Genomic DNA, 60,948 nt, shown 5'->3' with positions numbered 1-60,948 from the left:
CACACAAAAAAAAATTGTATAATACATAAGTAACATGAATAATCAACCATGTGTATACAATAGGCTACACAAGAAAAGACATCTCAACAAAATGCATAGAAAACACATGTTCCATGTAATAAATCAATGTAAAAAATTCAAATTGACTAATTAAAAATGTTCATCTTCACTTCGCTTAAGTCTGACGCTACTGTTTCCAAGTCCAAAAGCTCTCTCAGATGCCAAAAACAAACAACAGTGCTAATATGCACTCATTGTTCTGTAATATTCCTGAAAATTATGATCCTAACCTTTATCTCTATTCCGAAATCTCAGATGGTTTAGTTATTCAGCTATTTTGAATCATAAAATGTTGAAGTATAGGATGCCGTGAGACTGGAGACTGTAATGTACACTATGGCGTTTGAAAAGCTTAAATGTGACTTGAATCAACAGTTCCCATAAATGGTTGAGTATTTTCAATATCTAGAAACAAGATAAAGGAAGTAGAAGTAGAGGCTTCGACCCGGAAACAGTATTCCTTATGTAACAACAAGCAGAAAACATTTTCCATTTGAACAGAGTTAAGGTGCAGTAAAATTATCTGTTGTTCTGTGAATGTTCACTGGTGAATTCAGTCATTTCAATAAGAATCCACACAATCAGCAGTTTTGTGTGGTGCTTCATACATTACATTGCTACACTGCTGACAATGGTCAATGGACCTTTTTGCCAGTGTAACTTCACGAAATTCACAAATGTGACCGCACCTTTACTCACTGCAACATAAAATGCAATCAATTATAAAATCTTCACAAGGGACATGTGAGGTACTTAATGAGTTAGAAAAGTGAAAAGGTGCATCAGCTTAATTTTCTGTTTGTTTTTCCTCTTTTCTGGTGGATGGTCCAGGCACTTCAATGATTTTCAGGTCTACAGGAGGAGTTTTATTCTTGTTCAAACTTCAAACTTGTATTTCAGTTTACCGAGATTCCTGCAAAGTACAAAATTTACTGTTAGTAAGGTTATTAAAGTGATAGTTGTGAAATTTAAATAATTTCCTCAGCCTTGTGACGTTCCAAACCTGTTTGACTTTCTGTCTGTGGAACCCAAAAGCAGATCTCAGGCATAATGCAACCCCAGTCACCGTTCAATTTCACTGCATGAAACACAAGCAGAAAAAAATTGTGTAAATCATTCATGAAATCATTCTTATGTACACTTGTCTAGTTCAATTCAATGCAACAATTTATGTAAAAATGGTTAAGCTCCAAAAATGTCCCAGAAAAGATCCCAAAAATAATCAATGAATTCACAACTCATGTGTTATGGTTTGTGTTGTAAGTCTTATGAAGCCATTTAATAGCTTTTTTCTTTTTTTGTCGAAAAAGACCAAACTTGAAGTTATAATTCAGGGTTGAAATGTCTTATATTCAAATGCATATGATTAAAGTAGCCTATAGCCTATAAAAAATGCATATCATTATTGGCTCCAAACCTGTGATATTACATGAATGTAACATGAATGAGATTTGAGAGCATGAGGGAAGAAGATTTTCAGAGAATAATTGATTAAAAAACAAGTACACAGTCAAACAATACAATTGCACACAGAGTTCATAGTAATAAAGTACTTGCATGTGGTGCAGGTAACTTACTGTAATTCAATGTTGCCACTGAAACATTGTACTGGTAGTTTTGGGGAAACAAAATAACAAAGCTGATTATTCACAACATAATATTTATTGACCAGTAAATGGCTTTAAATGGTATTTGAGAGAATGAGGGCACCTGTAGTAAGTAAAGTTAGGCTAAACAAAAACAGACCAAACTATATTAACCTGCTTTTGTTATTCATAACAAACGCCAATGAGGACAGCAGGAATCAGCTAAATTAGTTAGGCTGTATATCAGCAATTTGAAGACACAGTTGTACAGAATATGTTGAATTGAATGACTAACTTTAAATCAATCTAAGACAATAAGTCAATAATTTCCATTTGTTCATTATATCAACGTAGTTAGCATCGCGGCTACAACCTTCATACCAGATACTGTACAATAAACGAGTGGTAAACACTGTAAAAACGTAGTAATGTATAATACATTTAGTTTATATATATGTGTGTTTGAATATATAGTGAGTATTTATATTTCTTTGGCGAGTTTACAAACCTTGTAATGGAGAGCCGAACAAACGGCGGAAGATGCGGAAGCTTTGATGAGGAGAGCCGTTACTTTCAAACTCGATGACGTCGATCAGCTGAGCTTTGTTGCGCGAGAGCAGCGCGAGGATCACTGAAGCGACGACAGCAGAGGAATAGCAGCAGTTTCGTGACTGAATAAAACCTTTATCTTCCTGGTTCTTCTTCTTCAAATAATAATTTATGAAATAATAATAAAATAATATTTTTTACTATTATTTATTCAATAATAATTAATGAATTTGTATTATTAATATTATTATTATTTAGTGTTGTTGTTTAAGGTTTAAATTAATCAATAAAATAGGCCTATACTAAATAAATGTAAGCTACCCAGGTGAAAAAGACGTAGGCTGCTGTTAAATGTATTAAAATGCATTAAAGTAGGTTATATTTGTATTGAAGGCCTACTAAAAACACACTCAGGTACATTTTTAGTAGCCTACGTATTTTTCACCTCGGTATGTATACTGAATCAAACTTAAGTAATAATAGGATAATAATAATATCATTCTGGCCTCACTGAACCCTTGGGTTCCTCCAGATGCTGGCTTTAACATAAGAGATCCTCCAGGAACCACTTAAATGTTAAAAGATCTTCCAATAACCCTTTTATCACATTCAAGTTCCTCTATTTTCCCCCAAAGCACTTCGAGGTCTCATAGTAATGAAAAGGTGACTCCAGAACCTCTGAACTAAATACAAAGTGCTTAAAGGATCCCATAAGTTCCAGCAAGAACCTCAAATATTGTCAATGCTCCTCCAGTAACCCTACTATAGGAGAAAGAGCTTTGAGGCACTTAAATTACATTTTTAAGTTCCTTGAGTATCCGACAGGATATTTGAGGCTCCTTTAGTTTTTACAGAGCATGCTGGGGGGCTCAAGATGGCGACGTGAGCGGTTGGTGTATTTTGAGCTGAGACAGAGAAACATAGGGTCCACTTAATTTAATAAGATTTAAATCGTATGGTTGCTTAGTATTGCTAGTTATGCTTTTGTAAAGACACTTTTGGAGACTTTCAACAACAGGTTTGTGTGTAAACGGTACTTTCTCAGCCGTTTGGTCGACATACACCGCGAAAGATGGAGAATTCTGTGGAGATGGAGACTGAATCTGCAAAAGAAAAAAGGTGTATTAATGATCTCCCTTCTTATAGTTGTAAAGTGGTTGAAGGAGGTAACTGTAATACACATCCTAATACTCCAGTGAAACTTCCACCAAAGAAAGCTAAGAATGATGGAGGAAATGAACTTTCTCTGACTGAGATGCAAGAGAACATCATTCGCATTCTGACGGCGAAAACTGACGAACCATCCGATCAAATTGACATGGCAGTCAAACAAAACACTCTACAAATCAAAGGACTCAAAAGATCACTCGATAACTGTTATCAAGACATCGCTGATCTAAAGAAGGAAAGTGCATGTCTTAAACACAGAGCGTTTGAATCTCAAAAGAAGATTCACGAAATGGAGCAGAAGTTAAACGATGCTGAGCGATACAACAGGCGATGGCACTTGCGTCTCTATGGTTCCCCTGAGAGACCAGATGAAGACGTTAAAGCGGTTGTGAAAGAAATATGCAAAGAGATCCTTCCAGAAACTGAATGCACATTTGTGACAGGTGCCATCGATGTAGTCCACAGGACTGGCAAACCTCCAGAGGTGAAGAGCAACGTCACACCGCGACCAGTGATCATCAGGCTTCTTTCACGGACGGCGAGAGACTTGGTGTGGAGAAATGCCAAAGCAAATGAATATCTACAAAGAAAGCATCTCCGTTTTAAAGAGGATCTGACGGCTGCAGACAAAGAAGCACGCACCAAGTTATGGACTCTTGCTGAAAAAGCACGCAAAGAGGGAAAGAGAGCGTACTTTGTAGGTAACAAGGCTTACATAGAGAAGAAAGAGGTTCGAGTTACCTGATGTTTCAGTAACTGAAGTGTAGAGTACTTGGAGCAAGTACATTTCTTAGTAGCTGATGTATGCTGTAGGCCTATAGGTAACAAGTTATGTTATAGGAATGGTAGGCTACCTGGACAATGTATATAAAAATGTGTTTGCTAAACAATCTTTGTGTTCATATGCAGCTATAAGTACACAATTTGTATTTATATTTTGTTAATTTATATTGCAGAGCAAGAATATATATATTTATGCAAGAAACAATAGTTTAAAAGACCCTAGTTCAATCATTCATTTTTCAAAAAACAAAAAAAGAGTATTTCAATTGATGTCTATTTCAGTTTTTTCGATTAATGCCAGAGGTTTACGTGATCTTTTGAAAAGGAAATCCTTATTTTTATATTGTAAAGGAAAGAAACGCATGCTTGTAAGGAAGATGAAAAGTTCTGGAGGAGTCAATGGGGAAATGACATGTGGTTCTCACATTTCAGCAATAGATCTGCAGGGGTCGCTTTACTAACAGGAGAACTCAAAGCTCAGGGTCTTAGCCACGAAATCCATAGTTTGGGAAGAATGATAATATTGCATGTTAACATGGATCAAACTCATTACACTCTTGTGAATTCATATGCCACCAATAATGCACAGCTTAATGAAACATTTTTCAAAAATATAGAAATTAAATTAAAACAAGTCAAAACTAAATTTCTCTTAGCAACAATAGTATGGGGAGGTGATCTCAATAGTGTGTTTGATGAGGATTTGGATCGATGGTCATCAAGAAGCAATGAAACTGGCTGTGAAATCAGGAATGTATGAACCCGTGTTGGTTTAGTTGACATCTGGCGACTCAAAAATCCAGACAGAAGAATGAACACATGCACTCTGAGAAGAAAAGGTTCAAAAATGAACCTTTTGAGGTTCCTGGAAATTGCAACTGTAGGGGAACCTTAAGGTTCATTTTTTAACCTTTTTGAAAGGGTTCTAATTGGAACCTTTACTTAAGGGTGCATTAATGAACCGCCTGGGTTCCATTTGGAACCTTTTTAGACACACTTTTGGTATGTATATATATGTATTATTATTATTATTATTATTATACATTTCTACTTCAATCCCATTTCACAACACAGACACAACCTATTATTCTTCTTGAAATATTTATTTAATATAGGCATACAAATTTGAACACAGGACAGAAAGTACAAATGAAGACTTATTAAAACTGGAATAGAATATAGAGAATATAGAATATTACATTTCATGAAAAAAACTAACAGAATGCAACTGAATATATTCACAATAAATATCATTAACCCATTTAATGTATTTACATCATGTATTTACACACCCACACACTCATACAATATATTGAATTAGCCAAAATTGGCTATTTAATCTCTGGGTGATATATTTTATATTATATTATTATTATTATTATTATTATTATTATTTAAATTATATTCAGAATATTATGGGAAAAAATATAATGTTCACAGCAACCCATTCCATGTATTTACATCATGTATTTACTCATATACACACACACACACACACACACACACACACACACACACACACACACACACACACACACACACACACACATTCATTCAAACAAGAAATTGGCCATTTTAATCACTGTGGGTGGTATTTTGGTTTCTGCGTTATGGCAACAAATTTCAGGGTGTTTCTCATCTTTGCAGCATACTCAGTGTTGAAGATGAAGTGTATTGCCATCAGAACAACAAGAGCCATGGTCAGATCATCCACTTCACACACCTTCTCCCCTTCCATCAATATTTCTAGGAGAGACTCTTCAACCAAGGCACGTCCCTTTATGTACAGCACAGGGTTGGGTTCACGGGGTTCCTAAACAAAGAAAGGATAATACTATAAGGTATAATGATATACTGTATAGCAGTTAAAATACCATTTATGATTATAATTTTTTTCAAACATTTTCAAAAAGTAAAAAAAAAGAATTGGTCATTCAGAAATCTGTGACTTTGTGACATCATAACTGGAGAAATTAGCTGAATATTAGGATGTTCTAGTCTAAATATAGTCATAAAGCTAATAATGAATGTTTTGGTTGCAAGAATACTATTAGAAGTGGATCTCAGTGGGAAAATGTAATTATAAATTTAAATTATACACAAATGTATAGGACACCATTACAGGAAAAGTTCCCCCAAAATGCTCCCATCATTTACTCCCTCGATGTTGCTGCTGATGTCGAGTGGTGCATCAGAATGACATCAGAACACAGAAGAGTCATTTGTCACGGGCTCCTTTGAAAGTTTCCAGTGGGGTTTTATAATGGGAGCTTTCAATATATGAGCAAAATAAAGCCTGTGCTAACATAACTTGATGATACTTTGACATTTTGTTTTACACTGTAAACTGCATATGCACATTGTCTTATATAATTATTAGAAACATACTTTTCCAAAAATAAAAATTGCTTCAAAATTCACGTTTTCGGTATGGGTGACAAAATGTTGTCAAATGATGTTCATCACAGGCTTTATTTTACTAATACATTGAAAACCCCCATTATAAATGTCATATAATCTGGAGGGAACCAGGGTGTGGGGTTTTGACGTCATACCTGCACCACTCTATAGTGGGACCTGCACACATTCAACGAGATGGGGCATAAAAAACTATTTTTTTAGTTTAAGTATACTATACCTCATTGATAATATATAGAGATCTTGGACTCTCTTTGAATAAAAGTGGAAGCAGCAGGACAGCAGCAGCCATTGAGAGACCTTAAATGTAAAATTGTGAAAATATGGGTAGTTTAGTGTTAATTGCAAAATTGTATTTACTAAAATCAAATTGATTACATTTTCATTTATATATATTACCTTTGTGTGCCAATTCAATATGGGTTTTTTTCCCGCTTCAGCCAACTCAGCACAAATATCCCCCCCGACTTCTCTTCTGTGGCACTCATTAATAACTTTCTGTGCCACCAGGGCAAGATTTTTCAGAATGTTCTTTTCAATGTTTGCATCAAGTATGCTTTCAAACTCTAATACAAGCTGTTAAGGGGAAAACAAATATTAACAAAAATGTTCAAATGTGCAAATGTTCATTGCTTTGAAGTCTACTCACAATTGAGGGGATTTTAAGGGCTGGATATCGTGATAGTATTTCTTTTGTGGAGTGATGTTTCACATAGTCTTCCCTCTCATTCCTTGTCCGTGCCATGCAGTCCTGTAAAAGTCGGATATTTGGTGTCCTCTTCAAGCATTCTGTTCTCATTTTCTCCAAGTGGATCCCTATGCTGTATTCATCTTCTCCTGATTCACTCTTTCCACAAAAAACATACTTATAGGTATATTATTCTTAAGTAACATATCTTAAATCCTGAAGATTATTCTATTTGTGACTCTTACCTCTTCAGACCTTTGTCTCTTTTGGTGCATGTCTTGGATAACAGATAGATCCTGAGTCTAAAAAAAAGAAATAAAGACATCTATCACTGTAAATATCCATTAAGGTGTAGTATGATTTGGCATACTTATTTCTTTATTAGTTACCTTATTGGTGACACTTGTCTGTTGGATGCTCTGAGAAGTCATCTGGTTCTTTACTTTCCCGAATCTGCTGCGAACTTTATTTATCTCTTCAGTGTCAACCAAGGGTGATCTTTCTTTCTTGAATTTGTTCTTAAGCATCTCATGCCATGACTCCTTAAATTGAAAAATATTAATTAAACACGTTTAACCTTCAAGATAACAATATCAAGGAAGTATTAAAGGTTTTAAGAAATTGAAAAACTCTTTGTCATGTTCTTACATATCCCCTTCCTGTCCTGTCTCTCAAGAATTGGTATTTAGTAACAAGGGCTGAACACACCTTGTTGTATTGTTCACTTGTTGGATACCTGAAAAAAAAAACAGAGAAAAAATGTGTCCTCCGGCATGCTCTAAAATTATGCTATTAATTATGCTATATAATTACCATGTATAAGTGCACATCTGATCAAACAGTGTTTGAATTATTTTTGATCTCCATTTGCTCCGTCCTGTTGAAGAACAAAAATCTCTGCTCTCCTCATCAAGTTTTTTTTTGTATTGCCATAGGAAATTTTGGTAGCTGATAATTTGCAGGCCACACTGTTTGAGCAAAGGTCTGTGTTGAGATTTCCCCATGTGAAATACCAAATGAAGTCCTGTAGAAAAAGAAGTGAATCAGAGAAGTGTTATTTTGTATGTTTGTCACAACTCACAACACCGGAGAGGAGACTAATTTTTATTTTATTTTTATTTTTTGAGAAAGACGACTCTTATACAGCATTCTGTTCAAGTGTTGCGTATGCCCAGTAGGCGTGGTTTAATCTCGCGGGTTAGGAGAAACCAAAGCCCGTCTACGGAAGGCCTGTTCACTCCAACGCCCTATTAAGTCCTATTGGTTGTAGTTCCACCAGAGTTCCACTGGGGGCGCTCGCCACGAGTGCAAAATGAATGGGAGTCAATGGGGCTAGACGGCTAAATGTGTCTCCCTCACCCGATTGCCGTTGAGAAATCTAAGATTTAATTGTAGGTTTTGCAAGTTCAACATGGGTTATAGATCGAAAGTTGAATGAACAAGTACTTATTTCTTTTCGATTTCTTACAGGTTGAGTTGTTGTTGCCCATAACACGCTAGCATTCTGCTAATGACGTCAGATTTTGAAAGACTTTTTAAAGCAAATAAGTGACTCCAAATAATCTAACACCCAGCAATGTGTAATTTCTTTGCATCCCCTTTCGAAAACAACATTCAAATTACTAGACAAAAAATTATATCCTAAGAAAAGTGGATTTTGAGCGGTATAGCTCCATAGACCTCTATTCATTCTGCACTCGTCATGTGAGCGCCCTCATGTGGAACAAGAGTGGAACTGCAACCGGAAGTTTATTGAGTGGCACTTCTCCCCTCATTAGACTTTCTCTGGAGAAACTAACGTGAGATTTGATACGGCACCATAAAGAAGGTAGAAAATAATGTGGTGCGCGTTATTGTAAATAATTGAGTCAAAGTGTAATATGTTCATCCCACTGTAGGGCATAGAGTGCACAGAATGTTTCAGACTGATATTGTATGGGCGGTCGATGTTATGTGACTGGATTACGTTGGGATTGTAGGCCTGTGGCAAATTCCACTGCGTGCGCCAACGCAGACTGTAAGTGTTTACTTTCATTATTCAGTCTAACCAGCATGATCTGATACGCTATTAATTAGATTAATCGATACACAAAATCCGAAATAAATAGCCTAATTTTGTAATATTTTAAAAATCAATTAAAGTGTTATTTGATTTGATGGCATGTGCCACTGAATGTTTTGTAATGTCAGTGCTACTTTATGTTGTTCAAGTCACAAACTGCCCATTCTATGAAAAACACTAAATAAATCTATCATGGGTCACTACGAATAACATTTTAACAGTCACGCCCGTTACTGTAAAGCGTTATTTTTGCATGATGCTGCACGGATGCACGCCAGTAGGTGTCAGTATAAGTGAGTGTAACACTGGCCATCGCAAGATTCTGATCTGTGGTTTTAATATTTCAAGTCCTTACAAAAAGTGTTAAAAAAAATCAATTATTAACAATCATTTGTTTGGCTACGTATCTGAAAAGGATTACATACCTAGCTCCTAGCAATCTCCTTTATTTATATAAGTGCAAAAAAGTACTTATACTTACTCAAGATTGGTGTGTGTGGCATCTCAGTCTTTAGGCTTTGCCGTAATCTTATAAATTTAACTTGATCCTTCATTTTCGGAAATATTTTTGATATCATATTTTCAGTTAGGTTTACAAAAGTGTCCCCATCAATTTCATTCTCTGTGAAAACAACAAGAGTCAGTAGGCCTTTGACGTTTTCCACCAAACTGCATTAAGAATTGTGTATAAATGCACACACACATCCTAATGTTTAGTAATCCGATGCCGCAAGGGGATCAAAAGAGTTCCTTCCAGGTTTTTATAAGTGTCCAGTCCATGGAAAGCTAACTCTTTCCCTACTTCAAGGGCACACCAAGATGTTTCGGCAACTTTGTATGCATGGAGATGACTGTCAAATTTGAATGGACTGGAGAGAGTGTTTTTCCAAACATGCACCACGAACCACTGTGTCCATATATTGCTTTGATCTTGAGAAAAAGTGGAATCTCTTCAGTGTGTACAGCGTCAATCACTTTGCATTCTCCAGTTTTATAAGCTGTATTGTTAACTGTGATGGAATTTGTTTTTTGTAGGACTTCATTTGACAGAGGTCTTCCAATCTGTGATTCCAGTGTGGCCAAAACTAAAGAAGGCAGGGTGTTTGAGTGGACATCACAAGCTCCTGAGGCATGGCACACTTCATATCCAATGCTTTTCTTCTCAGCTTGCTCCCAGCATTGTCTCAGCTGATGCCTTCTAGCAAGTGATTTGGTGATGTTCTTGAAGTTGCAAACCACAGTGGACATTTTCTTGAAATATTGATGTTTTGCCTCAAAACGCATACAAGACAAATGAATTAATGGCCCATATTTCAGCATAAGTGAAGGATAGTGCACTAAAAAAATGCATTTTTGGAATGACACCACCAGGGAAAAGCTCATGAAATGTTACCAAAAACTCCTCAAGATAGGGTATCCACGATCTTCTAACCACTGGGGCCGTGATCAAATCTACCACTTCACACAGTAAGATGTAGAAGTTCCAATACATGTTTGGAGGTACATAAGATCCGACCATTAGTGGTAGTAGTCGAAACAATGTCCAGGTTTCTGAAGCTTTACCAGAGATTTGACCTCTGCTTCGCAACATTCTTTCCGTCAAGATTTGTGGCTTAGATGTTTTATCATTCACAGAATATGAAAAATTGTCAATTTCATTGTTCAGTTGATCTAGGGAGAAGTGTTTATCCTTGATTAACTGATGAAGAATCCATCTGAGAGCATTAGGAATAACTCCCTGCAAGATATCATGCATCACATCAGGTGGAAACATGTGAGTTATGACTGTAGGAGCATAGTTAAGTGATGAGAAACAGCACTCTCTCCGCACACCATAAACGGACCCATTATCAGGATTTTCACAGACAGCCTGCAGGTGGTATCTGTCATTAGCACTGTCTCTTAGAGTAAAGTCCTCTTCTTTGAATTTGGTAGTGATGTCTTCTTTTGTGGCCATGCAAAAACGACATATTCTCCCATGTGAAAAATGTATTTTCAGCCCAATCAGAGAGCGAGCTGAAAGATTGTCCGCTGAGATGGTGACTACTGTGCCACAGAATCTTCTGCTTTCCCCATTACATGACAGAGTCACTCCCTCTGTCTCAAGAGATGCCACTTCTTCAATCAAAGGCTGAAACAGATTCTTATAGTTGGTAAGATCTTCTTCAATATACCGATGTCTGATTAATGATGAAAGGTAAATATTCTCAAGTTTTGATGTACATTTCTTATCAATGTTTCCGAGTTTAAAATACACAGCTGTCAGTTTATGTTTCCCCCTTTTAGAGCCTAAAGGGTTGACGATCTCAAATTCATGGATGTAGAAATGTAGACGTACATTGGATAAGGAAGAAAGCTCACAACTTTTGAACTGGTCTCCATCAGTGTAGTCCTCCATAACATCCTGATGTTTGGGTGTTTTCTCTTGGTTAAGCATTGCCCACACATCCTCATCATGAGCAATCTTTCTCAGCAGAGCCTTGAGAGGTATGTACTGGAAATGCGCACCATGTCGTTCTGTTTGTGTACAGGTGCAATGTATTCAAGTTCATCTTCACAATAGTGCTCAAGCATCCATTCACTACTGATCTGTCGAAGGCATTCATCAAACATATTTTGCTGATTAAGTAGTTCAGATAAGTTGTCATCAGCATCAGTGTCAATTTGATGTTGTTGTTGAAGATGAAATCTTATAATCTCAGCATAATGAGTGGTGAACTCCTGAAAGATGACTTGCAGGCTCTCCACAATACTGAACTGAACTGTGGCTGCAATACAATGCTTCTCTCTTAATTTCAAAATGAAGAGACAAAGATTGCGCTTGAGGTTTGGCAGTAAACCTTCTGTTGTAAACTCTCTGCAGTTAGCAGTATCCTCCACATTAGTGTTAGGTAACTCCTCTTCAAGATCATGAAAGTCCTCTGTATGTTCCTCTGAGTTACAATGTTCATCATCATCACAAGCTTCCTCTTCTTCACTGACCAATGAAAGAAGGTCTCTATGTTTGCGATAAATATGTGATCTGTAGGAACTGAAGGTTTTGTTGGTTTTCAATCCGCATGTGAATTCAAATTTTGGTTCATTTTGATGGTAAAGGCCAATATGACGAATCTGTTTAATTAGGGAGAATGTTTGTTTGCTGCATATAGTGGACAGTTGAAGAGAGTGGGCATTTCTGTCAGATTAACCTTGAAATGTACGGATGAATTCCTGGAAACTGTTTGCAGTCCACCAATTAGCCACATCTTGGATTGTCCACTGAATCTCCTCTGTGCTCATCCTTGTTTACAGAAAAGATGGTGTTAAAATTTAGAGAACAATGTGTTATCACATACATTTTCTTAATATGGGGATAAACAATTAATCATGATCAGAATCTAATATGGGTAGAATAATGTCAATGAGATATATAGCAGTGGTTCTGCAAGCCTGTTATGTTTGTACTGATTTTAATCTCTTTTTCTTTTTTTTGGCATCGGAGACTGTCAATTTTCAAAGCATTTTTATAAATCATAAATTTATATATTTATTCTTTGTAATGTGTGAAAAGCATTGATATTAAAAGTTAATTATTTGTACATGATTGTGTTTTTGTTTTTTCATAGCATGATCTTTTGGAATTGTATTGAATCAAATTAGGGTCAATTTGCCCCGGACCATACAGGCTGAAACCAGAAATCGAACAGTGCATAAAGGTTTTTGGTTCACCCAAAAATGAACATTCTGTCATCAGTTACTCTTATTTCTAAACCTGTATAACTTGTATAATTTCTTTGTTCTGCTGACTTTGAAGAATTTTAATAGATCTGGGGCACCGTTCACTTCCATAGTATTTTTTTTTCCCCCTACTATGGAAGTCAATGGTTCCCCAGATCTGCTTGGTTTACAAATATTCGTCAAAATGTCTTTCTTAGTGTCCATCAGAACAAAGAAAATTATATAGGTTAGACAATTTGAGTAACTGATGACAGAATGTTGATTTCTGGGTGAACTATCCCTAAAAAAGTTGTAATACAACCAATTATATACATGTATAACGTTATACTGTTAAGTTTTCTGCGTTCAAAACGGTTATACTGGTTGTACGTTAGATGGCGCTATGGAGTAATTTTCCCTGAACAATTGCGCAAAAATAACACTATAGGGAGTTTGATTAAAATCTTCAGTTTAGTTTTATATATTTCTTTATTTTAACTAGAAATTAAAATGAAACTGAATAACGTTAATGAGCTAGAATTAGTAATTAATTTTAGTTAAGAACCACTGATGTAAATAATTTAAAAGATTATAATAGGCCTTATATCCGTAAGCCAACTAAAAATACCTTTTATTACTATATTATTACTAAAATAAAAATGAGGAGGTAGAGGTAAAAACAAACAAAACAAATATAAATCACAAATTGTTCTTGCCTTTTTTCAATGTTCTGAATCCAATCAATTTTGCGATCTTACTGTCGATAGAAGAGTCACAAAATGAGCTCAAACCTTATTATGACACACTACACTCATTATATTATCGCAGATATTCGGTTTATAGTTATTTTGACATTTTATTTGTGACTTTACCTAAAATATTTCCCGTCGATCCTCTAGTAGTCCATCAGCGCAACAAAGTAACGGTTTAAACGGGTTTGTTTGTTTGTTTGTTTTTTGCACAGACCATTGAAGATTTTGTGATTTACGTAAACATGTAGCCTAATTCAATTATTAATGAATTGTTATCATTTAGTATTGGTACAATTAAAGTGGCTATACATTTGTGTTCTGATTTTTTTTGTGGAAACAAATACATTGTTACAATTTTCAAAACTTTTAATAATAATAATAATAATAATAATAATAGGTAGGATATGCATGTTATTAGCCTACTATTAATATAAAAAAAATAGTAGGCTAATCAGAACAGTATTATTGTTATGCATAATAAAAATGATAATAATAATTATTATTATTGATATATTACTACTTCTTGGATGTCATTTTTGCTAGAAGAATCCAAGAGTAATTAATTAATAGCCCAACGTTTCAATAGATTAGGCCTATATCTGTATCAAAAAAAGAAAAGAAAAAAGAAAACTATGTAAAAAAAATATACATATATAAATATATACAGTGGTTAAATTGAGATTTATTATTTATTATTGATCATCTGCAGCAGCGGGAGTTTTTTTTTCCAAGACAGTAAAAGGTTGGAACTTTTGCGCGCTTCCACATCCCGCGCAACTACGGATCTCCCAGGAACATTGATTATATATTGCTGCGTACATTTATCCGTGTCGGAGTTCTGTATAGCCTACATGCGCATGGCCTGCGCGAGCGGTGCGCGATCATGGCCGACTGACAACGAGATTAAGCAGCTGAACAAGAAGACGGCCGTGTTCCGATTGTCCTCATCTCACTTCCGCCGAGACAAAATAGACATGCCATTTCAAAAATCTTTCATTTATTGTCATAAATGTGTTTTCAAAATCATCACTTTCATCAAATTTTATGTGACAATTTCCAGACTGCAAACAGACACATCTGGACACAAGCGAGCAGGCTTAGGCCTATGTGCCGGGGCTGAGCCATGTTTAACCCCTTCCCCATCACCCCCAATTTTGGCAAGTGCTGCATACATGAAATGCCCAAAATAAAAAGGTTACTGCTCATGTAATTCTGAATAGAAACATAACACACATACATTTAGAAAGCCAACACTTGAGAGTTTATAGTTCAAGACTCAAAATTAACCAGACTGTTATTAATATTGAGATATATAAACTCAAACATATTTTGAACTAAAATAATCTGGGATCACCAGTGATCCCTGACAGGTAAGGGGTTTTAACCATGTATGATAAGAGCAAAGGTTTGTAGTTCACTTTGCAATTTACAGAAATTGGTTTTTGATTATTGTTTACTGAATTATAATTTATTGACTTTTCTATAAAAAAAATAGCATTTATCACCCTGAAAGGACATCTTTTTCAGGGCTGTAGTTTTGCTTATAATTGTGCAAAGTATTTTTAAACTAACAGGTGAACAACAATAATGGAGCATCTTTAATGATCAAGTGCTTTGAATGTGTACACATTTAAAAGTTCCATTCTTGTATGTTCAGGGGCTAACAGCAAAGCAAGGGCCTAATAACAAAATACTTTTTTTTTTTACAGACCATCTTATAAGGTTCAAAAAGGACGATGGTTCTTACATGAACCCTTCTGCCACAACAAAGGCTCTAAAATGAACTGACAACATGTGCCAAATAATCAGTGGATCATTATAGACCTTATGCGCCAGAGAAACGAGGGCGCTGCCATCTTTAGAATATTGTCTTTTAACTTCCGTTTTTCTTCTTCTTCTTCTTGTTTAATGGCGATTAACTCCAAAGGAGCATTACCGCCACCTACTGTGCTGTGCTGGATGGCAAATTAACCTTGGGTGATAAGTCTGAAGTTTAAAACTATTTCCTCTTTCTTCTTTCACAAATGGACCATTAACTATATTTCCTTGTTGAACCCTACTCTATCATCCCACATACATCATCATTATTTATCATACCTGCAATAGAGGTTTCATTGAGCTTCATCCGGCGCTGCGTGTTCAGCTCCTCCGTCCACACTCAGTCCCCATGGCAGGTTCAACATTTCAAGCATTTCATATTCTAAATCCCAAACCTGAATCATATATAAACGTAATTAGTGCTCTATAACTTACGTTTTTGCGGTCGCTCTGTATATTTCTATGGCATTGCTGTCAATTAGCTTTTTAAGTGGATTTAGCCTACTTAATGTAAAGTTAACGAAAGTTATCATGAGGACTGTGATGTTTAAAGCAGATGACTTAACAAATGTCAGTCGACCGGGAATATTTTAAAACGATCCGTTCATTAATAAACATGCAGAATTGCTGTGAAAATACAGACCGGAAGTCAAAAGACAATGAGCGCAGAGCTGAAAAGGGGCGGGGCTACATAAGGTCTATAGAACCTATAGGTTCAACTTTGAACCTTTTTTATAGTTAGAAGTTCATATTTGCTCCATGGAGCAACAAAGATTATTCCAAACAATCACGCATTGATTTGTACCTAATATCACATGAACTGGAACAGTGTGTCCAGATGGTTTCTGTAGAGCCGTCAGTCTTAACTGACCATAAGGGTATATCACTCTTGATAAATATTCACGGTCCAGATGAATCTAAATTTAAAAGGGGTTATTGGAAACTGAATAAAAAGTTATTAGATGATCACAATTTTAAACTGATGGCATCAAAGTTAATTGATAAGCACTGGTCTCAGGCTAAAATAACAAATGTCTATGGAGAACATTGGGAAGTAATGAAATACTAAATTAGATTCAATGGGGAATCGATTGCTTCAGTTAAAGGTGGGGTATGTGATTTGCAAAATGGCCAGCAGATTTTGAAAATACACAACTCAAATGGTCCTACCTTCTTTCCTTTGACTCCACCCATTCGAAGAACATGGACATGGATGGGGAGAGGGGGGTATGGTACGACCGTTTGATTGACGCTTTTTCGAGTTTTCGAGTCCTGCCCGTTCCACAGATGATTAAATTGCTTAATTTTCATTTCATGCCTCTAACTCAGTGGCTGTAAGTGGGTTAGGAATAAGATTTCAAGTGATTTTGAAAAAATGGCCAAAAAAAAGAATTACATACCCCACCTGCTTTACATACCCAGGAATTACATACCCAGGTGCTGTATGTAGTTTTCAGCGACCTCTAGCGGTGATGTTTCAGATTGCAACCAATAAGTTTACAAGCGCGTGCTCGAATTTATGAGCGAGCACTGTGGGTACCGAGACGCAACACACCGGAGAAAGCATCACACAACATGCTGGAAACTAAGGTAAACTCCCACTGCAACGTTACAATAATAGGCTACTTTTATCAGCTTTTATCAGCTTGACGTTGAACTAATGCTCCCATGCTCGTACCATGATAAGTATGGAGCCCTAGCAACCGTGCCAAATTTTGCCACTGCAAGCACCACTTCACATTTTCTTCAGGAAATGTACATTCTAGGTTTGTATATAAGGTTTTTCCATGATTCAAATGCCCTGCCGATGTTGAGCTGTGTTTTTTCACCCGAAGTTCGTTCATGCCATTCACGTCTGGCCTTACGAGCTTCAGCAGAAAAAAACTTCTTTTTTTTTTCTTTTTTTTTTTCAATATGTGGAGTTTGTGTTGGAGTCTGTGTTGTGCTGGGCGCAGGTCGTTTCTTAGTGTTATCAGACATGTCATAAGTTGCATAAGTCATAAGTCCATGTCATAAGTTGCAGTGTCGTCGCTGTTGAGTGCAAAGCTAGACGAGGTGAGAGGCTCGGGAGCGCGCGTGCAGGTCACGTCACTGGATTTCGCGGTAAATCCGACCCGGCACCTTCACATAAAAATAAGAATACTTGCTTTCCGAGGTAATCGCAAAACCCGCAAAGTGGATCATTTTAATGTGAGATTACAACCCCTTCACACACAGGCAATAAAAAAAGGATTCATTTTAGTAGAAAAGTTACATACAGCACCTTTAAAAGACAAAAAGAATACATTGTTATCAAAGGAATAATGCGCCTATCGAGTAAATACAATTTGAACACACAGGAACTAATGGATTTGTCAATATTACAAGTACAACTGGATAACATATATGAAGAAAAAGCAGAGGCTGTATTTATCAGATCAAGACATAAATGGTTGGAACAGGGGGAAAGAAATACTAAGAACTTTTTTAATTTGGAAAAAAGAAATGGCGAATTGACCTCTATAAACAAATTGTTGATTAAAGCAGCACTCAGTAGCTTCGGGATTTCTTCGCTGTATTCTCGCTTTTTGCTCGCAGGTTTCTCTCTAGAGCTCCCCCCACAGCTTCGGAATAGATATTTGACAACACTGTTGTGAAAACTCGTTAGTGATTCTCAGACACCAGAGGCTAGTAGATCAACGACATCAAAGCAGATGGGACATTCTTTAAAAAGTCTTCTTCATTCAGGTTCGGACAGCGTGAGGGAGCGCAATAATGACTGCATTTTAGCGGATTTCTTTTGGCCGTAAAGCAATTGTTTACATCGCGAGACCTGATATCACACGATACTTCCTGACGCGGCGGCCAGCGGCCCACCGCCCCAAAGTTGCAAGTGCGGATTTTCCGCTCACGGGCACCAGGGGGGTGCGAAACGACCACCATTCAACCAGAAATAAGTAATATAACCATTCCAATGACTCCGAAGCTGTTCAGTTAAGGTAAAAAAGTTACTTAGTTCACCTTTAATAATACAGTCACAGAGGATGAGAAAAATATATCACAGTTTGTGACTTGGTTTTATAAAGGTCTGTACGCTCCCAACTTTGTGTCTTCAGATCTGAATGACTTTCACTGCCATCGCCTGTCTCTACTGTAGTGATCGGTGACTCCATCATTCGGGGACTTTCACTCAATTCCCACGGGAGTAAAGCAGCAGTCCACTGTTTTCCCGGAGCTAAGGTACTGGACATAAACACAAAACTCTCTGATGTGACTTTCTCTTTCGACTAGAAATGTAAAAAGAGGCAGAGGGACTGCAGCAATCTACAGAGAAACCCTAAAGGGAAGGGACATAGACCTTGGTACATTTACTACTTTTGAATATAATGCTATTTGTGGTGTTTTGAGTTACGGCTTAACCTGTAGAGGGCGATGTAGTACACAATACATTGTACTGGATGTTGGTAAGAACAGTGAAGAAGAAAAAAATTAAAAGAGAAACAAGTTAAGTTGATGCTAGCTGGTTGATCTCGTCTGTTCTGCTGTGAATTATTGCAAAACATAACAAATTTGGCGACGAGGATGGCGACTGCCGGTGTGCCTCTCCCTGCGTTGTTCCTGCCAGGCAGTGGACAACCTACCATTCCGTTCGATATGTGGATGAAAATGTTCGGGAATTTTCTGCTTGCTATTCACGCGGAGGGGGACAACTGGCCCGACACGTGGAAACGTGCTATTCTCCTACAGTGCCTGGGCACCGAAGGCCAACGTGTATTTTATACACTCACGAATGTAGGTACAACCTATGATTCAGCAGTGGATGCACTGCGTGCACATTTCAGTCCAGCAATAAATGTCGTGGTGGAACGACACAAGTTTAGACAGAGAGTACGGAGACCGCATGAGACTGTAGCCGAGTATGTGGGCGCGCTACGTGAGTTAGCTACAACGTGCGGGTTTGCTGGGAACACAGATGAAATGATTTGGGACCAACTTATTGAGCATGCTAGCTGTTTAAAAATACGTGAAAGACTGTTAGTACAAACTGAGGCAGATCTCACTCTGGACACAGCAGTAAAGTTGGCGTGTCAAGTGGAAGCAGCCATCGGACATGCCCAGACTCGAGCTTCGGAGCCGCACGCTCCAGTGCACGTGGTGAAGGCGAGACCGAAACGTCCATTCAGAACCAGAGCAAAGAGCAGTCCCTCCGCAGAGCCTGCAGCAGCACTGAAACAGGATCAAAGCTGTTTTAGATGTGGATCAGCAGCTCACCTGGCAAATGCTCAGGACTGCCCTGCAAGGAAAGTGACTTGCCGAAACTGCAATAAGGTCGGACACTTAGCCCGTGTGTGTAAGTCCAAGCAAACCACGGCCAAGGTAGGAGAAGTAGTTACTCTGGAAATTAATACGGTGCAAATGATAGAAAATGGACCTGGCACATGAAACTCACCAGGGTGTTGTGCGCACCAAGCAGAGGCTGTGTGACTTATACTGGTGGCCTGGCATGGACATGTGGGTGCAGGACAGCATTAGTGCATGTGTGACCTGCCAGATGAGTGATAAAAGTGCTAAGACGCACGCTGCTCCTCTTCAGCCAGTTTCACTGCCAGACGGTCCATGGCAGAAAGTAGGAATTGACATCGTCAGACCGTTCGAGTCTGCGAACTGGGACTGCCGCTATGTGGCCGGAGGTGGCTTTTACACACTCAATCACAACCACGGCTGTCACCACCTTCCTGTCTACTGTGTTTGCCCACTTCGGCAACCCCACAGAACTCATTAGTGATAATGGGACACAGTTTACCTCGAGCGAGTTGGCAGAATTCCTGGCAGTGAGGGACATTACACACAGGAAAGTGTCTTTGTATTACCCACAAACAAACGGAGCCATTGAACGCTGGAACCGCGTTCTCAAAGAGACACTTCTTACTGCCGAGCAGGAGAGGAAATCATGGAAACCATTCATACAGGACTTCTTGCTCACGTACCGTGCAACTCCACACAGTACAACAGGAGTGTCACCATATGAACTCATGTTCAACTGCAAATCTAATCTAGTCTATCTAATCTAAATCTAGCAAGCAAATCTACTCTGCTGACAGAGAAGCAACTGCGCAACCGTGTCATCTCTGAACAAAATGCATCAGAAGCTTACACAGATGTGAGGAGAGGTGCACAAGTACCAAAGATCAAAGAGGGAAGTCTAGTAAGAGTACGGAAACCCTTCCATGTCAAGAAAGGACTGTCAAAGTTCCATAGACCTGCCAGGGCGGTACGGAGAGCTGGTGCAAATGCGTATGTGCTGGAAGATGGACGCACCTGGAACGCCACTCATCTCTCTCTCGTCCCTGACAGGGTAACAGACACCACTGACGGTTCTGTTCCGGTACCTGTGCTGGAACCTGCCCAAATGCTGGATGTTCCAGTACCTGAGTCGGGACCTGCACAACGGCTGGATGGTGACGTGCGGGTGTCTGCCAGGGTCAGGAAGAAGCCTGCATGGCTTAGTGATTATGTACATTAATCCTCCTCATGGCCTTTGGGGGAGGGGGGAAAGAAGAGAAAACTATCATTTGAATGCTGTTTTGCTTGTGAAATTGGTTGTTTAATTCCGCTTAAGATTAACACTTCTGTTAGAAGTGAGTTCAACATAATGTTACATGCTATAACTGTTAAATTGATACTATTATTGGAAAGAAAAGGATGCTAATGTTAAGTATAAATAAGGAAACATTTAAGTTTGCATTATATTACAGTCGAGGTCTAAGTGATTTAAGAGACGGCGTATTAATCTTACTTTATCTGGTAAGCTTCCTAAACAAGAGGGGAAATATGTTGTGTATTGAGTTACGGCTTAACCTGTAGAGGGCGATGTAGTTCACAATACATTGTACTGGATGTTGGTAAGAACAGTGAAGAATAAAAAAATAAAAAGAGAAACAAGTTAAGTTGATGCTAGCTGGTTGATCTCGTCTGTTCTGCTGTGAATTATTGCAAAACATAACACTATTCTTTTAAACTTCCAACTACGTCTTCTTGCAGTGACACTATACAGATCTCCAAAATCACCTATATCTCCCTTCATAAAGGATTTCTCTGACATGCTCTCTGTTATTCATATGAATTAAGACAATTGTTTTAACTGGGAATTTTAATATACATGTTGATAATCTGTCAGATATCAGAGCAAATGAATTCTTGGAACTGCTAGAATGTATGTCGTTTAAACAGCATGTAAACATACCGACTCACAAACATGGTCACACATTGGATTTAGTCATATCATATGGATTAAACACCAATATAACTTCTGTTGTTGATCTGGCATTATCCGATCATTTTTGTGTGTGTTTTTTTAATAGTATTGATCCTTCTGTGCCTTACACAATTGAACGTATCGTTAAAAAACGTTTTATTACCTCTGAAGTAGCAAAAAAAATTCACAATGCATTATAGGACTTATGAAAAGAATATTTTACCATCGTCCTGTGATGTCTTAGTTGATGAGTTTAATAATAAATTGAGAACAGCTCTTGATGCAGTTGCTCCATTGAAAACAAAAAGGGACACTAATAAAAGGGTTATTCCTTGGAAGACAAATCTGACCATGAAAATGAAAAGAAACAGTAGAAGTGCTGAACGAAGATGGCGAAAAACAAAATTAGAAATACACCTTAATATACTCTCTGAAAATCTCAAAAACTGTAACAAAGAAGTTCAAAAATCACAGCAAGCTTATTTTTCAAATCGTATAAATGAAAATATTAGTAACCCACGATTCTTATTTAGTACCATAGATTCACTAATAAATCACAATATTGATTGCAGTTCTGCGTTACCAAGTTCCAGATGTGAAGAGTTTGCTGGCTACTTCAGAGATAAAGTTATAAATATTAGATTAGGAATCTGCTCTGTAAACAAAAACAAGATTACTATGTTCTCTCCTTTACCTAGCGCACATAATACTATCCAAATGGAAAGGTTTACTTTGGTTGATGTTGAGACCCTAAGAAAGGTAGTAGAACTGAAACCGTCCACTTGTTCTCTTGATCCAATTCCTACCTCTCTTTTTAAATGCATCTTTAACTTTGTAATACTTTTTTTCTTGTTCTCTGACACTGTTCTTATTTTATTTTACTTTATTTACTTGTATTTGTTTTACTTTGAATGATTATGTCTCATTGTATTGTTCTGGTTCATGGCATTAATAAGTCACATCACTACTGGTGTGTCATGTGTAAAGAGCTGAAGACGAGAGTCCTGCGGATTCCCCCCCACAGCTCAGAGGATCTGACGTCACAGCAGCGCGGTGAGACTCGCTCAACTAGTTATAATAAAATCTCCATTATGATATCAGGTGATAAACAAACACTTCTGGGATGTTTCATAACACAGACTTTACCTAACCTACCTTACTAACCCTAAGTAGAAAGTTAAGTTAAGATCATTTTCATACAGTAACTTCTGGTTTCTGTGTGTAAATCGTCCTCCAAAATGTCCAACGGTGTCTTTAATGTTTTTACTTCAGTGTCATTCATGGGCGGCGCTAGGGAGGAGCTAGCAGGAGCTTCAGCACCCCACCAAGAAAGACCAAAGCACCCCGATAGCACCCCCAAAAATATTATTATTATACTGTAAATTATTAATATAAATTATATTCAGGCTGTATTCTATGGAAGCCCTGAACCGCATTTTGAAGGGAAAAAAAAGAACTTATCTTGTTATTTCGAGATATTAAGTCGTTATTTCAACATAATATCTCATTATTCCAACATAAGAAGTTGTTATTTCGACATAATATCTCGTTATTTCAACATCATAACTCGTTATTTCGACATAATATCTCGTTATTTCGACATAATAAGGGGACATTCTAATCTGCATTAAGCCACATTAAGCATTCTTATAATGGTTTTCTATGGGAGGAAAATGCTTAATGTGTAATTAAACGTTGCGTTCATATTCTGCGCTCATCTGATTTTTTGTACATATAGCCTACTTTGTTATGATTTTAGTATCATAATGATTAATAAATTAGGCCTATCCGTGAACTTGATTTGAACAAATGCCTTTCAACTTGTGTGTGCAAAATTCAGAATTAAATGAATGTGCAGCAATTTGTACAAATAGAGAGTCTGTAGGCCTACTATACTGTTGTAGCCATTCAAAAAGCGCATTTAGTTTCATATTTGTTAAAATATTATAATGTTATTTTTTTCCATCTATGTTGATTATGAAAAGTGAACAGCACGAGTAAGATAGGATGCGCAATATATGGAGTGGGTCAGACATGATTTTGACCACTTCATTAAGTTTTGTTTAGTAGAAAGCCTTTCTTTAAAGTGAATTTCGTTTTGTATAAATTGTATCTTAATTTTAATACATTTTTCATCAACCAATTGCCTGGATTGAATAAATAAGCAAATATAGCAGAAAATATAATCAAGGTAGGTAGAACAATATAGTCTCAAATACAACAATTTCATTGGCTGCTGTGAGTGTTATGGTCAAAATCACGCGTTTCGTATAAAGACTTTTGACCCCGATCACCTGCCATACTCTGTTTGCGTCTCTCTCTCTCTCTCTCTCTCTCTCTCTCGTCACAAATAGAAAGTGAAAGTAAGTTTTCCTGTCGCCATTTTAAGCAGGAGAAATGCGAAATACGACACGGAAAAAAACAGAACATCAAAGTGTTTATCAGCCATTATAAAGGGATTGAAGTGTAGTTTTATGATGTTAAAGCTGGAGGATTTGAGAGCCTGTATCTTGTAAAAGTTTGATCAAGGTGAGTGTTAATGTGTGACTTTCTCATATTAATATGAATCTCTGGAGGATATTTTACGTGATTGTTTGATATGAAACCTTAAATAAAGGTTTTTTTCCTTTTCACTTAAATGTTTCCTTTGTGTTTCGTGATGTTTGTGATTCTCCAGAAGTTTAGCTTATGTGTAAACACACATAGGCCAATTCACACAAACGTCAACAAACACGTATTTTTTTTCTTTTTTTGTATCGGATCAGTGTGTGTCGATGTGTGTCGGGGTTTGTTTTCTTTTTCACCCGAACATCAACGGTCGACTTGTGTGTGTGAAAAGGCCCTATGAGCTCGAGTTAACGCAGTCACATGATCCTTTTCTCCCACACTCCAGATATGTTCAGCTAAATTATGAAGGTTGTTTAATTTAATCATTTAATTTAGTGTGTGAATGTTTCTTCATTCAGAGTCAGTGGAGGAGATCAAACTCATCAGATTCTCCTGCAGCTTCATCATGGCTGATTCACAAGGATCCAGAGATGGAGATTGTTCTCCAGGATGCAGGTACTTTCAACAAACATTACATTACCATTACCCCCACACCTCCACCCCTCCACACACACACACACAAACAGATCAAAGACAGTTTACAGAAAAAAGAAGATTTTTTTGCCTTTTTTTTTTTTACTAAAATGAAATATTCAGTAAATTGAAATATTCAGTAAAAAGATCATTGTTTCCTCAAAGTACTTTTTGATGCAGGATAAATGTATTCACAGTAATCTAAAGGATTAAACTGAATCTGTTCTCTGTTCCAGTTCAGTCCAGCAGAAGAGCTCAAACCCAGAGTCCAGCTGTGTGTCTATGAAGAGTAATTGCTCTATGAATCAGCCAATAAAGTTTAAGAGTGGAGACAAACGGCCTGATCTCAGGTATATCATTTCTATAAAAGATGTGCTTATAGTGCGACACTTTTGAATTAGAATCATAATTTTTCTCAGTCAGTCAGTCTAATATTAGCAATGACATCAAGTAAATGTAAGCTGAGATCTTTTCCACCTTTATATAATGGAGTAGGTGTAAAGCTGAGTGGATTTTTTAACTGCTGGTTCAGGGCCCGTATTTATCAAGCTTCTCAAAGTGTCATTTTAGTCTTAAAGGGTTAGTTCACCTAAAAATAAAAAACATGTCATTCCAAACCCGTAAGACTTATGTTCATCTTCAGAACACAAATGAAGATATTTTTGATGAAACCTGAGAGCTTTCTGTCCCTCCACTGACTGCAACGTCATTGCAACTTTCAAGGCCCAGAAAGATTTGTTAAAATAGTCCATGTGACTCCAGTGGTTGGTTTGATTCGTGGTTCATCATTGGTTGTTCGTTTAACGTTCTTTCTCAAGGTAGAAAAGTCAACAGCTTAAACGATGGCTCTTAGAAAGGCTCTTTTATTTTATCAAACTGCCATAAACCCTTTTCAGACTGTGTGCAGCTGAACCAAGAAAAGCTTAAGATTGCATGGAGCTGATAAGCATGAATGGCAGAAGAAAAAGACTGCAATTAAAAAGCAAAACAAGAGAAAATTATTTTAATGCAAGCAATAAAAAAAAACTGCACACATCAGCTGTGGAATAAAAGAAAAGAAATGCACGATTAACTAGATTAAGGCACACTCCTGTCTTAATGTAAACCCTGTCCATCACCCACAAAGCTTTCACAAAGTTGTTCTTGCCACTGTAACGTATGGCTTCCTAAAGACAAGTTTATGGGTAAATAAATGAATAATAATAACAAAATAAATCCGGTCTCAACATTAAGCCTTTTCATTTGATTGTCCTCAGTTCGGTCATTCACTTGTCCGAGTAAAAACATTTGTTTATCTAGGAAAAAAAAATAATATTCTGATAAATTATAAATAATTATATGTAATTTATTCTGAATCAATATTCTCATCACTGTTCAGTCAGCTTTGACATATATAAATCGGCAGATTTATAATATTTTAACCTTTATAAAGGGCATTTTTCCCTCATCCCTAATCGATTCCCTAATCGCTTATTTCCCTAATCGCTTCCCTAATGCGTCATCTTTCATTTAATATTCTTAAATTTCATCAATAAATTAAAATAGAATAATAAGATGCTAAAGGGATGTTACCAATCAAATTAAACTGCATTAAATAATGTAATGAGATTATTTTAAATATTTTTTGAATATACAATTAAGAAATTTTGGAAAGAATGATTCTTTTAAACACGAAACTAAACCGCCAGTAGGAGGCGGCAGGAGACCGAGTCATTGAGTCATTTATTCAAACGATTCATTCAAACGTAGGGCCCTATAAAATCCGTTTTATTTTTTCCCAAATTCCGTTTTTCCATTTTAATTTTTGCAAAATCCTTTTTATCCTTTTTAATTTTGTGGGAATTCAGTTTTTTTTTTTTTTTTTACCCTTTACTGTTATTTTAGTCGTAAAAAGTGTTTAAAATGTACACACATAAAAAGGAATGACCTTAAATTTATTGAGGTACATGGTGGCTTTAATAGCGTTATCATTGTACTTCTTGTTCTTCACATGGCTTTTGGATAACAGGTGGTCAGTGCATGTATTTTTGCGCTTCCAGTCAACGGAATGTTGACAACTTACAAAACTTACACAACAAGAGTTCGCTTGACATAAAAGCCACGTGGGAACCGCTCGGCTCGGTACTGAGGGCTTAGTTAGGCCGGCGACACACTGGCTGCGTGGTGTTTCTGTTGCGTGTCAGCTGCGTGGCGTTTGCGTGGCTTTTTCCATGTCTTTACACACCAGAAACGTGTCTGACGCTGCACTGTTGCTGATAGGTGACATATGATAATTGGTGATATATTTGACATATGGGGAGAGAGTTGTGGAAGGCCTATACTTCATGTTAAACATAAATATATAGCAGCAAAGACAACATCGGCAGTGTTGACAAAATAGGCTATAGAATATTTCGTTCAGTATTGACAGGTGCAGTATTTGAAAATCGATAATATTTTTTTAAATAACATTTATATTTGCATTTGTCAAAACCTAGAGACTTTCAAACATCAAAATGACATTTATTAATATGTATTCGTGTCAAAATGACTAAACACCACACAAAAACAGAATTTTATTGCAAAAATGTAAACTTCTGCGCAATAACACTTTAACACTAGATTCCGCGTTAATTTGGCAATTCCGCAATCGTGGAAATTCTAGGGCCCTACAAACGGCTGATTCATTCAGGAATTCATCATGTCAGAACAGAACGCTAATGAAATGTTTACCTGGCAAAGCTTTAAAGCACGAGCAAATAATGACCTTTTGTGATTGCGAATAAGTGCAGAGTAGGGATGCGCGGTATACCGGTACTGCAAAAATACTGGTATATATTATATTTCAAACGGTACAATATCATAATTTTGCTCAATTCGGTATTTGATGCGCTGCTGTTTCGAAGTTCTAGGCGGCAGTGCGCTATCCAAACTGACGCGGGTCACGCGAAAAATTATAACTGTATTAAATTAGATTATTTTAAATATTTTTGAATATACAAATAAGGAATGTTGAAAAGAATGATACTTTATGAAACTAGCGTTTTGTCATTAAACGTTGACACTTGCTTGAGAAGTTGAAGGCCCTGTCCCAAATGGCGCACTTCATGTGGACTTTCGGTCTCGTGGACTTGAATTGCGCGTGCTCGCTGAGTCTACGAGTCCGTAGGCTGTCCCATTCAGCATTTTACCGCTCTGAAGTGTGCTCAGCAGCGCCCCCTTTGTACCCTTGAAGCGGTCTTCCGCGAAGCCCGCATAGAAGCAGGCTTCACGCACTTTAACTACCCAGGAATCCTTGCGAAAGGCCAATCACACAACGGATGGGAGGAGATTTCACTCACGGATAATTGTTGACATGGCTGAGAAGAAAATATTACAGTTTTTATGACCTAAATGTACCAGTTGTTCCCTACAGTTTATACAAACATTATGGTCATCGACCAGTGGTTGATGTCTCAAACATAATAATAGTGCGTTGAATAATACGATCACATTATGATTCATTAAATAAATAGAACCGAATATCAGGGCTTTACTGAGTCATATGTAAACATATGAATATTGAAACCTGTAAATTCATCTGAAACTCATGCACATTTTCATTATGTTTTAAAATTGCAATCTTAGTTCAAATGTAACATTATGTATTATTATGTACAACTGTATACATCATTTAAATAAGCATGATATATCTATTGTCTAATGCCCAGGTGATATGCACAATATCAAAATATAGAACTGTAAAATTAGGCTGTGTAGTGGACGTGGAGATGAGACGCTGGAGCGCAAAAAATGTGATTTCTCCTGTCCAACAACAACCAGGCCTGTATTTCTGTCAGTAAGGTTATTTTTCACTCTGATTTCTCTGAAAATAAAAAGCTAGATGATATATTAAACTTTTTCTGTACGATGGGTAAATATCATATTCACAAAGCAATATACCTTAAATTCAAACCTAGTTGCAAATTTTTTGCTTATGATTTACAGTTATTCTTCACTTCAAAAAATCCCCTCCAATAAAAGAGCTTCGAAAATATCCTGTATTATAGAACAAGTTTTATATAAATTGTAAAAATATTTTATTTACTGTTATTATTTACTTTAATTTTCTCTGTATCCCCACATGTTCATGTTCATTGTTTTGTATTATTTCCATTGTAATGATATATATTGTAATGCAAAAAAAAAAAAAAAAAAAACAGGCCGTTATTTCCGGCGTGACGATCGAGTCTGTCCCAAAAATACCTCTCAATGCGCCCTCGTGGACTCGCGCCAAGGGCCCTATAGGTCTGCACTACATGACGTCACCAAAGTGTGGACTCTGAGGAAGTCCACAAGTCCGGAGTGTGCCATTTGGGACAGGGCCGAAGTCGTTCTCTATCTCCGTTGCTTCTAGCCACGGTGGTTAAAAATGGTACGGTCCACAATAGGGGTGTTTGAAATCGCTTTACATTAAAATGTTCCTACAGTGAAAATAGGAGTTGACTTGTATTGTAACTGTAATTATATTTTTTCATAATATCAGAAAAATTATCTGACCCCCCCAAAACTGATAATTCTGTCCCTTTGGGACATTTCAGTACCCCCAGTAGGATATTTCAGTACCCCCTGTAATTCGAACTATGCGCTAGGCGGCAGTGCGCTATCCAAACTGACGCGGGTCACGCAAAACCGGCAAACGGTGACAACAGAGGAACACGATGGATCAAACAGATGAAGCTCATTCTACACGCCCGAAATGAATAAATAAAGAGAGCAGTAGGAGTGAAATATGGCATTACTTTGCCTACAAAAGTAATGAGAAAGGTGAAGCAACAGACCTCAATGCACCACTCCACAAACGCTGCTTTAAATTAGCCACGGGAGGCAACACATCAAATCTGGCTAAGCACTGTCACTTGCTCATCCTGACTTGTTCAAAGAGTTCAGAGATCGACAGGTGAGTCCGTCATTCAACTGATTTCATTTAGACTTTTATTCACAACACTGATCAGCGCACATAAGTTACATCAGAGCTTATCAATTAAATATGACACGGTAAACACGAAAGCTCAAATGTGCTTGCATGACACGCTAGAGCCAATGAAGTTTAGGTCTCATCATTTTTGAGATTAGTGATATTAATTTTAGTATTAGTGATAGTAAAATGAATGGCATCACTGCTGCTGTGGCGACCCCTAGAGGAATCAGCCGAGAGAGAGAGAGAGAGTAATAGTAATATACGGATATTACTAATATGAATGTTAGAATAACACTTTACATTTCAGATACATTTGTCAACATTCATTAGGTAACCTGACCTAACAGTATTTTAGCATTTATTAATCTAGATCAATCAGTAATTATTATTTAAACATACTAATACATGTTTGGCATGTTAACATTATGCAATGCATTAAACTAATATGAACCCAAACACAAACCAAACAGTAATCAAACCAAGATGAATAAATGCTATAAATGTTGATAATTCTCTGATGATGCGTGACAGCTAATGGTTTACATGTAATTTCATTATTCTATTATTATTCTATATTAATCAGTTATTATAGATATTAACCTATTTTAATTGTATCATTTCAGTTTTTTTTTTCCCCAAAAACAAAATTTAACCTACTGTATGTTCCCTGACTGTCTTTTATTTATTTTTTCTTAACATTTTGGTACTTTTTGTTTGCACATTCGATACAGCAGAGTTTCAAGCAGTGTTTTTTAATAAAATTGTTTCAACTCACTTCAATTTTGAGGCTAGTTATTTGTCAGCTGTGGTATTGATTTAGTATCGATACCGAGGTATTAGGTTCTGGTATCGTACCGAAACCAAAATTGTGGGATCGAGCCATCTCTAGTGCAGAGTCCTGTGAGTGTAACTCTAGCGCTGCGTTAACATGTGATGTGAGTTTTACAGTATTGGGACTGAGCGCCAGAACTGCAGCTGATAGAATGTGATTCTACCATATTTCTTCAAAAGCAGATCGTGGAGACATTAAATCATCCACGATCAAAAATCGTGATATCGCATAAGCTCAAGTATAAAACGACTGTTATCATGTCTGAAAACAAACACAAGTAACGGAGTTTACAAAACTGTATCGCACGCATTTATTCATCGCACAGACCAATCTTTTCGTAACTGTACAGCCCTGCAATGAGTATCACAATGTATTCTTTTGAAAATGATTTATTGAATGATTATTAGTGTTGAATGTAAACTAAAGGAAATGTAAGGAAATCTCTTCAGTGATTGGTCCATGCCTATGTCATCATTCAAAATCCCGTTTGTGGCACAGCAAAGTGTTGTGAATCATCTCTAAGACTGACACTTAAGATTTAGTCCTACACTTCACTTAAATTACGACTGAGATGCTTGATAACTAACTTCTAAGCACAGCTTTGAGCCAAGAGTTGTTTTACTCTTAAGTCCATTCTTAGCAGTGTTCTTGTGAGTAATTCTCAGAGGCTTGATAAATACGGGTTCAGATTTGTTGAAAGCTTCACGGTGTCTGGTCAGAACAGTGATGTTTCACAGCAAGAGTAGCGTTACTAGAGTACAGTAAGGTGGTTTATCTTTAAAGGTCAGCTAAACATTGGTCTCTTTAGTCGGTCGAGCCTTCGTCCTCCATTGTGCCTTTGAGAAGAGTCATGTGATCATGGTTGATGTTCATCTGAGTTGAATCGTTCTATAATTCTATAGTTGATTTCAATTTGTTTGCTTTGAATTCCTAATTCCTAATATTACCGGTTTTCTCAGTCGCTTTGGTACAATTGTTGATTCATGCTTAACATTTTTAAACCAGTGAGTTAATTTCTCAAAATAATTGTAATCAAAGTGTGAAACACAGTGCAAACCAGTTACAGACATTAAAGCAAAAGTACACAACATTTATGTGGTCTTTTATAAGTCTGTATTCTTTATATTTTACTTAGTTTTAAACCCAGTTCAGTCCAGCAGAAGAGATTAAAACCAGAGTCCAGCTGTGTGTCTATGAAGAGTAACTGGTCTATGAATCATCCACTAAAGTTTAAGAGTGGAGACAAACGGCCTGATCTCAGGTATATCATTTCTATAAAAGATGTGCTTATTGTATTTTATTTGTATGAAATTGTTATTAATATACAGCAGTTTAATGAGTTACAATCTTGCTGGTTTCGGTCTATTAATGATCATCATTGTGCTCTTGTGTAAAGCTCTATGTGTTGTATTGTTAATACATTCACACACTGTAAAAGCTGTTGGTCTGTTACTCAGTTAATGACACAATTACATCAATATCAGTGTGTCTGATTCTTTACCCTCTTCATTCTGATTTAAGGTCAACTCTTCCATCCAGACCAGTTAAAAACAAAACTGTGTCCAAGCCTGTGATTCGACCACAAGACTTTAATGAAAGCATGTTTCCTGGTTTCAGGTAAAATTCAGGACTTTGTTGTTGTTGTTTAATTTTAGGTGCTGCAATTCACATCACACATCACTCACACACATGATTAATGATTTACACATTTCAGAAACCGAATGATGTTCTGTGTCCCATAAATAGTTTTGTAATTTATGGCTATTTACTTCTCTGACTTGTGTAATAATGTGGTATTTTAATCTTGCAGCCATGACTCTAATCCTGCTGAAGTCCTCAACACATTGAGATCAAATCTGAGACAGAAGTTTGAGTGTTTGTATGAGGGAATATCAAAGCAGGGAAACCCAACACTCCTGAATGAGATCTACACAGAGCTCTACATCACAGAGAGTGGAAGTGGAGAGATCAATAATGAGCATGAGGTGAGACAGATCGAGACACAGTCCAGGAGAGCAGAACCAGAGGACACACCGATCAAATGCAGTGACATCTTTAGACCTTTACCTGGACAAGACAAACCCATCAGAACTGTGCTGACAAAGGGAGTCGCTGGCATTGGGAAAACAGTCTCTGTGCAGAAGCTCATCCTGGACTGGGCTGAAGGGAAAGAGAATCAGGACGTCCAGCTCATATTTCCACTCGCTTTCAGAGAGCTCAACTTGATGAAGGACAAAACACTCAGTCTTTCAGATCTTCTTCATCTCTTTTTCCCCGAAACTAAAGAAATGGACATATCCAGTGATGAGTATAAAGTGTTGTTCATCTTTGATGGTCTGGATGAGTGTCGTCTGTCTCTGAACTTTAAGAGCGATGTGAGGTTGTGTGATATATCTGAATCAGCCTCAGTGGACGAGCTGCTGAAGAACCTCATTGAGGGGAATCTGCTTCCCTCGTCTCTCATCTGGATCACCTCCAGACCAGCAGCAGCGGATCTCGTCCCCTCTGAGTGTGTCCATCGAGTGACAGAGGTACGAGGCTTCAGTGACACACAGAAGCAGGAATACTTCAGGAAGAGAATCAGTGATGAGAGTCTGGCCGACAGGATCATCTCACACCTGAAGTCCTCGAGGAGCCTCTTTATTATGTGCCACATCCCAGTGTTCTGCTGGATCTCAGCCACTGTTCTAGAGGAGATGTTGAGGAAATCACGGAAAGGAAAGTTTCCCAAGACTCTCACTCAGATGTACACACACTTCCTGCTCATTCAGACCAACATCAAACATGAGAAGGACTATGAGAAGAAAGTGAAAGATGAAGACATGATTGTCAAACTGGGGAAACTGGCTTATCGGCAGCTTGTGAAAGGCAACCTGATCTTCTATGAGGAAGACCTGAGCGAGTGTGGCATTGATGAGGCAGAAGCATCAGTTTACTCAGGATTGTGCACTCAGATCTTCAGAGAGGAGTTGGGCTTGTATCAGGGGAAAGTCTTCAGCTTTGTTCATCTGAGCATTCAGGAACATCTAGCAGCTCTATATGTGCATCTCTCCTTTATCAACAATAACATCAATGTGTTTGACCAGATTACCAAACCAACTAATGGAGGCAGAGTTTCCCTATCGGATCTCCATCAGAGAGCTGTGGATGAGGCTTTACACAGTAAAAATGGGCATCTGGACCTTTTCCTTCGTTTCCTTCTGGGTCTGTCAGTGAAGTCTAACCAGAGTCTCTTACAAGAACTGAAGACACAGACAGCAAACAGCTCTCACAACAATAAGAGAACAGCTGACTATATTAAAGAAAAGATCAGTGAGAATCCCTCTCCAGATAAATACATCAATCTGTTTCACTGTCTGAATGAACTGGGTGATCTTTCTCTAGTGGACGAAGCTAAACCTCATACGTGGTCTAGAGGATTACGTGATGTGAAACTCTCCTCGTCTCAGTGGTCAGCTTTAGTGTTTGTGTTGTTGTCCTCAGAGGAGACACTGCAGAGGTTTGACCTGAGGAGCTTAATTGGAGACAGAGATGATCGGTAAGTAACACTGAGTGCAATCATTACAGTCTAAAACATTATGAACAAAGAGAAACTCAGAGATCAGAGGTGTTTAAATCACGGGGCACAGACTGATTTCTGGGATATTGTAGATCATTTGCGCGTGTTCCTCAAACCGTGGCTGTGTCCTAGTAAGACTGCATATCTCGACTGCCACGTCATCAAGCGCCTCTGAAGGCCGTCTCAGTTTGAAGGATGTTTTGAAGACAGACTTCATTTTGTGTCTTTAATTCAGCTCATTTTGAAGGATGCATCAAGTATATCCTTCGTGTTCTTCAATCTCCCACAATCCTTTGCACACATTCTAATTAATGTAAAAGAACTGATGGAAAACGAGTCGGCACTGAGTTTATCTGAGTTCATTATGAAATGTAAGACACAGATAATGTATTCGGAGATGAAGGCATACATGTTATCTTTTGTTTCTGTGTAAATGAATCACTGAACACTAAACTGACAATAATGTAAGGGTGCTTTCACACCTGCCTCATTTAGTTCGGTTGAATCGCACTAGAGTTCGTTTTCCCCGTTGGTGCGGTTCGTTTGGGCTGGTGTGAATGCGGCAATCGCACTCGGGTGCGCACCAAAAGCGGACCAAACAAGCGTACCGAGACCTGCTCGAAGAGGTGGTCTCGGTACGCTTTGAAACGAACTCTGGAGCGGTTCGTTTGTGGTGAGAACGTGATCCGACCTCGAACAGAACCAACTGCCAAAGAAATGCGCATTTTTGGACTAAACCAGTTGCCGTAGTCAGCAGCGCTGTGATTATGGGATGAGGAGAAATGTTTGTTGACAGTTTGCACTCGCGGACAAACTTGGAGTTGTGAGGAGGTGCGGAGCCTGATAGAAATTATTAACAGCCGCATCCTCGCTTCATTCTCAAATATTATTGTTTGTCTAAAGTGGTGTAAACTATAATAACCTATGACCAAGGATACAATCAGCCCACGCAGTCGTCTCTCCATAGTAAACGGTGGCGTGTTATGCACGCGTCGCCTCCTCCTGAAGTGACTCGCCGCGTGCATTGAATAAAAAATTTTTTTAAGCCGCATCCTCGCTTTGGACAAACTATATAATAAACTATGACTAGGGATACAATCAGCCCACGCAGTCGTCTCTCCATAGTAAAAAGTGGTGTGTTGTCTGCCGGATGTTCCTCCTCTTTGCTTAATTCCGGGAGTTCTGTTGGAATTTTCCCGCACGTTAATTCTGACAATCGAAGTGCAGTTATGAAAATACGTTCAAGACCCATCTGGCCAACGAGTGATGTGGATGTTGTCACATGACTGCATTTTGGTTCGTTTCATAAACTGATCCGGACCAGAGCGATAAGTGTGGTGTGAAAAGAAACCAAAACGCCTGAAAAATGCTACAAAGTATCATTTTTATCCCTTGGCCCGGACCAAATGTACCGAACTACAGATGTGAAAGCACCCTAAGACACTGGGAGACACAGACGGCTGTCAGTCACTGTATTGCATTCATAAAAAAGCCAGTTAATATAAAGATATTTAATAGGAAGTATTTTTCCTAAATGAAGTTTTAATATTATTATTATACAAGAGAAGTATTAAGAAAATAAATTAGATTAATGTCTCATCATCATTTTTCTTCATCACCAGTTGCTGGCAAAATGATGGACAATGATTCACATTTTGTGCGCATCATTTCCTGTGACAATAAAACTAAGTAAATTATTAAATGAACAAGTATGTAAATAAACAAGTAACAAGCAAACAAACTCGTGTGCTTAATTTCTACGAATAATTTGCTGATGCAGGTACAAAAATACCCTTTTCTTGCCCCGACTTTTTTCTTGCCCCCCCGCCCCGCCCAACTCGGGAGTTAAATGTCTCCATGGTGATAACCATAGCAACGGACAGGACAAACAAACCTGATGTGTCATAATAGTGTTGTAGTGTAAATGCAGACTAATAGCCCTGCCACAGCAACACTAACGAGAAGAAGAAGAGACTAATCAGTGACGGCTGAATACGAGGCTTCTACAGTTATAGATATAAAACCACTTTTTCACATGTCCTTTATAAAGCAGTGTTTCATTAAAACTATTATTTGAGGGTATTTAGGAAGGTATAATGTATTATTTACTTATGATATTTATTATTATTATTATTATTATTATTAATAATAATGAACTTTTACTTTAAATAATTTTTATTTTCAATTAGTGCCACACAGAACACAGCAGATGAAGTTCTCCAGAAGCTGATGCCTGTGGTTACAGCAACTTGATGCGCTTGGTAAGTAACACTGAGAACAAGCATCACCGTTAAAACATTATAACAGTTCTTACTTAAACATTATAAATTAATGGTTTAACAAAATATATGAGTCACACTTCAGCTCTTACCTATCTGACCTGATTTGTGATCTACTTAACCAGTTTTTATGATATATGTGTGAGAAATTAATATTCAAATATATGCATTTGTAATGTATGCATATAAACATTATATTTAATGTATGTAATGTATTCAATGTATTCCATTTGATCAGTTTCATATAATATTTCTCCCTCACATAGAGACATAATCTCTTACAATAACAGTTACATTTACTGATATATTGAATTCATTGTTTAAAAAAAGAGATATTGCACAAATTATAAACACAATCAAGAAAAGCAAAGATTTCTGTTTTGATCTGAGAGAGTGAAGAGTGTGTCATTGTTCTCTACAGGTTGATGAGGTGTGGTGTGACAGATGAAGGTTGTGCTGCTCTGGCTTCAGCTCTGAGATCAAACCCCTCACACCTGAGAGATCTGTATCTGTCTGATAATAATCTAGGAGACTCAGGAGTGAAGCTGTTTTCTGCTGTACTGGCGAATCCTCACTGTAAACTGGAGACACTGTGGTAAGATCATACGTTACTCTCACATGAAACTGTCACTAGGGGCGTTTCCATTACAGATTTGCGCAAAACTTTTTTAATGAGCGTTTGGTGTAGGTCTACTAGGCATAGAGATATCTGAACATCTTTGCCAAGCGCAAACCAGTACAGAAGTAGCCTAATCAATAATTAAAGTGCAAGCTGAGAAACTGAAGTGGATATGGAGAAAAGCTTCTTTATATGCCATTGCCTACATTTTAAACGGATGTCTGCCAATAGGCCTAAAACATTACATATATGGTTATTGTGACAGAGACTGGGACTCCAGGTTAATAAGATTCTGACTGAGTAGCAAGATATGAATTCAATTGTGATTCTGTGAGAATTCACAGATCCAGTTTCTCTTTTTTAATCTTCCCCTTAACATTTAAAGGAATCTACGTGTGTGTGTGTGTGTGTGTGTGTGTGTGTGTGTGTGTGTGTGTGTGTGTGTGTGTGTGTGTGCTCAAATATGGCTTCTGGAGAGCAAATGAAGGATAAAATATGAATGACTAAACAGACATTAAGAAGTTCCCCATACTTTTAGAGTTACAACTAACAGCCACTAGATGGCAGCAGCGTATAAGAGATGAACTGACAGCTAGTAAATCTTTGAACATGGAGTGCTGATGATAATAAATGTAATATGTCAGGCTCACAATTTTTACAATTGAAGTGCTATAAAAGTTGTAGAAATGACAAATTCAATGTGCATTGTATTAAAGGTGCCATGTGTCAGAATTGAGGTAAAAATACACGCTACATGCATCAAAAGAATGAGAAGAAATAAGGGCGATGATGTCATTAAAAAAATGACAAGTTATAGTGCTGCAGAGATATCAACCTGAATTAGCATTAGCATTACTAGCCACGGCCCGACAGGTGTCGTAATACCAGTTTCGGCCATGGGAGGCGGTATGCGGGCAACATAACCACCAGCCAAACATGCAATACACGAATAACTCGCACGGCTTGTGGGCGTACTTGAACCTGATGTCAATCGTGTGGAAAGTACAGGCCACTACTACATTCAAATAAAATCTGATAAAAAAAGGAACAGAACCAGAGTAAACATTGGCACTGCTTTCCATCGCTGGAGACAACTAATGGACATGAAAGAAATGAGGTTCGACTCCGAACTTGCAACATTTCTTTTGGATGCTGTTAGTATTTCATTAGAAGTTTGTTTTATATGTTTGTGTAGTTTTTTCGGGAAGTTATAACATAGAAATGTATCGAAGGCTGTTCGATAAACGTATATATAACGTACATAAATATAGTATTGTAATAGTACAGATATATAGCACAATCTCTATAGCTCTTTTCTTCTTGCCAACTACGTGACCTATATTATGTTTATTAAATGGCTTTCCTGAGGTAAATCTGACATAATTGTTCTCCAGCTGTTATTGACCTCTTCATGCTGATAAAAAACACTGATTGGTTGATATTATGTATGAGGAATACATTTTGGTAAGTTGTAGCCTACTGTATCTTTCAACAGTGTTCGTGTTTTTTTTACTATTAGTAGAGATGATCGGTTCACGTGCGCTAGGGATCTGTCGTGTAACATTTACAAGCGGCAAAACGGTATTTATTGTTTGAATTGCGTAATAAAATTGACAGAATCTGAGAGCTGAGATTTTTTTATATCATAACTAACCTGCTCTGTCTAGTCTGTCGGTCTCCGTGTCCTCTTTGCTTCGCGATATTTCTGTGCGTGAGAATATTGATGTGTGGCGTGAGAATATTGATGTGGCGTGAGAGCGTGTGAAAAGTGTTTGCGTGTGTCTCACAGTGAATGTGTGAGAGTTGGCAGCTCTGGTTACGTTGGCGATAGCTTGGTCAACATCAGCGAATGCTGTCTGTCAAATTAATGGAATTCAAACTAACAATAAAAATGTAATATGAACATATTCACTGGTAAAGGTGAAGGGGAGTAGCTTGAAGATGTCATATTCATACTCTAGAGTAGACCAACTCACTCTCTGTATGGAGCTTAAAATATGACAATATGATTTGAATTTGAATTGTGTAAATTTGAATTATTTACAAGTGTAATCTAACAAAATTGAATTTTAGGTGGTAGTTTAAATAGTTCTGAATTTGATTTTTTTAAACGAATATTGAACATTTGAAATTTAACAAATTGAAATGTTTTTATGGCTGAATTTTATAGACATGTATTTTCAAACAGCTAGTTTTTTTGTTCTGAATTCATATACTGCAAATATTCAGTTAAAAAAAAATACAGATTCAAGTTTTCAAGATGAAGAAATTCGGAACTTCAAATTCAGTTTTTTTTTAATTCAAGTTCAAAAATTCAAGTTCAAAAATTCTGATCTTACAGAAAGTAGGTCACAGGTCATCCACAGGGAAGAGTAAAAGATCTCAGATAAGTCGAACAGAGCATTCTGGCTGCAGTGCAGTAGCTTTCTGCCGCAAACGCGGTGGTGCTTCAAGAGAATCCGTGTATCTTTCGTTCAGTCAATTTTTTATTTAATATTAAGAGTAGAAAAATGAGAAAACAGCTTGAGTATTAGATTTTTAATATTCTAGTAGCCTAATAATAGTCCGCTGCAGCAGTTGCACGGAGCTTACAAAACGCGTGTATTGCAACTATAGGCTACATTTAATTTTCTCATCAAACAACTAGACTAACGAATAGCTCGGCACAACAGAAGAGCCTAAGGGCTTTTTCTCTGTGTAGACCAGCTGGTCTGAATTTGCTAAAACCTATTTCCGGACTGTATAGGCTAAGTCACGTTTTATCATGAAACACGCTGTGATTTATTCCAAAGTGACTCAGGCATATATAATGCATTTAACGTTAAATAATCTAAATGTTGACTTTCAAAAGTAGGCGCGCCAAGAAGGCTATTCTCTGTATTTTGGTTCATTTTTGGTGAGCGCCAGAAAGATCTAAAGAGACAGAGACGCGCTAAAAATAATACATTTTACTGTTTCGGATGATGTCATATTATCTGTATGACTATAAATAACAGAGTATTAAGTTATTTCCCAGCAGTGGAACAAATCCAAGTGATGGCGCTCTCACACAACATATTAGGCTATCAGTTCTGGCGTTGCTTCATATCGCAGACTGCTCATTATCAAAATGAAACACAGTCAACCAAATTAAATAAGTCAACCAAATAAAAAGTTATTCTGCCTAATTTAATTGGTCTGTTGTACAATATAAAGGGCAAGCTGTGCCGCACACAGTCCTACGTGTTATTCCAAACATTTCCCTTGCTGTGAACAAGAATGATCAACATCCAGAATGGGTGTCTAGGTGCACTGGAACAGTCCTTCCTAAAACGCATTAAACTTTCATTTACAAAGACGTGAAACTCACCGAGTGGTCAGGGGTGTTCACTGATATGCTCATACAAAAATCGCTGCAAAATATGCTTAACAAAAATATGACCACTTTCAAAAATAAAAGCTTTGACGTGACCATTTTGTCGTATTTTTTGTGTTAATGGAATTAAACTAAAACCTTTTATTTCTATTGATTTGATGTTTTGTTGAGAAATTAAATATTTGACAGATTCTTCTAAAAAAGGCTGAAAAAATATTTCACTTAAATATTACAGATTAAAAAACGAAACGAAAGAAACCGTGCTGAGTTTCAGCTCATTGTGGCGCGCTCCAAACATCTATAAAGGAAACAGAGACATTACGTTTGTTTCCGTTATTTTACAAAATCTGAATATCTTTTGTAAATGTATGAATTATGTCTTGCTTTTATCTGTATGAGCATAAATTACGGAGTAAGAGTTTACTCTCTTGGCAGGAATAAATCCAGTGGTCGCGCCGCCGCCTCTGAATAAAATACAGTCAAACATATAAAATGTTCCAGCGCTCAATCTGAATAGTCTGTAATATAATCTGTGGCGTTCAGCGTGTCCACCGCCTCACTGCGCTGTTATATGGGGAAGGTGATATTTTACGTCAGTAATGCCGAGTACAAAGCTTAGCCTACATAATAGGCCTAATAGTTCAGCTTGATTCGCAGATCATGAAACATCTGGATTCGTACCGAATGAGGAATGTAGGCTTTTTTATTTAAATTAATTCGTTTGGCATCTTATTTAGTTTTATTTAAATAAAAAACCTGTTCCTCGCCTTGAATATATATCCATAGAAGCTGGCATGGCATTAAACAAAGAAAAGAAAAGAGAGATATTATTATTAGTAGTAGTAGGAGTATTATAGCCTAAATATTATTATTATTATTATTATAAACTAGGCTACAATAAAAAGTCAAACAAAATAACGTTATTAATCTGTATTTGTTCTAAACAAGAATATGTGCCAGAGAGAGTTTAACACATCGCTGCACATTATTGTCTTCAGTGCCGCTATAACTGAGAGAGAAACAGGACTGCCCCCTACTGGTGATGTACGGCATGTGCCAGAGAACTTCACCACGGCCGAATCGCCCAATCCCTTTCCCTGTGATTCTTAAAGGTGCTGTATGTAACTTTTTTTATAAAATGAATCCTTTTTTTATTGCCCGTCTGTGAAGGGGTTGTAATCACACATTACAATGATCCACTTTTCGCGTTTTATTACCTCTGAAGGCCAGTATTCCTATTTTTATGTGAAGTCTCCGGGTCGGATTTTCTGCGAAATCCACCGGATGTGACGTGCATGCGCGCTCCCGAGCCTCTCCGTTTTATATATACAGTCTATTGCGACGGCACTGCAGCTAACGACATGGAGTCTGATAACACCAAAAAACGACCTGCCTCCAGCACAACACAGACTCCAAAAAAAAAAAAAATTATCTGCTGAAGCTCGTCAGGCCAAACGTCAATCGGATCGACTCAGGACGAAAACACGGATCAACATTGGCAGAGCGTTTGAATTATGGAGAGACCTCCGCTTTGTTTTAGGTATAAAAACAGACCCTGAGTTGGCTTTCATCCTTTTGGACAGGTAAGCTAACAATACTTCAAAGCATGTAAAATATATTGTGATTTTGTGCTTTAGTTGGCTCAAGTTAGACATCATTAGTTCGCCAGCTAACGCCGACCATTTGCTAACGTTATCTGATGTGAAAGACTACAGTTGTAACTTTATTGCTTTTCACGAGCACGAGCGCTGTTGTTGCAATCTGAAACATCACCGCTAGAGGCCGCTGGATCCTACATACAGCACCTTTAATGGACACATCTGCACAACTTTTGATTTCAAACATGTATTAATAAATGTTGAAATGAACATCAACTAAGATTAATAAATGTTGTAGAAGAATCTGTCATGGTTCGTTCATGTTAACTAATGTAGTGAACTAGTGTGTAACAAATGAAACCTTATTGTAGTGTAAGCAAATAATCATCTCTGTGAGTCCATGTAATGCAAGTGGATTCAGAAACCACACAAAGTGAACATGACTGTAATCCATAAACCCCAGCTGATGAATCAGTGCTTCTGAAGTGAAACAAATATTTCAAACTTTTCACAATATAAACCTTTGCTTCCGGCACAACACACACACATTCAGGAGTTCATGTTTGTCTTAAACGTCAGCACGTTCTGAAGCGTGATATAAGCGAACTGTGAAACTCACAGGAATGCCGCTCATCTTCCGCATCACTTCTGGTGTGAGCTTCAGAACGCACTTGTGTCGCTTCACGCCGATATCATTAACCCGTGTGCGACCATTGGCTGGAAGTGAGTGTTTATAACACTCTTATGGAAAATGAAACAAAGTGAACATGACGGTAATACAAAAAGAAAATATATCCATATATCTGGATCTGAAGTCTCTTCTGCTCACCAAGGCTGCATTTATTGGATTAAAAATACAAAAGAACAGTAATGTTATTAAATATCAAGACAATTTAAGATAACTGTTTTTTTATTTTAATATATTTTAAAGTGTACTTTATTCCTGTGATCAAAGCTGAATCTCAGCATCATTACTCCAGTCTTCAGTGTCACATGATCCTTCAGAAATCATTCTGATATGATGATTTGATGCTCAAGAAACATTCATTATTATTATTATCAATGTTGAAAACAGTCGTGTACAATTTTCTTTCAGGATTCTTTGATGAATAGAAAGTTACACTTTACTATATATTCACGTAGAAAAGAGCTGTTTTACATTGGAATAATATTTCACAATATTACTGTTATTATTAATGAAATAAATGCAGCAGAAGAGACTTCTTTTTAAAACCTTAAAGATATTAGCGATCCCGCACGTTTGGCTGGTAGTGTATCTGCATGTGTTGCTCTGGAATCATCATTCGTCTCCACAACTGCATAATTACACCAGTTGTCTGTAATATGATGGTATTGTATTATACAATAAGCGAGTACATCATGAATGGCTTTTTTCAAAGTGTGTTTTTGTCCTATCCTGAATCACTACGGTAAGCCTGTAATAAGCGTTTAGACTCGGACTACTTTACAGCGGTCGGGTCGCACCGCGGCGGAGTAACGTTAGCCCAGCGCCTGCGGGACTCACCGCGTCAGAGACATAAACAGAGAGAAGTTTATTACAGTTTTTTACGATTGTTTACACACTAAAATAAAAATTTCCACACAATTTGCAAAATTCTACTCCAAGGAGCAAAACACCTCCACAGATTTGCACAACATTACACACAATGTCTGCTTCACCCTTTTTGCAAAACATTACACACAGTGATTTGTAAAACTCTACACACATTTTCACACCTTAGACACAGATAAGGATTGTGAGGTTACTTCCTTGTCATTACAAAGCACCGGATTGCCAATGACCACACTAATGAACGAATTGGATAAACACAACCACCAGGTGTGGAAGCACACATGTGCTAATTTGAAAACGCAGCACTCAGGTGTGCTATAAAAGGTAGCAGGTGAATTCACCTGTCTTCAACGAAGATGGAAGGAGCTAGAAGAAAAAGAAGAGTGAGAATGAGAGGGGGAGCTCAAAGAGGAGATGAAGGAGGTAGAGGAAGAGGAGAAGGAGGTAGAGGAAGAGGCCTAGGTAGAGGAAGAGGTAGGGAAGGACTTATGCCATTGAAGACATAGCCTGTGATGTGGATGAAATCTTATGGCCTGATCCAGCCAGACGGAGAGATGATGAATAGTTACAGTATTCTTGTTGCTTTTACAGTAGTTTTTCTTCAGAGTCAAAGTGTATGTACTTCATGCAGTAATTTTTATTTGTCTACATATTTTATTTTGTTTCATTGATTTCATTGTTGGTTGATTACTGTAACTGATTATGGTAAGAAATACTGTGTAAGTATTGAAATAAATACTTGAAATATTCAGTCACAGCATCAGTGTTGTGCAGTGCTTTGTAAATTTATAGTAGGCCTATTTGTGTACATTCTCCCTATATCTCAACTAATCATGAAGAATGTTGTGGGTATGTCACTTTTTTTTTTTTTTTTTTGTCATCTAAATTATCCCTTACATAACAATGTCTGGCCAAAAATTTAGCACATGCTATTTCCTAAAATTAGTTTTTTTACAAATGTGTTTTATATTTATCACAGCTGTGTGTAACTGGCTGCAATAGTGTCTGATCATTGAGCACTGTGTTGGTCAAATGAAAACTAATAGCATTTTCACAAATATGTGTTTATGTTTTGACTGAAGTGTGTCATTTTGCAAACAATCTAGGAATTATGCAAATTGAGTGTGGTGTTTGGATAATTGTTATTCTGTTTTGAAAAAAAGAACCCGATTTTCAAAATTGCGTGTAAACAATTGAAAAAAACTGTAACTGATAGAGCGCTGATTCATCCAGTAGTGAAACAAGTGAAGTCTTTATGAATCAATCATTCAAACCCATTTTAAAAATAGTATGTTTCACCTGTCTGGATCTTACATGTGTGTTCAAGCATATTCTCCCCTTTCTGAGAGGGTGTTCTCCACTGCTGGAGACACTGTAAGCTATAGGAGAGTCCCACATTCTCCAAGAGGATGCAGAAATGTTTATTTTCCTTATTTTTGCAAAAATTTGTTGACATTACCAGTCTGTTAAACTCATTTGACAAGTATAAGAAATAAACACACACAGGATTGTGCATTTTCCCCTTACTGCTGTGTTTTATTAGTTGTTTTAATCATTTTATTGAATGGGAACCGGAACCGGAAAATGTCTTACGATTCCCAACCCGCTGTTCCCAATAAGCTGTTTCATGACGACTCTCTCTGGGTCAGCGGCAGCGCCAACACAGATCTTAAATATCGCGATATGATTTAGTCAAAGGTTTAATAGACAGAGGAATCTGAAGAAGATGGTGTGTGTGTTTGAATGGAGATCACAGTATTTTAAAGATGAATCGTGCAGCTCTACTGTCTTATCTCTCTCTCAGCATATGAGCAGCGCGAGGGCTTTCAGTGCTTTCAGTCTCACGGCTCTTCCACACGTCCACTTGACATGGATATTACGACACTCAACACTCATATGCTGCGTTCATGTCATCTCGTAAAGATTGTCACATATAACAACAATCATTATAATAATAATTTTAATAGGTACTCAAAGCCCTTTACAAGGAAGGGGGAATCTCCTCAACCACCACCAATGTGCAGCATCCACCTGGATGATGCGACGGCAGCCATATTGCGCCAGAACGCCCACCACACACACCAGCTTACTGGTGGAGAGGAGACAGTGATGAAGCCAATCAGTATATGGGGATGATTAGGAGGCCATGATGGACCGAGGCCAAGGGGCAAATTTGGCCAGGATGCCGGGGTTACACCCCTACTCTTTTTCGAAGGACATCCTGGGATTTTTAATGACCACAGAGAGTCAGGACCTCGGTTTAATGTCTCATCCGAAGGACGGGTTATTATCTACAAGCATAGCGATTATTATTTAAGAAAATAAAGGACTAAATATGAAAGTTTATTAAATGAACTATAATTATACATTTATAATGACACACTGCATACAGTACAACACCATTCTCTGATCAGATCTTTGAAATCAAGCCGTCGTGCTCAATCGTGTTTAATAGACAGCATGACCAGACCATTCAGTCTTTCCTGAGACAGTGTTCACTAAAACATTGACAGGATCATTGAATCAGTGATTTGAACTCGGTAAACTAAATCAGTTCTGTTCATGAATGAATCATCTAGACTGGTTTATTAACGGGTTTCTCCTATTCACGGCAATGAACCGACTCAAATGATTCATTCACGAATCGGACATCATTACAAATGTATATCTATGACTAGAACGACATCGTAAATGTTGATCGATTCCTCACAGAAATCGGCTCCAAGTCTTCAGAAAGCCTAAATATATTCATCACTGGACTAGTTTTATTGTCACTTGGTGATTTTGCGTTTCTGCCCTGCGCCGTTTCTGAATAACACACACACACACACACACACACACACACACTATAATGAATACCCGTTCTTTATAACTGTTATGATGATGAGGAAGGAGAACCAAGGCGCAGACAAAGTACACTAAACACGATTTATTATAGGCAAAAAGGGGAAAATAAAGCCCACAATGGGGTAAAACAAGACAAGACTGAGGATACTAACTAGACTATTAACTTGACAGAAGACTAGACACTAACTAACAGCAAATACACGAACAGGATCTTCACAGGACTCGTAACGAAGACAGGATACTCACAGGAATTATTTTGCAATGACTCACCCGAAATAATAGCACAGGCAAGATTCACAGAGTAACATCACCGCAGTATTCACAATGAACCAACACAGGACAGAAAACATGAGGGGATTAAAAAGGGAGAAACTAATCAGGAACAGATGACACAGGTAAAGCAATAATCTAACCAGGGACACAGGTGAAACAATAATGACTAAACAAGGGGGCGGGGTTACATGACGAGACAACGCAAGCACATGGCCAAACAAATGGCAATGTGCTGCACATGAAACATGGGCCTGTCATGATCCTGCCTCAAGACCAGGGAAAATCAGAGACAAGAAGGCAGAATCATGACAGAACCCCTCCCTTAAGGAGCGGCTTCCAGACGCTCCCTGAGGGAACACTAAACACGTGACATGACGGACTGAGACATGGACACAAACCAACAAAACATGACAAAAACCAACAACGGCAAACATGAATAAACAATAGCAGGGTTGGGGTGAAAAATCAAAAACAACAGACAAGGCAGAGGAGGTGGAGACAACACAGAGTTCATGGAGGAATGTCCAGGATGGGTGGGTGGGACTGTGGTCTTGGGTGGACAGGACGATGGCTGAGGACGAGGGGTCCGGGCAGACTTGGATGGGGAAACACGAGGAACAGTCTTAGGGGAAACAGACCGGGGTGAAGTGGTGACAGGGGTGTCCGGGGAAACAAACAGAGGTCGGGTGACAGCTGGTACGGGGCTGGACACATTAGCTGGGACAGGGCTGGACACATTAGCTGGGACAGGGCTGGACACATTAGCTGGGACAGGGCTGGACACAGACATCCTCCAGTCTGCTGGGACAGGGCTGGACACATCAGCTGGGACAGGACTGGACACAGACATCCTCCAGTCTGCTGGGACAGGACTGGACACATCAGCTGGGACAGGACTGGACACAGACATCCTCCAGTCTGCTGGGACAGGACTGGACACATCAGCTGGGACAGGACTGGACACAGACATCCTCCAGTCTGCTGGGACAGGACTGGACACATCTGCTGGGACAGGACTGGACACATCAGCTGGGACAGGACTGGACACATCAGCTGGGACAGGACTGGACACATCAGCTGGGACAGGACTGGACACATCAGCTGGGACAGGACTGGACACATCAGCTGGGACAGGACTGGACACATCAGCTGGGACAGGACTGGACACATCAGCTGGGACAGGACTGGACACATCAGCTGGGACAGGACTGGACACATCAGCTGGGACAGGACTGGACACATCAGCTGGGACAGGACTGGACACATCAGCTGGGACAGGACTGGACACATCTGCTGGGACAGGACTGGACACATCAGCTGGGACAGGCATCTCCAGAATCTTGGCTAGACTGGACAGATACTCGGACAAGGCTCTTGCAGCGATGACAATTGGCATCTCGTGGCTCGCCGAAACCGACCGCAAAACAGCCTTAGCAGCTGAATCGGCCGCTGCTCGCTCTGCAGCCCTCATGACTGCAGACTCTGGAACAGCGCTTGCAGAAGCTGGCTCTGGAACAGCGCTTGCAGAAGCTGGCTCTGGAACAGCGCTTGCAGAAGCTGGCTCTGGAACAGCGCTTGCAGAAGCTGGCTCTGGAACAGCGCTTGCAGAAGCTGGCTCTGGAACAGCGCTTGCAGAAGCTGGCTCTGGAACAGCGCTTGCAGAAGCTGGCTCTGGAACAGCGCTTGCAGAAGCTGGCTCTGGAACAGCGCTTGCAGAAGCTGGCTCTGGAACAGCGCTTGCAGAAGCTGGCTCTGGAACAGCGCTTGCAGTGGTGGGCTCTGGAACAGACAGAGACAGAGAACGAGAGGCTCCCTTTCTCCTCTTCTTTCTCCTAGGCCGCGGAGCAGATGCCATGGACGGACTGGTGACAGGAGAGGGAGGTGAAGCGGGAACCGTTAAGGGAACTGGGGAGCTCAGCGCAGGCGAGGAGGACTCCGGGCAGGAAGACTCCGATGCTGACTCCCACGACGGGTGCCTTCCACGCTTACCATGAAGATTGATGGACGTGGAAGGTGTCTCAGGAGTTGCAGCGGGACTGGGTTGGTCCCCATGTGTAGCGACGGCTAGCAGACGACCCTCAGGGATCACAGGAAGTGAAGCGGACAAAGAAGACCTTGTAGAACCCTCTCGATCACCTCCTCTACTGCGGCCTCCACGGATCCCGCGAAACACGACCAACCGGGTCCCTTCAAAAGATTGTCGCTGGAGCTGGGAGAACATACCGTCTGCTGGGTTCTTTAATGGTTGGTTCATTCTGTTATGATGATGAGGAAGGAGAACCCAGGCGCAGACAAAATACACTAAACACGATTTATTATAGGCAAAAAGGGGAAAATAAAGCCCACAATGGGGTAAAACAAGACAAGACTGAGGATACTAACTAGACTATTAACTTGACAGAAGACTAGACACTAACTAACAGCAAATACACGAACAGGATCTTCACAGGACTCGTAACGAAGACAGGATACTCACAGGAATTATTTTGCAATGACTCACCCGAAATAATAGCACAGGCAAGATTCACAGAGTAACATCACCGCAGTATTCACAATGAACCAACACAGGACAGAAAACATGAGGGGATTAAAAAGGGAGAAACTAATCAGGAACAGATGACACAGGTAAAGCAATAATCTAACCAGGGACACAGGTGAAACAATAATGACTAAACAAGGGGGCGGGGTTACATGACGAGACAACGCAAGCACATGGCCAAACAAATGGCAATGTGCTGCACATGAAACATGGGCCTGTCATGATCCTGCCTCAAGACCAGGGAAAATCAGAGACAAGGCAGAATCATGACAATAACGTTCTTCCTATAAGATTATTTTACGAAGTAAATACCAAAATCATCCAGGAAATTATGGAGTTCTGCTGGACCCTTAGAATCGTCCCAATCCTCCCCTGCTAACACACACACACACACACAAACACACACACAGACACAAACACACACACAGACACAAACACACACACACACACACACACACACACACATTGGGTTTACATGTTTTATGGGGACTTTCCATAGAAATAATGATTTTTATACTCTACAAACTCTATAATCAATCCCCTAATCCTAACTGATGAATTTTCACAATGTGAACTAATGAGTATTTGTATATATTTCATATTGACAGCATTATGTTATTTTTTTAAGTGTCGTGTTTATCTCTGGATATAGGCTTAATGTGTGTCATTGTTCTCTACAGGTTGGATAGCTGTGGTGTGACAGATGAAGGTTGTGCTGCTCTGGCTTCAGCTCTGAGATCAAACCCCTCACACCTGAGAGATCTGGATCTGTCTGGGAATAATCTAGGAGACTCAGGAGTGAAGCTGTTTTCTGCTGGACTGGCGAATCCTCACTGTAAACTGGAGACACTGAGGTAAGATCATACGTTACTCTCACATGAAACTGTCACTAGGGGCGTTTCCATTACAGATTTGCTCAAAACTTTTGCGATTTTTTTTTTTTTTTTTCTAAATGTCGACAAAAGGTGTATCTTTTGATTCCTTTATCCAATCACCACAACATTTGATGCAGATGCAGCTCATATGTAGAGGGACTTCCCCCAAAAAAAATTTTTTCATAATCTTTTTTCCTTCCTGAGTTATTCCATGTCAAATAAGAAAGATATGCATTATCATTATGAAAATGCTATATATTTCCTGTCTTTTATCAGCAGTTTCTCGGCAGGAGAATGTCCAAATGTAATGTAATTTATATTTTCAAAAAAATTGAAAAGTGTTCTATCAAACGATACCTACCTTTAGACTCTCCTAGTTATAGTTTTGGAGTTATGAGTCTTTAGTTTTGTGTGTGTCACTCAGACAAAACTCTAAAAATGCCTTAGTTTTTTGTTCATAATTGCTGTTGCCAATTTTGAATAAGAGTTACTGTTCATTGAATTGTACAAGAAAAAAAAATAATGAAAATGTTTATTATAGAAGGTTAATAAAAAAATTTATGACTGAAAGAATTGCATTTTTATTAAGTTAGAATTAAAACAATGGGAATTAAAATGCTTTCCATTTGTTCTCTTTCTAATGCAATGTTCAGGTTTGACTGTATTATAAAGTAAAACTGGCACTTCAAATTACCATTTAAACCAACCAACCAAACAAAAAACTTGACAAAAATAGTCTTTGAGAATCTCTTATTATTTATTAAAATCCACAACCTGAAAAAAATATGTGCAAAAACGTGTGAATTCACAAGCCTTTCTACAGAGAGCTGTAAATCCATCTAGTGGTTAAAATATGATATTGCACGATAATTATGCTCACTACATCCACCAGATGGCACCAATCTGACTCCAAAAATTGTTTTCTATAGGCCTAGTCTGTACTTTAAAGGTCCCGTTCTACGTGATCCCATGTTTCAAACTTTAGTTAGTGTGTAATGTTGTTGTTAGAGTATAAATAATATCTGTAAAATTATAAAGCTCAAAGTTCAATGCCAAGCGAGATATTTTATTTAACAGAAGTTGACTACATAAAACGGCTCGATTGGACTACACCCCTCTACTTCCTTCATTAGTGACATCACCAGAACCGTGTTTAGACTAGCCTCCGCCCACAGGAATGCTCCCTCAACTCTACTGGCTACTTGCGCACTTCTTATAACTTAGCCTACTGTGTTTACTCAGCTCTTACCGTGATTTTCTGAAGTAAAACTGACGCTTCATCTTTTGTGTGATGTACAATAAACTTTATTAAACTCATCAGTACATGTTTGATCATCATTCGGACCTGGTCCGAAACAGCAGACTTGTAGGCTGTTAATAAATAATGGATACATACAAGCAGATGACAATACGTTATAATAACCGTAATTAAACTACTAAACCATACCTGTTTCATCTCTATACAGCACTCTGACTCTGTAGGCATTATTGTCCGACTCGAAATGAACGCCGTTACTGAGAGTTTCTGATATTATCGTCATTCCATGAGATGAATTTGTCCTGACAGACTGAGCGCGAGCTCATGAAGCTCCGCCCCCTGGGTCGTCCAGCAGCAGCTCATTTGCATTTAAAGGGCACACACTGAAACAGCTCGTTTTTCTGAGCCCCAAAAAATGTCAATTTAAACATGCTGTAAAAAATGATCTGTTGGGTATTTTGAGCTCAAACTTCACATACACACTCTGGGGACATCAGAGACTTATTTTACATCTTGTGAAAAGGGGCATACAACGGGACCTTTAACCTGAAATACAGAATTAATAAAAAAATAAAAATAAAAAAAATTATATTATATTCAATGGGAAAAAATGGATCATAATTATTGCATAAATATTCATTATTATCTTAAAATTCTCTTAAAACACCACAGAAAAAAAGGAAAAATATCATGAACAAAAATACATTTCATTGATTTTACTGAAAAAAAAAAAAATCTGAATCCCGCCCTCCGGGTCATTTTAGACCCGAAGACCCCAAGTGTGACGAAAACATGAGGAACCCCAGAGGGCTAGGCTACTGTATTGTATATGTCTGATTCATGTTGAAGTGTTTGGGACATGGCTTTTAATGCTGAGTCTTTTGTTTATGTACACAGGCTATCAAAGTATATCAAAATATGAATTTATATTTATTGGCCAATATATCGGTTATCGGCTTTCAAATGAAAAGAATTATCGGTTAAAAATATCTGAAAAATCTGCTTGAGTAACGAAGTATTTGTGCTTCCCATCTCTGACACTTTGACATGGTGATCTACATTTAACAGCCTTTACTTTAAACACACTCAATCTCAGCACAGTCAGGATTAACACAGTCCATTCATTTTAATTTTAGGGGGAAACTGGAAACTGTAGAGATTTTTCTCCAGGTTTAAAGTCTACATCATGTCAATGTCACAGATTATGACCTGGAGAAACACTATAGTACATCGATGACACGCCAGTGTGTGTATTATTAATGAGACTGCGTGTTCTTATCCTATGAGAAGACATTTCTCTTCTTCATGACAGCACACAGTGTTTTTCTATGACAGACGCTTCAAACTGTAAAATCAGGCAGTAGTTTAGAGAGGCGTTCATGGGTCGCAAGTGTGTGTGTCCATGGAGCAAGAGTTGAGTGTGTTGCAGGCTTCCCCCGTGATGCTGTCAGGCCGAGACTCGCTGCGGGCGCTTGGTTGGCCAGAAACTACCGACACAATCAAACTGTGTGTGTGTGTGTGTGTGTGTTTGTGTGTGTGTGTGTGTGTGTGTGTGTTTGTGCGTGTGTGTGTGTGTGTGTGTGTGTGTGTGTGTGTGTGTGTGTGTGTATGTGTGTGTGTGTGTGTGTGTGTGTGTGTGTGTGTAACAAGCGTCTTTCTGAGGAGAGCTACGAGAATTTCTGTCTTCTCTGTCCATCTTTATTGTCAGTGTCCTGAAGGGACGTAGATGTGTGATCTACGCAACCGGTTTTTATGACATTTGTGTGAGAAAATGATTATCATATACAGTATATATGCATTTATAGTGAATGTATGGAAAATACAGATTGTGTTGAATGATCTGATAGGACTTTCACTGTCCGCTGTAAAATCCTCCAGTTTCCCCCTGATATGTAGTGAGAGCCGGCATGGGCCACTGACAGATGACACACACACACACACACACACACACACACACACACACACACACACACACACACACACACACTATAATGAATACCCGTTCTTTATAGCGTTCTTCCTATAAGATTATTTTACAAAGTAAATACCAAAATCATCCAGGAAATTATGGAGTTCTGCTGGACCCTTAGAATCGTCCCAATCCTCCCCTGCTAACACACACACACACACACACACACACACACACACACACACACACACGTTGGGTTTACATGTTTTATGGGGACTTTCCATAGAAATTTTGATTTTTATACTCTACAAACTCTATAATCAATCCCCTAATCCTAACTGATGAATTTTCACAATGTGAACTAATGAGTATTTGTATATATTTCATATTGACAGGATTATGTTATTTTTTGAATGTCGTGTTTATCTCTGGATATAGGCTTAATGTGTGTCATTGTTCTCTACAGGTTGGATGGTTGTGGTGTGACAGATGAAGGTTGTGCTGCTCTGGCTTCAGCTCTGAGATCAAACCCCTCACACCTGAGAGATCTGGATCTGTTTGGGAATAAACTAGGAGACTCAGGAGTGAAGCTGTTAGAGGATCTGAGGGATGATCCACATTATAAACTGGAGACACTGAGGTAAGAACAGTTTAACGATTTTCATCATCATATTTTTATTTAAAGTTCAATTGGCTAATTTACTCACTAGAAATATAAGTAAATTGTACCAGGTTCAGTAACACCACTGTGTGTGTGTGTGTGTGTGTGTGTGTGTGTGTGTGTGTGTGTGTGTGTGTGTGTGTGTGTGTGGATATTTTGTCTGAGATCATCAGATAATGAGTCTTAAATTCAGCTTCAGTTTCTGTAGGTCTCTGAACTTTAAACTGTGTTTAATATGTGTGTAATCATCATGAGTGTGATTCTGCTCATAACTATTATCTTGTTACAAAATTAAATGTTATTGTCTGGGGTCTCTAGAGACCCCAAAAACCTCAAGTGTAGACATAAATAAAGACCATCAGAGGGTTAAACTGTGTTTAATATGAGTGTAATTCTGCTCATACTGTTGTGACTGATTGTGAAAATAATATTAATGTTATTTTCAGCTTTTCCCCTTTAACTGTCTCTATAGGCATCTCTACACAGCGAGTTAAGGCTGCTCTAAAGCGGCTCTGTGTCTGCTCAAAGTTCTGTGGAAAGACTCAATGCCGCATGAAAGCAGACTTAAAATATGCCGGTCTGACCCGCCTCAGCCCCGAGTGTCAAAGATGACTCTGATATTGTTTTGTTCAGTGTAAATGAACGCGATCTTGTGTCGCTCTAAACTACGCCATTGTCATGACAACCAAACGCGCGGCGAGAATCAAGAAGCGGAAGACTAAACATATCGGCCATAATCCATATTGCTTTAGCCACATTAAAAAATGTCAGCCAACTAAGAGACAATAGAGTAAAAGTGTCCTGTACTCACATCGTGAAGAAACCACCAGAATAACAGTGTCGACGTGTGTAATCAATTGGCTTTCGCCGTTTGTAATCTTCCTCTGAAGAGACTGGCAGATCAACGCGCTTCTACATTTCTCTCAGATACGCTAATGCTTATTCGCCGTCACTGTGTGATATTATATTCCAGAAATCCTCTTCTTGAGGACGATATTACACACACACACACACACACACACACACACACACACTGCCTGAATTGTTCTTTCTGGCTCTTTGAAAAACATGAATAAATCCTGCGGTGATCGACCCGGTGTAATAATTCATAATATATTTGTAGCATTTGTTCCATCTGGAATAGTTTTATTAAGAAATATAAAATAGCTCTCAGTACCACAGAATTATGACGAACATCAGAGCGTGAGATCGCTATATCACACAGAGGAAATCTGACATTCTGTGTTTTTATTTATCTTGAGTTTTATTTCTTTAATATTTAATTACTTTTACATTCATTTTATAACACTTTGTTAAAACTGTAGTTTTAAAATAGTAATGTTCAAAGTATTATTTCCCGCGATTTTAATAACTAATTCCTGTGTAAATGCATTTATGTTCTCGGCGTCAGAGAAGCAATAAACATTCTGTGTAAATGCACATTTTGTGATTTTATGCCGCTTCAGATTTGGTTTGTGTGTAAAGACGCCTTATGTGTGTGATAATCTGAGATCTGGGTTGTTATGAACTGATATTAAATGTGTAGTGAGTGTAATGGTCATTTCTGCTGGTTCTGGATCAGCTGTCCGGTGTGTGAAAGTGACCTTTCATGTGCTTTTGATTTTGTAAAGTGACTTTGAGCATCAGATAGAAGCGATATGATCATGCTTGAGAATGAATTAATATAGATGATCTAGTTAGTTTTCTTATGAAAAGATGTGACAGATGTAATATCTCATACTGCATATGTGACTGTGTGTGTGTTTTATTTTAGGACTGGCTATTAGATGACAGTGTGATCTTGTGCTGATCATCTGATGGTGAATAAGGATCCACTACAGAGACTCAGTCAACAGAATCAACAGAGACTGAAGATACAGTGACTTCACTGTTAGAAATGAAGACTTCATGTAGATCTCAGCGATCCTCTGACAGACCTGATGAGGCGGCAGTGAAACACCTTTTATTTCACAGCAAATTACAGTTTCTCATTCATAGATTAATCATTTTATGTGTATAAACGCACAGTAACTCAAAAAGCTCTGAGTTTTGTCACAGAGTAAATAAAGAGCCTGAATATCTCTGTGTTTGTGTTGTACCAGCAGAGGGAGACAAAGACTGATGAAATATTCATTTTTCATAATTATGAGAAGAAGAAGAAACAGTTCAAGCTCACTTTTGGAAAACAATGGAAGCTCAAGTTTATACATCATGTTTTTAATAATGGTTGCATTACATGTGTATTAATGTATTAAAGGGGTCATATGATGTGTTTTCATGTTTTCTTTTTCTTTAGTGTGTTATGTAGATGTTTTTGCATGTATAAGATCTACAAACTTACAAAGCTCAAAGTCTCCTACAAAAGATTTTGGTGCTCGAGCCCTTTTCAGAATGAATCAGAAGTGCCCCTCTCAAACAAATATCAATGATAATATTGTGGTCAATAAAACAAAATGCATTCGATTATAATTAACATGACAATGTGAACAAAACTAACGACAATTTATTATTTTTTCCGAAGTGTTAACAACTTAGTGTTAACTAATAATTGTTATAAACTGGTACTACCAACAAAATATGAGTGCATTCCTGGAGCTGGGCGTCGTTACACTCCATCCTCATGATCGCTTTCTGCAGGACTTTTACGGGCTTTCCTCAACTCACTGAAGTGACGTCGGTGTCCGGGTTAGCGCTAGCATGAGCCGTCAGGCAAGTGTTATTTAAATAAACTCCTGATGTACTTACAAACTTTCCAATGCCTCGTTTTATGAGTACAGAACCTATTTGTTTTACTGTAGAAGTTTGGTGCCATTCTGGGCATTATTAGTGGGGTAATTTATGAGATTCATCATTGGATCCATTAGCGCCTGCACTAAACCATCCGGCTGATGTCTCTAAATAAGCTCTAACTGTAATAATGTTCATCCAAGGGGGAAAAGGCTTCTGGGGGTGTTTGGCTCGAGGTCATGGTGCAAAGGACCCTAGTTTAATTTTACTCCGAACCATCCCTTTAACCCTCTACTTTTGCTGAATTTTAAAAAATGTTCTCTTTGTCCAAATGGCATGAAACTTTGTACGACTCTCAACCCTTTATAGATCTACACATTTTTATTTTATGTTAGCGTGAAAAAAATAGTCACACTCATTGTCTTTGGGGTCTCCAGGGACCCAGACAATAACATTTGTACAACACAACTTTGTAACAGAATAATAGTTTTTTTTATTAACAAGTGTAAATTTGCTCTGTTTATTAATGGTTTTTCTCCACATTTATGCAGTTTTGGAGGATTTATGATATATAAAAAAAAAAAAAGTTTTTTTCTTTTTTTAAAAAACAGGTTTTTATACAAAAACAGCTTTTTATGTAAAAGTCACTTTATAAAAGACCCAAATTTCTAAATTTTGTTTAGTGGCTAAAATGATCATTTTTTACTTTTAAAACTACATTTTCCAAAATATGGGCAAAAATGTTACACTAAACCATGTACACTTATCCATGTTATCCCTATAAATTAAATTTAGAAATGTGGGTCTTTTATAAAGTGAATTTTACTTAAAAACCTGTTTTTGTATAAAAACCTATTAAAAAAAAACTTTTTAAAATGTATATAACTTTAAAATATAGCATAAATACTGCACAAATGTAGAGTAAAAACAGAGTAAAATTACATTTGTAAAAAAAAAAAAACTATTATTCTGTTTTAAAATTGCATGTTATATTCTGGGGTCCCTGGAGACCCAAATACAACGAGTGTCGGCCCAAATGAAGATAATCAGAGGGTTAAGGGATACAATTATTGACTACTGGGGGACTTTAAAGGGATAGTTCACTTTGAAATTAAATTTTGGTATGTTTTAGCTTACCTCAAGGGCATCCAAGATGTAGGCGTCTTTTTTTCCGCAGTAGTTTCAATTTTGATATTTTTAGGTCAAACCGTTCTTGTCTGTCAGTCCTATAATGCAGGTCTGTGGTCACTGTCTCAAAGAGCAAGCACAGAGTCCAAATTAAACAATTCCCCATCATAAGTACACATTGATGGACGAAACGAGCGGTTTGTGTGAGAAGACGAACAGTATTTATATCGTTTTTAACTCTTGTACACAGCCACGTCCAAGTGAGCAGATGGAAGAACGGATGGTGGAGATGTGGCAACAGTATGAGTGCCTATTTAATGTCTCCTCAAAAGAGAACCACAACCGGAGCGACAAAGAGAAGAGCTGGGGAGAGATCGCTTCAGATTTGAACGTACCGGGTGAGTGTAAAAAGTTGCTAGCGCACTAGCTAGCAAATGTAAACATTAGATCGAGGTCAATGATCATCTGCTACATTCAGGTCTAACAAAAGATGAATTGCATAGTTAGTTAGTTTGAATAATATTACTAATATTTAATGATATTAGTTCAGTTGAATTCAGAGAGGAAACACAGTGCATGTCAGTGTCAGTGTATATTTTCAGTGGAGGAGGTGAAAACAAGAGCAACAACATTACGGACACAATACACCACGCTTCTCAAACCTAAACCAAGTGGGAGTGTGGAGAAAGGGCTCAATCATAAGCAGGCTTGGCTGTTGAGGAATCTGGAGTTCCTCAAAAAACATGTTGCCCAACGCCCCAGTGAGACCAGTGTAAGCAGAGCACTATTATGGACAGGCATATTGTGTGCTTAAGTAATGGAGATATTTGCATAATTAGATATTAATTATCAGGAAATTTTCTAATCCTTTAAATTCTTGCACTGGCATAAAATTGTTTTTCAGCTTGATCAATCTGTCAAAGACTTGATTGACGGGCAGGACATGGATGACCCCACCAGCGATGAGGACATTATAAATACATCCGAGGCACCAGGTAAAATAACAATTGTAGATGTAAAGACTAATAAAATGCTGAAAAAGTGATGTCAGATTAGTTGTTTTGTCATTCAGGATGCCAGGTGTCCTATTGTTAAGTTTGCACAAAACAGATCAAGCAGTGACATTTTCATAACTGGTGTATCCAAAATGGTCAATGTTTATGATAATGTCTTTATTCAAATGATTTATTTTATTAATTATTCTTTACATATTATTATTCTTTTACATGTTATGGAGATATTTAATCATTTATAAATATTCTACTATATGCTCTGATATATTTCTAAATGCAAGATCTTTGGATTCTCTTCTGTGCTGTAATAACAATGTAATTTCTCTTACTTTAATTTTTTATCTCATTAACCACAGCACCACATCCCTCTACCCAAAGAAGGGGTGAAGAACTCACCAGCTCTTTTCCCACTCCCAAATCGGGATCGAAACGTCACAAAGGGGATGCAGATTCTATCGAGCGACAGAAACTTAAAGGGATAGTTCACTTTGAAATTAATTTTTGATATGTTTTAGCTTACCTCAAGGGCATCCAAGATGTAGGTGTCTTTGTTTCCGCAGTAGTTTCAATTTTGATATTTTTAGGTCAAACCGTTCTTGTCTGTCAGTCATATAATGCAGGTCTATGGTCACTGTCTCAAAACACAGCACACGTCCAAATGATCTGACGGCGCGGGCGGGTATAGATATATACATAGATGTCACCTTGGCTACTGCAGTTCATTGGAACGAAACCGTAGCCAAGGCGACATCTATGTATATATCTATACCCGCCCGCGCCGTCAGATCATTTGGACGTGTGCTGTTTTCAAGAGATAACAACGATATAAATACTGTTCGTTTTCTCACACAAACCGCTCGTTTCGTGTCTCAGGCCATCAATGTGGACTTACGATGGGGAATTGTTTCATTTGGACGTGGGGAATTGTTTTAATTTGGACTCTGTGCTTGTGTTTTGAGACAGTGACCATAGACCTGCATTATATGACTGACAGACAAGAACGGTTTGACCTAAAAATATCAAAATTGAAACTACTGCGGAAACAAAGACACCTACATCTTGGATGGCCTTGAGGTAAGCTAAAACATATCAAAAATTAATTTCAAAGTGAACTATCCCTTTAATTTGTTACAGCAAGTTACTTCAGTTCTTGCCACTCCAGATCCTTACAGTTCCTTTGGACATCAAGTTGCTGTGGAACTTAAATTAATAAAAAATGTAAGCATACAGAAAAAATATCATATAAACTAGTGCTAACATGTTGCCAAACAACTGTAAACAATCTAGCCCTTGCTAGCGCACTACTGTAAACATTTTAAAACAGTTAAAAATCGTACCTCTAGTTCTCGCTGAAGAACAGACAATCCATGCTGATCCCGACTTCCCAACCATTTTCTCGTCCACGCTTCGTTTGATTTTCTTTTGTTTTTTATTGCTACAAAGAATAAGTATTAATACAGCAAGTTGCCGCGACACACTATCCATTTTGTTTACATGCGCTTCCCCGTGAGATCGCGTCACGTGAGGTGCTAAATCTTAAGAATATCTTGTAGTGTGTGATGCGCCACTATTCTCAAATATTGTAGTGTGAGCATGTTTAAGATCTGAGGGAAGAATATCTGCAGAGATTCTCCTTAAGTGTGTGTGCTGCAACCAGATTTCACTATCGGTTAGGATTTTAAAAGTCCTGTAGTGTGAGCCAGGCTTAAAGCATCAAAACCTTCAATCCTAGGGAGACTCCTAGAAGGCTGGCGTTTTGGATGAGACTGAGGTCTGTTAGTGTTGGTCAGCAGGACTTTTTCAAGCATGTCAATGACCTTTTCAAGAGCAGAGAAATCTGTACATTTCTGTCGTTGCTCGCACACTGTGGGAACGGGCGCTGGAGCTGCATTAAAATCAATCTTGTTGACTGAAACTCTCTCATTTCAACTACCATGCCCTGTACTGGTGGCTTTGAAAGACAACTCTGACTGATAGTCGTTAAGCACAGCCTGTACTTCATGTGCTGACCACTTGTCAGTCGGTTTGGACCTGAAGGTTAGGGCTAAATCCTTACTCGGGCAGTG

The 60,948-nt window shown here is 38.2% G+C and overlaps 2 protein-coding genes across 5 annotated transcripts; one reads left to right on the top strand and one right to left on the bottom strand.

Annotated features, from left to right (window-relative positions):
- Positions 1 to 5,794: 5,794 nt before the first annotated feature.
- Positions 5,795 to 8,565, bottom strand: LOC311302571 (sterile alpha motif domain-containing protein 3-like). Its single transcript, XM_084428560.1, has 8 exons — positions 8,068 to 8,565; positions 7,903 to 7,990; positions 7,644 to 7,796; positions 7,500 to 7,556; positions 7,216 to 7,413; positions 6,966 to 7,142; positions 6,787 to 6,866; positions 5,795 to 5,961 (listed from the first exon to the last, which is right to left on the bottom strand). The coding sequence occupies exons 1-8, from the start codon at positions 8,256 to 8,258 to the stop codon at positions 5,928 to 5,930; spliced, it is 978 nt and encodes a 325-aa protein (XP_084284686.1). The 5' UTR covers positions 8,259 to 8,565; the 3' UTR covers positions 5,795 to 5,927.
- Positions 8,566 to 24,163: 15,598 nt separating this feature from the next.
- LOC311302546 (NLR family CARD domain-containing protein 3-like) lies at positions 24,164 to 56,765 on the top strand. 4 transcript variants are annotated; one of them, XM_084428525.1, is made up of 11 exons: positions 24,164 to 24,346; positions 24,784 to 24,880; positions 25,135 to 25,248; positions 31,805 to 31,930; positions 32,191 to 32,286; positions 32,480 to 34,207; positions 36,418 to 36,489; positions 36,929 to 37,102; positions 49,992 to 50,109; positions 53,936 to 53,993; positions 55,789 to 56,765. In XM_084428525.1, the coding sequence occupies exons 2-7, from the start codon at positions 24,831 to 24,833 to the stop codon at positions 36,479 to 36,481; spliced, it is 2,178 nt and encodes a 725-aa protein (XP_084284651.1). In that variant the 5' UTR covers positions 24,164 to 24,346; positions 24,784 to 24,830; the 3' UTR covers positions 36,482 to 36,489; positions 36,929 to 37,102; positions 49,992 to 50,109; positions 53,936 to 53,993; positions 55,789 to 56,765. The 4 variants fall into 4 exon arrangements, with proteins under 4 accessions (XP_084284651.1, XP_084284650.1, XP_084284652.1 ...); XM_084428524.1 differs by having other exon boundaries at positions 49,992 to 50,165; positions 53,820 to 53,993; XM_084428526.1 differs by lacking the exon at positions 31,805 to 31,930 and having other exon boundaries at positions 49,992 to 50,165; positions 53,820 to 53,993.
- Positions 56,766 to 60,948: the final 4,183 nt, after the last annotated feature.

This window comes from Rutilus rutilus (assembly GCF_951802725.1).
Source record: "Rutilus rutilus genome assembly, chromosome: 13".
Taxonomy (NCBI): domain Eukaryota; kingdom Metazoa; phylum Chordata; class Actinopteri; order Cypriniformes; family Leuciscidae; genus Rutilus; species Rutilus rutilus.
The sequence above is the reverse complement of the archived record's forward strand: the minus strand, read 5'-3'. Positions and strand labels throughout refer to the sequence as shown.

Bases quoted from the DNA above. Each gene is read 5' to 3' on its own strand.
- LOC311302546 (XM_084428523.1), top strand. From the start codon at position 24,831: ATGGCTGATTCACAAGGATCCAGAGATGGAGATTGTTCTCCAGGATGC. The intron at 25,249-31,804 runs GTATATCATTTC...TATTTTACTTAG, and splicing joins GACAAACGGCCTGATCTCAG to TTTTAAACCCAGTTCAGTCC. The intron at 31,931-32,190 runs GTATATCATTTC...TTCTGATTTAAG, and splicing joins GACAAACGGCCTGATCTCAG to GTCAACTCTTCCATCCAGAC.
- LOC311302571 (XM_084428560.1), bottom strand. From the start codon at position 8,258: ATGGGGAAATCTCAACACAGACCTTTGCTCAAACAGTGTGGCCTGCAA. The intron at 7,143-7,215 runs GTGAGTAGACTT...TCCCCTTAACAG, and splicing joins CCCTTAAAATCCCCTCAATT to CTTGTATTAGAGTTTGAAAG. The intron at 5,962-6,786 runs GTATAGTATACT...TTCTTTGTTTAG, and splicing joins CTCTATATATTATCAATGAG to GAACCCCGTGAACCCAACCC.